The sequence below is a fragment of the Vigna unguiculata genome, chromosome 7 (assembly GCF_004118075.2).
Source record: "Vigna unguiculata cultivar IT97K-499-35 chromosome 7, ASM411807v1, whole genome shotgun sequence".
Classification (NCBI taxonomy): Eukaryota; Viridiplantae; Streptophyta; class Magnoliopsida; order Fabales; family Fabaceae; genus Vigna; species Vigna unguiculata.
In genome coordinates, this window is record NC_040285.1 from 9,861,906 (window position 1) to 9,933,994 (window position 72,089).

Below are 72,089 nucleotides of genomic sequence, written 5' to 3' on the forward strand. Positions count from 1 at the left end.
GAGTGTTTCAGAAGATGTTACTTAGATTCTCTTTTCAGATATGGTATTTCAACTGTAAGTCAACCTTTTTGTCAAGGCTAAGGGGTTAAACGGTGTGATTCCCATGTGTAACTTAGACCCTCCTTCTATGATCAATATTTTGATCACATGACATCATTTTGAGACATGTTATCTGTTTTGACGTTAGTCTGAGTTTACAATTTTGTTCACAACAAATGTGTATAAACCATGTTTGAACTTAATTTATAAGTCATGTGACTCTTTACAATCAAGCACAGATATGATTTTGCGACTTTGGAAATTGTTATGAAAAAGAGTGCTTGTTTGAGTTCTTTTCTCAACAAGTCTCCATTCATTTTGACCATAGTTAGCAGGTACATGGTATAGATACGGATACCTGGTTCGTGTATGTACTGTACGTGATTCATCATTTTTATATCATTACCAAACTTTCTTTAAAAGAATCTGGTATTGGTACGTTGAATTCAATATTGGGTACATCATGATTATTGAGGTGTTGTGATTCAATACTTAATATTTGTTATAAATTTCTTTTCTCAGTTCAATTTTCTTATTTTTTTACTTAATGTGGATCTTACATTTAAAAGTGTTTGTTTGGATATATGTTAGTTGAGCGACCACGTCGATTATAACTTTTAGCTTATTTTTGGACTTGAGAAAAAATTCTTTAACTATGATTTTGACTGCACTCTGCCTGCTGCATGATTAGAGGTTGGTCTATATCAGAATTTGGACATGTGACAGCGAAATCAAATGATGCAGAAAGAATTTTATTGCATTTTTATTCCAAATGAAATGAATGGTATTTCAAGTACATAATGAATGATAAAGGTGAAGTTTTTTATTGAACATTACAGAAGAACAAATTTGTATGGGTTTAAAAAAAAATGTCACTTGTAAAAATCCTTGAAGGGGTTTTTCTTGAAGAGTCTGTAACCTGTGACTGAAGAATTTGGATTGTTTTAAAAATTGTTATTATGGCGTTGAATAAAATAATGAGTTATAATTTGTTAACCAGAATCTGCATTTGGTATTTAAAATGATTAAAGATTTGTCTTATCTTGAAAACTGTTGGCAGTTTACTGCAAATAATCATGTGTGAAACTGAACGTGCTATTCTTTTGAACCAACCAAGCACAACCGACATTTGTCTTAAAGGGGATGAATCAATGTGCTGGCTCTCAATCATCTTTCTGACCATCTCTGTAAGATAACAGACCCAGGAAAATAGGGCAACCTCAAACACTGTCTTCTACTCTACAATTCTCCTCTCTACCTAAGATTCATCAATTATTTAACTCTCTTTTAATTTTCCCATTCCAAACAACTACCTCATAAATAGAGGATTTGTATAAAAGATACATATTAACGACATTTGAGTTCAATTTAAACCGGTTATTAATATTATCTCTAATATAAAATTTAAACATAATAAATTTAATAAAATCTTAGTTGAAATCATATAAGGAATATTTATTCGATCCAAAACTAAAATTTTAAAACAATGAATTTATGAATAAAAGGATGCAACACCAATAAGACGTGACTTCAACACACATAAGTGATATTAACTTTAATTTAAAATTTTAAAACAATATATTTAAGGGTAGAGAAATACTATATTAATAAGATTCGAGTTTAACTCACGTAACCTTCAACCCAGTACTTTTACATAATTAAGGGATAAATGTTTCTTTACCCTTTATCTTTAAGTGAAAATTATTAGAATTATTTCATTTTCGAAATTTTGACTAAAAACAGTTATTGAACTTTAAAAATACGTGAATTTAGTCATTTTAATTAAATTTATTAAGTTAATTTGATATTTTAAACACGTTTCTCGTATAACATTTAAGCATAAATGTGTTAAATAGTATAAATAACTCAAATATTATCATGAAACACGTTAAATATTAAATAAACTTAATAAAATTTGGTTAGAATGACTAAATTTATACATTTATAAAGTTATAGAATTAAATCAGGACAAAATTTCAAAAATAGACTAATTCTAATTTTCATTAAAAGTTAAAAGAAAAAAAAAACATTTAATTCAATAGTCAATTTATGACTCTTCTCTTTTATAAGCTGTTTAACTTTTTCAACTCTACTCGATATGAGACTCGAATACACTTTCTAACGGTCTGCAACTCCAAACTTTTCATAAATGATGTAGTTAATGATTGGAGCAAATTATTTGCTAGTGTGAGGGGTTCCCTTTCACCAGAATATTTTGTTAGACGTGGTAATTCTTAGGCAACAAACTGATACCAGTTTCGTTACACCGATAAAATCCAATTAAATTTGATATCATGGTTAAGTTTTGCAAAGGTCCGTTATGAGGAAACATGGGAAGGGAATCAAATCAAAATTGTCACATCTACACAATGTCAGAGTTTCAAGTGTAAAAACTGTGACTTCCATTCTCTTCTCTGCAAGCAAAGATATTTGGTTCCATCCCTTATGCAATGTGTAGCCCATTTCCTGAAATTCTGCGAGCCATGGAGGGAACAGTGCAACTTATCCCAAATCCATATGCAGAATTGTTAGGAAATTGTACGGACAGTACCCTCTTTAGTCCTTACAAAAACAATGCTTTAGCAGCATGCACACTAATTTAAAAGATAACTCAACATGTATAAGTAGTGAGCTAAGACCAATCCAAAAGGGAATAATAAATTCACATCCCAACAAGAAAAAAGCCACTGATAAAGTGAAAAGAAAAAAAAAGTGGCTCATTAATTACAAATTAACTCATTGGAATTGTTGATAACCATGTAGCTCCACTTCCTGAGAAGATCTTAATCCCATTAACACCAGTTTGTACATTATCATATTATATATATATATACGATCCACTTTGTGGCACTGAACCAGTTGTCACAGTACAAAAATACTTGACAGTACAAAAGTTTTCAACGATTACGACTCCCAAAAGTTGAAGCCTTTCTCTGAATCTAAAGAAAGTGGCTGTATCTTTTATCCATACCTGTGTATATGAAATAAGTGCCCTCGCACTTCCTCCAAGAAACTTATCTTATCTTTGTGGGGCCTGATACATATGTTACACTCAGAAATTCGAAAACAAGAAAAACAACAGTGATTAAGAACACCCTTTGGAGAATTGCAGAGAAAGACAGAACCTTTACTTCCTAGGATTCATGTTAATTAATCACCCATACTTTTGATCATATTTTATACACACATAGAGATAATATATATATTGCGAATTGCCATGCATGTTCGTACAGTTTCGTATCAGAGAAATATATACATTGGTAAGCAACAAAGTCAGCAACTACGTATCAATAACTGGCACAGTTGAATAATAATATAAATGTTGATCTCCATAATTATATTAGTAGCAAATAGCATAGGCTACCAATCATGTCAACCATTTAATGCTTCAGATCATTGGTTCTTCCCATGCCACAATTATATATACCTTATCACTTACCACCTCAAACACTCACTGCACTTTGAATCATCTTCTTCTCTCTCTTTTTCTCTCTCTCTTGAAGGAAACTATGAAGTCAAGATTTCTCAGAGGGTGTCTGAACAAGTGCAAGAAAATGTGCCTGAACAAGTGCATATCTTGTGAGGAATGCTGTGAAAGGGGTTGGTGGTGTTCTCTTCGTGAAGGGTGTTCCAATATTCCAAGTGATGTTCCAAAGGGCCACTTGGTTGTGTATGTGGGAGAGAAGCACAAGAGATATGTGATCAAGATTGGTTTGCTCCATCATCCACTCTTCAGGGCCTTGTTGGATCAAGCTCAGGAAGAGTACGATTTCATTGCAGACTCAAAACTCTGCATTCCCTGCGATGAACACCTCTTTCTCAGTGTTGTTCGATGTGCTAGCTCCCCACAGAACCAACCGGTGTGTCTGTGTCTCTGAGAAACAGAAATCGCTTCTGAAACATTCTTTGTTTCCATGTTGTTCAGATTCTTAGTTCTAACCATGTTGATATAATATGAGTAGCCACCTTAATTATATATATCATAATGTGTTGTAAGTAGGTTGAGGCACGATTAAGTGTCACTGATGTCATTCTTGGTGAATTCAAGAAGAGAGAGTGTTCTTCTACCCCTTGGCATAAATTTTCCAACCAGTATTGTAGAAAAAAATAAAATTAAGTTTAATTCATATTATAAGTTGTTACATTTTTATTGATTTATTTAGAGGGAATTTGTGAATTGAGGAAAGGAAAATGAGATTTGGTAGTGGTGAAGAGGAGGTAAGGCACATTTAGAAATGGAGAAGTGAGAAGGGTTGTCATGAAGCCATGTATCAGGTGCACGAGTACAGATTTTCTATTGAGTTTTTTTTGGTGTTGTTATCTGCCGAAAATTAAAACTATACTGTATTGATCCTTTAAAAGTATTATATTTTAAAAATTCAAGATCAGTAAGAATCCAAATTCGTGTCTCACTTATCCCTTTACTCTTTCTTATTGTTTTTAATAATCAGTAAGCGAGCAGTGAGAGATAAATAAATAAAGATAACTAAGGTATATGGGGATATATATATATATATATATATATATATATATCATATTCTTAACTAGAAAGGAAGCTGAAAAAGAGAGAGAAAGAAAGTAATTTCAGTGGAAGGAATGGGAGCTGTTCAATCCAAAGTCTAAAATTAGTTATATATACGAATATATACTACAAAATTATAGATTAAATATGTTTGTTTTTTTTTAAATTATTATGAAAATTATGTTTAGTTTATTAATAAATTATAAAGTATTTAGTCTGTAGATTTTTTTATAAAATATAAGGACGGGGGGATAATTTGTAATTTACTTTAGAGATAAAATAATTTTTTTATAATAATTTGAAAATAAAAAACATATTTAACTAAAAAATTATTTAGTACATTAAATTAAAATTGATCAAATAAGATATTAACATATTTATTTGTGACTGTTATGTAGTTTAAGATGCGATGATTGATGAGTAATTATAACGTACGTGTAATGAAATAATAAAAAGCACTAACTCCTATGAGCAATATGCTTAGAATTGTGACATTTAGTAGTGTTAAGACTAGTTAAATGTATAGTGTGTGTTTATCTTAACCATTTTAATTAATAATTTTTATTTGAACGGTTTTTATTATTTCCTAGGCTTAGGTTCTATATATGGAGACCATTATGAACTTAGAAAGTTGATGAGTACAATTTTATCATACGGTCTAATATGAGATTTTTTGGACTATATTGAGATTAATTTCATTTTTTAATTTGGAATTCTCTTAAATGGGGTTAAGTGAGATCTTGTTGAATTTTTTATTAAAAAGTAAGGTTTTGAGCCTTATCACACGACTTATTAAACGATACATTAGACGATTCAAAAGAGTCTTAGTAGAATTAGAAGCATTTGATAACACAAGTATCTCTTAAGTGTCTATATTTTTTGTACTATTAAAGTTGTCAAGCCTACTTAGTGTGATTAATTTGAATTTGAATATTTGAATATTTAAATTGAGTGATTTTATTAAGAAAAGGTGTGGATGCTAAACATAGAAACAAGTTATTATTCTCAAGTTGTGATTTAAGATATTGTGTGATTTATTTCCTTAATTATAAAAAGACAAATGCAATTTGAAGAATGATTAAAACTTTCCTTTCAAAGTATCTAATATAAAAAAGATGGAGATATGCACTTGATATTATATGCTTTAAAACGTAAGAGATACTTAATAAGTTAATAAAGACACTATATTGTCTCTTCCTTTTGAATTCTAATTTTTTTTTAGGGTTGCGTTTGAACTCACATGATTTAATTGAAGTTCTTGTCAGTTTGCTTAATTTTGATAATCTCTTATTTTCTTAATTGATGGGATAGATTGATATAAATTTGAATGGCAAATGTTTGGAAGGTGAGAGATACTCAATTAATTAATTGATGTTTTTCTGATTAATTTGATCATGTTTGGAACTTAGATGAATGATAATTATTTGATAATCGATGAAGAATTAACTATGAATGAATTGGAGAATCAATCTACTTCTTTTATCATTTTATTTTCACTATTTAAATATTGTCTTTATGACCAAAGCTCTCTATTAATTTGATGTTATCTCTAATTTTGTTTTTGCAAAAAAATTTATAATATGAAATATTGAGATGACTATTAAATTCGTTAGGAGACGATTTTTGATTGACTAACTGTATCTATATTCTTTTTTGCCAATTTTTTTGTGTAGAAAACAACTCGGTTCTAAGCAATGCACAACTAGTGCAATGCATTATATAATTACTCTTAATTTGATTCTAAAATGATAATGATCAACAATACACTATAATTTTGTTAGACTCTTTATGTATAGACTCTTCTAGTGATAATAAAGTAATTTCTTATAATCTTGGTTATGTGTTTTCAAACTTGTTATTATTAAGAACCCAACAATTGGCGTCGTTTGTGGAAACAAGAAAAAAAAATTAAGAATTTGAAGAAATGGCCACCAAATTTGACATCAAGAAGTTTTTCGAGGAGAAACATTTTGGATTTCAGAGAATTAAGATGGAGGTCATATTGCTAAAACAAACTTATGCTTAGGCTTTGAAGGTTGAGACAAATAAGCTAGTGTCTATGTATCAAAGGAAAAGGCTAACATGGTCAACAAAGCCAGTATTGCCAAGTGTCTTGGTGATAAGAGACAGAGGGAAGTCGCTGAGGAGAATACTATTGTATTGATATAGGTGAAACTTGAATCATTCTATGTGACTAAATCTTTGGTATAAAGATCTTGTTTGAAGCAACAACTATATTTGTTTATGACAACCGAGTAGAGATAGTTGGTGGAGTAGCTAGTGGATTTTGAGAAGATTTTGGATGATTTAGGGAACATTTAGGTGAAGCTTGAGGATGAGGATAATGATTTACTCCTTAACATCTCGCCTAAGAAGTATGAATATTTTCAAGATGCTTTATTGTTTGGGAAGGAGCAAACATTGCTCCTAAGGAGATGCATACCTCAATAAGAACTAAAAAGCTTCAAAAGTTCCAGTAGTTTAAGAGAGAGGATAATGGGTTGAGTTTGAATGTGTCTAAGTCAAATGGAACAAAGAAAAGGATTTTAAAGGGAAGAAGTCAAAGTAATACGCATTAGACAGTTTGAAAATGTTGAGTGTTATAACTACATCAAGAAAGGTCACTTCAAGCTAAGTTGTCCATAGAAGAAGAAAAATCAGAAAGTCAAGAACTCGAGAAAGAATTTAGTGATGTTGTAGCATTTGGTAGCTACAAGTTTGCTAGGGTGTTGGTGGCATCTGTGTCTAATACACAGAGGAGTTAGGTCATGGATTCAAGATGCACTTATGACATATGTCTAGTGAAGGATATTTTTGAGACCTTGGAATTGAAAGAAGGTGGGGTAATGTAACATCCTAATGGGTATTACTTATTTAAGATTAAAAAATAATAGAAATATTAATAAACTACATTTATTAATGAGGTGTTTTCCCAAAAACGCGGGAAAAATTAAAACTTTAGTTTATAAGCGTCAAAAGATAAAATCCAGAAATACGTTCAACTCTTACAAATATAAAATGATTCATAGTACTGATTACAAAAATAATCCATAAAAATATTGCCATGTAAAAACTTCCATACGGACCCCACTCCAGCTCTAAGTATCCACGTGCTCACCTGCATCAACATCTGCTCCCATGTAACAAATTACATGATCATCGTCAAACACACATAGATAAAGTGAGCTCAAATAAAAAGAAATACAATACACAATAACTTAATGATTTAAAACCCATAACTCTAATAACAACCTCAACTGTCAAACCCAACATTCACATCTTCCCCTGGACACCTTTTAATTCTACACCATTTGATGATTACATTGGTCGATATTTGTTGTTAGAGGTGTCTACTTGTCCCTCCGATATAGCCACCACCTATAGTCCATATATAGGAATAATCTTGTCACGACCACAATCCGCAACACCAAGTGAAGTTTCCCAATACGAACCGTAGTCTGTATTTGTCCAAAGACAACCAAACTTATTAGATAATACCGAGGAGGGCAATCTTTCGGAACCTATCTGTACGAGCCACGATCTCGCACACTCCACTGGACTTCCAAAACTACCAGACTACAACCTTTAGTGGTCACGTGTTACCCTAATACAAGCTCCACTCGTAACTAGGTCCCATCAAATCATTGTTTTATGACCTCCATCCAAAGCTGTGTAGAATCCTCCACGCAATCCAACTCTGCACCCAAAATTGTCGGGCGCTTCACACACGTCGTTAGGCGAAAACTGGCATTAGACATGCCACAATGAATTTCAGCCTACATTCAAATCTGCACATCATGACAATGTCCAAAACACACACTATACACATTTCACTCCAAGCAGCCCTACGTTTACACACATTTAATCCCATTCATCACATCATTATATATGGACTTAATCATCTTACATGCAAGGGTTTTCTTCCCACACCTTCTGCTCAATTAACCCATATTATACATAAAATTACCAGATAAATCCCCCAAGAATGCAAATCATAGAACGAAATTAGGATGTCTTGCTACACTGATGTGTCGCTTGCCGGTAGTTCATGCACCACCTGGCGATGCATACAATTCTGGGTTCTGCCCAGATTTCCCTACACCTGTACGAACCCCAAATTCCCCAATCACAAATTTGGTCACGCATTTTGGTATTCCTTTAGTATTCAATCAAAGATTTATATTTCATGTATGTTCCAATTAATATCATTTTCATGAAAAAAAAAAAGTACACCAATCGAAGCCAGAAACATATTTCCTCATTCCTAATTCCCACATGAACCCTAATCCCCAATCATGGCCATATTCATACAATTATCATCAAATCATACCATCTCAAACATGTAAATACATAGATAATCATACAATTTTATGTAGAGACCCCATCCAAGCATCACCAACATCAAAGAAACTCAAGAAACCAGAAAAACTGGTTAAGCCAGTTCGCGTCACCTGGCGGACAACACTCTACCGCCAAGCAGTTCAGAACAAAAACCCAGAAAATGGGTTGTGAAGGCATGTGTCGCTTGGCAGGTCTTCAACGCCGCTAGGCGGTTTCTTGAAATTTCCAAAAACGTGAACTTATGCAATTTTGGCAGAATCAAGACGTCTCATGGAAACTTGTGGGATTCAATTAGAGCTTAGACCGATGGTGTAAGGTCTTATTTTCTCATCATCATAGACAAATATTCGAGGAGGGTGTGGTTCTATAACTTGAAAAGTAAGTCTAAGACTTTTCAAATGTTTTAGGAGTGACACACCATGGTATGCAATAATAAGGCGCTAAACTAAAAGTGTTAATGACACACAATGAATTGGAGTTCATTTCAAGGGAATTCAATGATTTTTATAGGGTAAAAGGTATAAAGAGGCATAAGACAATTGTGGATACACCACAACAAAATGGGTAGATTAAGAGGATGTACAAAACCATTTTTGATAAGGTGAGATGTATGTTTCTAGGAGTTGGATTGCCTAAGTTCTTAAGGAGAGAAGCTGCAAAAAATATCATCTACTTGATAAATAAGAGTTCACCATCTACTATAAATTACAAGCCTATTATGGAAGTATGAAGTGGAAGACTTGCAAATTATGAGAATCTTATGGTGTTTAGCGCCTTGGTATTTTCATATGTCAAGAAGGATAATTTAAAAGCACAAGTTGAGAGGTATATCTTCATTATATATGTAAAAAGTGTGAATGGGTATAAAATGTGGAGGTTAGAGCCTAGAGAGGCTATATGTTTTGTAAACATGGATATCACATTTGATGATACTTAAATGACTATGATGTGCAAAGATCCAACGAAAGAGAAGGATAAAGCTCATGTTTAGGTGGAGTCTTTTGGTGATGGACTAGACTGTCTAGAAGTGTCAAACGATGGTCATCAAACAATGCAAACCAACCTTCTACCTCTAACTCAAGAAGGCATAGATATACAAAGGTAGATTATGCCTATCAATATACGTGTGATAGAAAGAGGAGGACAATCAAACCTACACAAATGTTTGGATATGTTGACCTTATCATCTATCCTTTAACAACAACTAAGGGGATAAATGATCCAAAGCCAAGAAACTTTCATAGGGCTATAAAAGGTGCAGGAGGTCAATAGTGACATGTTGCCATGGAAGAGGAAATTAAATCTCCAAGGAAAAACCACATATATACATTTGTTGATCTACCAAGAAACCATAAGGTGGTAAGATACAAGTGGGTGTTCAAGAAGGAGATAACATCGAGTGTAAAGGGAAAAAAGTTCAAGGCTACAAGGGTGGCAAAATTTTTTACACAAGTGAATATGTTAGACTATAATGAGATCTTCTCACTTATGGTAAAACATTGTTCTTTACGAATTTTGATGTATATTGTTAAATGGTTCAATCTCGTGTTGGACTAGTAAGATGTGAAGAGAACTTTTTTGCATGGAATATTGGAAGAGATTGTGTACATGCAATAACCTGAGTGTTTGTTGAGGATGGAAGGGTGTGTCTGTTGGAGAAATCATTGTATAACTTGAAGAAATGTTTGTGACAATGGTAAAAGAGATTTGATGACTTCCTAAGGCAGACAAAGTTTCATAGTAGTAGTTGTGATAGTTGTGTCTAAGTCCTAAAAAGAGAAGAAGAGCATGTGATATTCTTACTCTTATATGCAGATGATATCCTTATAGCCAACCAATACAAAAATAAATTGAAGAAGCTCAAAGAAAAATTAAACTCAGAGTTTGAAACGAAGGATCTTGATCCCATGAGACAAATCTAACCCATGTTGTTAGTATGGTTAGCAAGTTCATAACAAATCTTTGACATGCTCATTAGGAGACTTTGAAATGGGTATTGAGAAATTGGAAGGGAACGTTATCATCTAGTCTAGTGTATAGACATTCTACTCTTCAAATGTGAATGATTGAGAAACTAAGGGATGGACATGAGTTGATTGAGGCGAAATTATCTAGCCAATATTTGAGAAAGATAGGAAAAAATTGACTTTCTTTATGTGAAGTCCTAGTACCAAAATTAACTTCCTAGTAAAATCATAAGGAAACTATTTGTATAGAGGTAGCTTTGAGAATAGTAATGACCAAAAATTGTAATGATAATAATGTATGATTTTAAGTTTGTGTGGGAAATTATATTTAGCATGTCACAATAATATTGGAGGAAAAAATTATTAAAAATTCATATTGTGTCTTAATTTTAAGTTTTATGAATGCGAGAATAACTCTTGATATAAGAATAACTCTTGAAAGCATTTAAAATGAAATTCGCTAAAAAATTTGAGTAAAATAATTAGAGTATAAAACATGAAATTTAAAAACGCTTAAACGACATTATGTCTCACCGAAGATAAATAAGCAAAAGAAATAGTGATTTAGAAACCAATCATTTCAAATATATGATATCTTGGAAAAAAATGAATAAAAAGATTGATAAACAATCGTTAGACAAAATGATATATGTCCTCTATCCTTTATTTTGTAAAGCATTTTTCCCTTTTTAATTTTCTTCATCACATTCCATCTTGCTATCCATTTTTATCAATTACATTGATATCATATAAGTTTAATTCATTTTCACGTCTTGTTTTTTTGTTATAAAAGGTTTGAAAATGATAAAATATATATTCTTTTAGTTAATTGAAAAACATTACTTATAAAAATACAAGTATAATATTCATATGTTAAATTCAATCATTAACACTTCACATAACCTATTAAGAATGCATTTCTTTTACAGAAAACCCAATTTCTTAAATCAACACGGCAAAGTGCACACATGTATAATTCAAATACTGGCACCAAAGACTGCGTTCCTCAAGAGTAAAACACAACTACGAAATGCGAACCAATTTTATATTATTAAACAAAAAACAAGTGATAAAAGATAAATAAAGGAAAAAAATAGAAAGAAGGGGGATAACGACAAACAACATAATTAAGACTCAGGTGCCCTGGTAGGGATACAAAACATTATAAAACGCAACCAAAAAGGAAAAATAACGATCAGAAACAGCAATATGAGTATTGATGCCTTGATCGAACTTCAAATACATAAACTTATTCTCGTTTCATCTCTTCCTGCAACATTTTCACGCTATTTTCCCTATCAGGGGTTCAAAAACCCCACACCAGTTAGAGTGTGGCTATTAAAATCCTTCTCAATGATAAAAAAAATTCATAGTGGTGGCAGAAAAGGAGGAATCACTCAATGAAAGTCAGGTTTCGCTGGGTACGTGCAGCCAGGCCTTTGGATGATAACATTGGCAGCATAACACCCAGCCCTCACGCATTCTTCAATGGGCTTCCCCTTAACCAATTGTGAAAGAAATCCTCCCACAAACGCATCTCCTACAAAAACAACAAAAGTACATTATCAATTTAACAAGTTTCCTCAAACATTTTGGCTCTTTCCATGTTTGTTGCAATATCCATATTCCCACCACAGTATCTTAGCAGGAGAGATTAGTATTGCTTGAATCTATCTAAAAACATAATATAGCTATATGAATATTTCTAAAAAACATAATATAGCTATATGTCTGGTATCGTAAAACAATAGATAATTTGTAATAATTATTTAGAAACAACAATTATTTACAATGAAGAATAGGAAAGAAATACAAAACATACAGAAAACGAGGAAACTATAACTTGCGCGCATTTTACAATAATTGCCCATAAACTCAACTGTACATACAACTTTGCTTAAAGTCTAAACACTGAAAAGAATAGAACTGTGTACCTGCTCCATTTGTGTCAACTAATTTCTCTTTAGGTAATAATATCACAGGGTACAATTTCACTTTCCCATCCTCGGCAACACAGACAGGATCTGCACCTTGAGTGATAACGGTAATCCTTTTATGTGTTCCCGAAGCCTTTGGCAACTTGGAAATCTTTAAAGCTATTTCCTCTACGTTATCAGTCTAGTCAATAGGAAAAGAGTCAAAATACGTAACAAATTATAACTTCAAACAAAAACTGCAAGCCTTCCGATCTGCTGAATTACCTCCCAGCCTTGAACTTTGGAAAATGTTCTTGCTTCAGTCTCATTTCCAAAAACATAGTCCATATATCTGAATCCAAGAATGGACAGCGTTAATAAAATCCATATGAAATTTTTTTCTTTATTAAAATTAAAGGGTGAAGGATCCTTACGGTAGCACTTTCAGCAGAGCATCCTTGAAGAACTCACAGATAAAGGGAGCGGAAAGGTTCATCATGAAGGTCTGCATACAGGAATGGAATAGTTATTCCCAGAAACTGCTAGTAAGATGAGAATGCCAAGTTCGTATCATATCTAACCTTGCCATTTGCAGCTGCGTGTTCAGCAACTAATTGAATGGAATCGGGAGATACGGTGAGGAAAAAACCAGAAATATAGTAGTACTTGGCCTTTTCAACTATTCACAAAACACACGATAACAAATGTCAGTCATCTAGATTATTCAGGTATATGAGATAGAAAAGGACACTCTAAGGTAAGTTAACCAAATTTCTGGATATCAACAAGGTACCTAAGGCCCAATTTTCTGGTTTGACCAAATGCTCCGACTTATAGCAATTTGCAGCTGATAAGTTAGCAACAAGCGACCTGTATTTAGATGCAATCAAATAAAAGGCTTCATATACTTGTTTCGCGATCAAATATACGTTAAGCTGAAGTACACTATTTAAGAAAAAACATAAAATATAATTACTGATTTCTATAATAAGTAGAATAAAAAGTCAAGGAAAGTTTGATCGTCTGACCTTTCACCACCAACCACACAAACAGCACAAGTTCCAGTAGGTGCGGTGTCGATTTCATAATAGTGAACCTGATTGTTGAATGAATAAAAAGTTAATTTCAGAAATGGATTTCTAAGCGGTAAGACAAATCAAAAGATAAACTTACATTTACACCATCAAGTGAACATCTCTTCTTCATCTCCTCCCCAAATTTGTCCTTTCCTATGCAACCTATGTACCCTGTGGCACCAGGGGCTTGAAGCATCCACTGTTATGAGGTGAAAGCAAATGATTAGTTACACAACTAAAGCAGACTCAGCTCACTACATACAAGAAAGTACATACCTGAGCAACCCGGATTGAATTCTGAGTAGCACCTGCCAATGAGAAAATTATAAAAATCGTTAATATGAAATGTTCACCTCCATCCTTTTTCTCTCCCGCTCTTTTAGTAAAGCTACAATATGTGACTAAAAATCCAATAATTTGGATCAAGTCTATTACCTCCAGCAATGTACTCCACATTAGATTTGCTAGATAATTCTTCATACCTGAGACGATTGTCAGATCACATGAAAATATTAAAAATAAAATAAAATCTTATCCTAAAAAGAAAATATCCTCCAATAAAATACTAGCTCAGAAAAAAAAATGAAATCAGGAGAGAAAGCTAAAAATCTTACAAGATCTGGAGACTGAATATCTAACTAGTTTTTACATCAAGTTCTTAATTTTAAAATTTTATAAAAATATGTACATTGAGTATTTAGTAAAAGAGACAGGTAAAACTTGTGATTTTCCAGAACAACATTCTAGCATAAAGCATTAGCAGAGAGCACAACGGATAAGAAGTGGGTATACCGATTTTATACATCCCAAGGACTAGAACCACATCATATTAATAATATGTATATGAAATTACGAAAATGCCACACTCAGTACCAGAATAAGAGTAGGTTAATAGAATCGCCAATCAACCGACACAAATTCCTTTGTCTCTCATGTTTTCAGACAATGAACAATGATAGCAGTATATATGAATCCAGCTCAATTTTGGAGTATGTTTGGTAAGATTAACTGAAGAGAAAAAGTTTGGTAAAACTAGCAATCAACAAGTTGAAAGTAGTAAAATAACATTAAGGACATGATTAATTATTAACAAATATTAGTAGTAGGTAATTATATATCTTCAATAATTATAAATTTATACTTTTAATATATTATAATATTTTAATATATTTAAATTTCAAGTAATATTTGTGTAACAATTTGTTCTTTAATATAATTAAAAATAATTATTGTTTCTCAATAAAAAATAAATACCTTATTATAAATGAAAATAAATAGTTTAATCAATAAAACAATAGTAAACAAGTATAACATTACATCAATAATCCAAAAAAGTGTAACGGTAAAATCAAATCCAAAAATCAAAGTCATACAGAGGGTTTGAATATTAGCGTTTTCTATTTTTATTTTAAGATGTAAAATGGTAAAAATATAATTTCATCTGGATACATTGTTGTGAAATACTAATATCAAAATAATTTAATCAAAACTTCATCTACTAATATTTATCTATAATCTGTATGAAATGTTTAACCAAACACACTTGGTTGGGAAAGGTAGAAAAGTTTTAAATCTTCCTATAAATCCCCCTAATTGTTAAATGAAAATGCATTTTATGCTTATATGTTTTGAATATATTACGTAGATTTAATTTCCATATTAAGCCTCTCTTTAAAAAGAGAATCACCTTTAGTAGTACAACATTTTTTGTTTTGCTTTTTTTCAAGAAACTCTTTCAATAGTTAAGAGAAAAGCAATTGTAGTAAGTACTTGTTTATTATGAAAAAAATAAAACTATTTTCCATAATTTAAGTCACACCGACACCTGATAAAATAGGAAAAGTTAAAAAGACAAAGAATTGAAGTGCATGAATCTATAAACTTGAGTGCAATAATCTCAAACTCAGTCCATTTCAAACCAAGCGTGAATTTACAAGTAAAACAACGTTCTTACTTCACATAAACTAATTTTTGTAAGCATGTGTTTTAAACTTTTTTACCCGGAAAACTGATCTAACAATTACAAGAGCTTTTAAATATGTTCTTGTATAGAAACATTCCACTCATTCAACCAATAAAATTGAAACAAACAAGGGCTCAGTTGATATACACAGAACGAATAACAAATTCCAGTGGCTACGCGTGACAAGTTGCAGAGAGATATCAAAGGAAAAGAGAAAAATCTTACATAGGCTTGTGCTTATCCTCGGCGAGAATCGCATCGTTCAACTTGATACCATATCTGTTACACAGAAACAGAACAATAAGCGTTAGATCTGATCCATCGTATCTCGTTTTCTTTCAGATTTACACATCAATCACATAATAAACCTCTCCAACAGTGTTCTTATTAGTTCTAAGCTCAGAATAGCAATATTCCGCAACACATCATCATTAATAATAAATAACTATTAATATTATTACTCATTGACAGTAACAGTGATTTAAAGATAGGGAAATGTGAGGAACAAACCGTTGCAAGAAATCGTCGTCGACGACGGCAGAAATGTCAAGGAGAGGGTTACACATTCCGAGGAGAACGCCGTCCAACTCCATTGATGCGAGAGAGGAGAAAACAGAGAGAAGAGAAATGCGAAGAGTGGTTAAAGTGGGAGTGAACGAATGAGATGCAGATCTACACGAATGTGAACATGTTGCTTTCTTTTATAGGCGCTTTTGCTCTCTTTTTTTTTTGTTTTTTATTTTTATTTTTTTGGGCTAACCGGGCTTTGTGGGATTGGTGGGATTCGCACGATAAAGGGTGTTTTATTACTCTGTCAGTAGCGAGGGAATTAAATTATTGGGACTGTTCGACAAAATTAATATAGAAAATTTATTGAATTAGATTTTTATGTTCTGTATAAGTATAATAAAATATTCAAATCAGAGATTATACCAGTAGATACTATACTTTAATATCGGGTTGTGCATGATTATGATTTCCTAATTTAAAAATAAAATGTAAGAAAACTATTGAGAAGTTAATTATTTTAAGAATTGTAAAGTTCTTTTACCTCAAAACATTTATTGCAGTACGTCAATTTTCATGAATGTATTAATTTTTAATGCAATGGTATTAATTTTGACTAAAAAATATTATTTTAATATAGAATTTTTATTATTGTTATTTTATTGTGATGTTTAGATCTGGAACCTCACCAATCCCTGGTCTAATTCCACCAACCAGGTTGGGGCCCAAAGTGGAAAGTGTATGGCGCACCACACACAATACCCTAATTTTCAACTCGTAGGTCACTATTTTACTTTTAAATGTCAATTGATATTACTATTTGACTACCCGAAATGCATTTGCATTTTTTTGTGAAACAAAATTCAAAATGAAAATGATTTAAAATTGCAATGGCAGTTAATAAGACATCGCCTATCACCTACTTCAGCAATGACTAGCACCTACCACAAACTTGGAATTCCTTTGGAAGTTGAAGATGAAGAAAAAAAAAAGACAAAATATATACAATATATATAATCTACTAATAATAAAATCAATTGCCATAATGGATTTCTCAAGTTGGGCTTGGATATATATCTTCTAATTAAAAAAACTGGGATATCTACTCAACAACTTCTACTTTTGTTATGCGTGCTTTCACCTTTATTCGATATTTATTTCTATACATTTTATAAGGTTCTAGACATGACATCGGCTCGCATTAGATATGAATAATGTCTACCTGCAATTTGATTCACGTAAAAAAAAATTACCTGCACCTATTTGCTCATTGGATACCTACATAAAAAGAAAAATCTGTGAATTATTTTCAACCTATGGAGACTGGATACCACATATATTTTAAAACACACAAAATTAAATTTTGAATATTTAAACACTACAATTACTTTAAAATTAATATAGTATTGAATAAAATAAAATACAACTAAAACTAAAGTTTACAAAAACTATCACTATTCTAGACGAGTAAGTCTCTACTTAGAAGTAAAGTTGCATTAGACAACTAAGAGAGAATGTCTAACCGACATAATGAGGTTGAGTACTTGACCAACATGGTCGTTAGGTCCAGCATTTCTGAAACATTTTCTTTGAAAACATATTCAAGGTCAATGTTGTTAATGATTAAGGAATGTGCAATTGTTTCACATCATTTGTTCACGTATAAGGTAAATGTGGTGCAATAAGAAAAGTTCGATCATACTACCTAAAATTTTGTATATGTACCTAAAATTTTGTATATGTATATTAGGTAGATTTTTTATAAAACATGTCATTTAATGTTAGTAAATAGTTGATAAGTGCTCATTTTACCTATTTGTCACATGCATTCAACACTTATCTTGGTTGATTATATTGCATAAATCGAGGATTTTACTCCATTTTGATTAGAATTTAGCAAAAGCATTTAGATATAAACATGAGTGGCGAATTATTATATTTTTTATGAATTTATGCAAAATTAGAAGAAATAGAGCATAACAACTTGAGCCTTAGAATTACAACTTCAGCAACTCAAAGGCCGTTTTAAAAAGATTTAAACTTTGCCTCCACAACTCAAACAAAGAAGATGGTGCCTAGGCCACAAGAAGAAAACTTCACCATGAAGCAACCTTAAGCACCAAAAATCTGGAGCTCAACCATGGAGGAAACCCACCATTGAAGAAAGTTATGTGATTGAACAACACAAAAGGGGTTTAAGCTAGGAAGAAACCCTCCATGGAGTTAGTGATTAAATTAACATTTCATGTGTGATGAACTGATCAATCATTTGTTGCATATATAGCTTGAGTTATGCGAAAACTAATTCATCTTATAGATCCAATTGAGTCATTTAAGGCTATTAGGAGGCAGACATGTTCCTATATGACTTAGCTAGTGTAAAGAGTCTTAATCATTGATGCAAAGAGTTCATTCTTCAGGAGTAAAGAATAATGAATGAACTTTGTTAATTCAATAAAACAGTAATTATGCACAAGAACATAATAGTGAAATCCAATCTCAACTTGTTTTATACACTTGAATTATTCGATTTTAACTTCGAGTTCTAGATCAACATCACTTTACAAATCCAAATAGCATCATGAGTCTTGATAGAAGTTGATCAATCCTTGTAAATACGACACTTAGTACTACAGTCGAACCAGTACACTTGGTGTGACTAATCTCGAGCTGGGACGTCATCAATAGTAAAATATAAAATTAAATATAATAAAGAATAAAAAAACCCATTAAGATATCTTTTTATTTTCTCTTCCTCTGTCTCTTGATTTACTTATCATTTATGTTCATCTTTCACTGTTTCACATGTTCCTTTTTATTTTTGTTAAAACAATTTAAACAAAAGTTCATTACTTTTGCTCTCATTTCTCACATGTTTTATTCCATCTGAAGAAAAAAAAAAAAGTAACCTCTCTTGCTCTCACTTGATACTAAAAATACTAGTTTGTATTTTTTTATCTCATGAGTCTTTTGTATATTAATTTTTTTATGAATATAAAAGAAAAAGTTAACTATTATGTATTTTGTCATAACCTGGTTGTAATTGAGGTTTTATTATAGATTTCCCTTTTAATAATTACATTTCAATATTTAATTAGATTTTAATATTTTACTTTTTAGTCTTGATTTTTTTTTTCCAAATAGTTATACTAATGAAGAATAAAGGATGGATTCATTTTTTAAAAGTGATAAAAGGGAAAACCTAATATGAATTTCAAACTTCTTATGAATTTCAAAATTAACAAGGTTATCAACATAGTTATTTCCTTCACAATAAACGTTTGAACTCCACATCATCACAAATCTTTATGCATTTTCCCCACCTTCCTTTAAGGCTAGGAGACAATAGAAATGATAATAAGGTTGGGCAAGTGCGAGCTTGATTATCTCATCTCTATCTTCGAAGTTAATCTTCATCCACGTCCTCATACCTAATGCATATAAAGTTTTCATCTTATCCCCATCCCCATTAAAAAATGAGTATATGAATAGTAGTGTATGTGTTTGTCTCTTCATTATTTCAAATATTAATTAAATAATTTTTATAAAAAATAAATATCACAGTAAAGAAAACCTAATATTAACAAAATGAAACATGTTTTCTTTTCTAATAATTGGATAAAGGTCAAATAGTTATAAAAAAAATGATCAAATGTCTATCTTAGAAAAATAAGTTACGAAACCAATGACTAAATAAAAGTTAATATACGATTTTAGGAATTGTTGATCAAGGTCGTATCCAACCAAATAGAACATATAAATGCAATACTCAGGAGTTAACCCAAGGTCATCTTCCAATGACCAAACCTTTCATTCAAAGCTTTTCATATGCAATTCAACACAAAAGGGGGGGTTGGCAGATTCAATTGACTAAATGCTAACAACAGATTAAATGAAATGAAACAGTAATTAAAACGTACTGATTTCCTTGATTCAAATACAAGTCCACTTAACATAGCCACCAAATTAACACCTTTGTCTACTCTCAATCCACTAGACAATAACCTACTAAGCGAAAGTTACAATCCCGTTCCATTACGCAATTAAGCAATGCATACATGAATTCATTACAGCCAAGCTACATACATTAAGCATGAACATAATCCAACCCAAACATATGCACTTAATTTGTAAATTAAGCATAAAAAAGATGAACCACATACACTCCACAAATTTAAGATAAAGAGATGGCAGAATTAACAAAACCAACAGAACCTCAAAGCTTCATTGCATTTTTCATCAAGGAATCAATACACGAATTTAGAAAGCTATGAAAATGGAGCAATTAAACACTTCAAAACTGAAATACCTTATGGGAGAACATTTAAAAAAATAAACAACCAAAACAAAACATCAAACCCTAAGTTGGATCATATGGAAATGTCAATTCAAGACTAAAATGAGATTTATAAAGCTTCAATGGAACCAAAATGGTTGTTGTATCATACAAAACGAAAACCACATAGATGGGCGTTGTTCCAAGTCATTAAAAATTAGAAAATGAAATTCCCAAGCTACCAAATGTGCAAAAAACATAAAATCCACAATGGATGTTGTGAATAATGCATAAAAACGTTAATTATGAGTGCTAAAACGTGAAAAATGAAGAAGACACCTCCATGGGTCACCAACCAAAGCTAAGAAACATGAAAATGGAGTCTGAGGAAGAAGATGTTGGCTGCCACATGAAAAGGAAGACCTAAACTCGTGGTCACAGCATCGTAAATCCACATATTTACAAAAATATCATTTTGGTCAGCAAAATTACAAAAATGTCACTATGGGCTGAAAATGTTGGCCCAATGACGTGGACAAACTAATTGACATGATGCAGATGTGGTAATGATGTGGAAATGAAGTGACAACTCTCTTTTCATCTTATGATTAGCATCCAAGCTCCAAAATTGCTTCACAAAATACCCAAAAATAATTAGAAATGAAAATTAGACCATTTAATACCAAATTAATCAAAATTCGGAATAATGGCCTAATGAAGCCCAATTGATTAAAATGCACTAAAAATAGACAATTAAACACCAAACATCCATAAAGATGAACACAAAAAGGCAATGAAATATGGGAAAATAATGAATCATCAATTGCCTAATAAATTAAACGTGTTTTCATAATTTAAAATGGGAACATGAAAGCAAATACAAATATTTGAACATGTTTGGGGATATGAACATGGCAGACATGTAAACAACCACTTTGTCCCCATACCCAATTTAAAAATTCAAGTATTATCCATACTCATTAGTATCCTATCAATGTTAGGGGTGGGCAAAAGATCCAACTTTCTTGATCAGATCTACTTTTACTCTAATCCAATCCATTTAAGATTCAATTTTATAAAAAATTCAATCCATTTTATTCAATCTACATTTCAATCTAATCTACATGTTATATATTTTTTGGATTGGATATCCATTCTTTGAATCTAGATTTCAAATATGGAAAATCCAAAATATCCAATCCAAATTTTCATTCTAAGTTTTTAGTTGGGTTAGGCTGTAGGAATGGATGGACTAGCCCAGACTGAAGCTCGAGATGCGCAGGTCGAGACGCGTCAGACCAAGCCGAAGGTATCTTTTCATAGGCCATAAGCTCAAATTCAAAGGTATATTTTCAGCTAGATTCACTCCACTTGGCCCAACCTTAAAGATCTTAAATCATGAGCTGCACATTGTGTAATCCATGAACTAAATGTGTCCCAAAATGAGCATCACACATTCTACAATGCAAGGAAGGGAAACATTCTTTCAAAGTGAGAGTAGGTATGGCCAATTTCCTCTATAGCATTGTAAAGCTCAATGACCATAGGCTCAGGTTTAGAGGAGTCTTCCTCAGCTTGATTCATTCCACTTGGTTCAACCTCAAAGATCTTCAATCACGAGTTGCACATTGTGTAAAATTCAGAAAGAGAGTTTTCAAAATTGGTTTCACTATTTTCACGCTCAAAAACCATAAAAGTTACTTCATTATCTGAAAAACCAATTAATATTGTCTGCACATAAGTGAATTCAATTGGTTGATTTGTCCGTACAATCAGTTGATTTCACTTGACTTAAGTGAAATCAACCGATTGCATAACAATTCAACTTATTGAATACATTCATACCAGAACTATATGCAACAAGCCTTTTAACTTGTTAAAACCCTTTTTAACATATTGAAAAGGACAGACAAAAGACAAAGAGATCTACACTACATCATACAGTCTATGAATTGAGTCTAATCTTCAAGCTTTTTTATCTTCATGTCAATTTCATATTCAATAACCCCCAAGCTTGATCAACAATGAGTCACTTCAAATATCTATTAAGTTTTCATCAAAACACATGATCACATGCGCTATCTTCATCAAATTCATGCACTAAGGTCAATTGTGCCAACAAACTCAATTTGGCCAAACCTGATTCAACTTCTCTCTAGCCCATCTAAGCATGACCTAACTTGATTCTGATCCAAGTTGGACCCAAACGAACTTGACTCAACATGCGCCTAGCTCAACCAAACCAAATGTGATCCCAGGCTGACTTGGTTTGGCTTGGACTTAGATTGACTCTACCCAAACTAAGCCTGGGTTGACTTGGCTTTACCAGCTTAGGCTAATTCAATTTAATCGAGGTTGAGCAACCTTAGCTTGACCTGAACCTAGTTAACTTAGCTCAACTTGAGTTGGGGCATACTCAACTCGACCTAGGACAAGGTCGACTTAGCTTGACCTAGGCTCGATTTTATCTAGTCTTGATCAAACTAGGACTCACTTGAGCTTAGCCCAACTCGGCTGAACGTGGATCGACCCTAACTTTGATTAATGTTGACCCACCCCAACTTGTCTTGACCTAGATCTAAGTTGAATAAGCTTGACTTGGGCCTATGCCAACTCGACTTAACCTAACATGATGAAGGTTTTGTAAGTTTTGAAATTGTTGAAATCCCAAGAAGGGGGGTTGAATTGGCTAGTTAAAAATAGAATGTCTTTTGAAGGTTTAAAATTGTTTTAATTTGAATCAATTTGATCACCAAGTTTGGATGCAAACACCTTTAGACGGTACACTTTCAACCGATCAAAAACATAGTTAGTCGATTGATTTTACTAAACAAATGTTGTACTGGTATAATAAATCGATTAAATCAAAACAGTCGATTGAAATACTGGGAAAATTACAAAAATGTAGATTTGTGATTTAAAGCAAGAACAATGTAAAAGATCAATCAAGACAGGTTTTAATGAGTTATACATGCTCAATGTTGCAGATGCCACCACAACACTCAAGAATATCAAAAGGATGGTTTAAATCCAAATTCTTTAAACTTTGAATGATAATGCAAGAGAGAAGGGTTAGAGAAAAGATTAATGCACAAGATTTTTATACTGGTTTACTCAAACCTGAGCTACATCTAGTTTTTCAAGGCAACCCGAGCTTAACTTTGTACTATTTCAAAAGATTTATAAAGTTTACACTCTTACACTTTCTAAATAAGCAAAAACACACACAAAAGACTCTTGAATCACACAAGAATCACAACTCTTGCAGACCTGGAAAATCAATAGGCACACACACAAAGCTTGAGAAAGATCACACCTCAGTGGTAGCACAACCCTGCCCACCACAAACACCTTTTCCAAGCTTCAACCACACAAAAAAAAATGCTCCAAGAATTGACCCAATATCAATCTTCACCAGCTGCAAACTGAATGATCACGAAAGAGAGAGAATTTCAAGGTTTCTAGAATGGTTTCGCGCTAAAAAATGGTCTTGTTACCTCTCTTTCGAAAATCACATCACTTATAGTCAAACTGTTACGAAATTCAATAGGTTGATTTTAAAATCAATCGGTTGATGTCACTTAATTTAATAAGTGAAATCAATCAATTAAAAAATAAATCAACTGATTGAATAAGTTACAGTTTAAGACTACTGCAGTTAACTTGTTAACCTGTTGAAAATTCAAACTCAACTAAACATGGGTCAACCTGGACTTAGATAAATGGTGATCCACCTCATCTCGATTGAATGTGTACTTGGCCTGACTTAACTCAAATTGGGTCCAAATCGACTCTACTTGATCTTGGATCAAATTGACTCAGCTCAACCTAGGCTTAGACCAACTTATGACTTGACCTAGGTTCAACCAACTCGACTCGATTGGGACCAAGATTTACTTGGCTCTAGTTGAACTTAAACCAACTTAACTTAACCTGTGTGAACATGACTTGATTTTGATCGGTGAAGACTCGACTTAACCTTGAATGAGCTTGACTCAATTCTATTTTACTTGAGTTTGACCTGATCTAACATTTCATAACATGAAAATAATCTTATTTAATATAAATTGAGAAATTATTTTTACAAACATTTAATAAAAAAATCTACAACAACTTTGAAAAAAAAAACATCAATCAAAATTGATTACAAAAGACGATCAATATTAATATTTTTTGAATTTGATTGTAATTGAAATATTTTATGAAAAAAAAATTAAAATTCACTAAATTTAAATTATCTTATTCAAATAAAAGTGAGACGTTATTATTTTTTGCTGGCTTTCCTTCCTCATTTGCAAAGAAAAGCGGAAAAGTCCTGTGACATGAAAGTGTTATAGTTTTTATAGTTTGATGTACATGATATAGTAATAATAGTATCATTAATAATATTAAGCATTGCATTTAATAATAATAAATAAATTTATATTTTAATAATAAAAATACTAATAATATTATTAAATATAAATAATATTAATATTAATATTAATATTAATAATAATAATACATTCATAAATCAAATCATTCAACATCTTTCATAATTTTTTTTTCATTTCTCTTCATTTCTTACCATTTCTCCCTTCATCTAAAAATTCTCACATTTATTTACCTTTCTTCTCCCTCAAATCAGCTCATTTCCACTCCTCTAAATCTATCATCCACTCAAAAAACGGGCTTAAGAAAGTGAAACAATTTAAAACAACATCAATTCAAATTCAATATATTTAAATATCTTAAAAATTATGAAATCCTTTATCTAAATACATGGTCAATGTTTTATTTTATTTTCATCCTGGGTTGAAATCTATGTTTGATGTCTAGCATTGGATAAGACCATTAACTATTTGTCTTCAACAACAACAAAAAAATAAAACAGTTAAGTATGTTCATGAACCAAAGCATTTTAAATCCAAATAGTATTTGTAGACTGAGTAAAAATCCCAACCACGACAACATCTAACTATTTGTATTCAACAAATAAGGTTTGCTGGTGTCTCTAACACAATTTTAGTACGTGCTATCTCAACTTTAAGAAAATAATTAACTTAATCCTTTTTAAAGATAAAAATACTTTAACCTTAACAAAAATTATTGCATTTATAAGATGTCAATCAATAAGTAAAAATAAAAATAAAAACAAAAAAATATATAAAATTCAAAATAAAAGAATGTAAAAACTAAAAGCATAATAAATCTGTTGAAGTTTGACGCTTATAAATAAAAATAAATAAGTTACAAACACATAATTTGGACACTTTTATAACCATAATTGAAGCTTGAGTTGATAAAGTTCACGAGTTATTTATAAATATTAGATAACAACTCGGTCGTCACATTCAAATATTATCAACCATATTCATTAATCAAGTGTAATAATCCTATTCGGGAAAATTATGTTGCAGAAACAGAAATTGTTAGTTCAGGCATATTCATGAACCATGACAACATCTAATTGGAATTTCCCAATAATTATGTGTCTTCTAAGAGGATGGGGGCAAAAACAAAGTCACGATTTTGAATAAAAATTAAGAAAAATAAATTAAAGCAAACAATATCCAGCACAAAGAAAGATTGTAGGGATGAACAAATGAAACATCATCTGGTGATTTTATTTAGTGCTATATTATTGACAAAGAATACTAAAAAGGATTAACAAGGGTCATCAATCAATGTGCATTGTGAAGGGGTTCCTCTCAATGCCATTAGACTGCAGTGGGAAGCCAATATTTCAATGCTTGCCCATTCCTTGTCTGTTTGTAAAATGTCACACACTTAGTTGAGTCTTCCTTTAAGATCAGGTAATCCCATTTTTTCGGATAAATAAGGGTAAATAAAAAGAAAGTTGACTGAAAACCAAAATCATAAGCAAGAATTTCTTGCTGACTCCGAATCAAAATTTAAAGATGATCAATGATTGCTTTTGTAAATTCAGTTGTCTTTGAACTGCCACCAAGATCAGCAGTTCGGTACTTCCCTTCTGCAATTGTTTTGAGGATGGCGTTTTGAATCTGTTCCGCTTTGTCATTGAGGTTCAAATGGCGCAACATTGAAACACCACTCAGCAGTAAAGCAGTCGGGTTTGCCAAATTCTACATATACGGAGGAAAATAGTAAGCAACAATGTATATCTCATAAAAAGTGTTGACCTAGTTAGATACATGCAACCTTACTCCTCGAGAGATAGGATGTTGTTTCGAAAGAACTAGCAACCACTAAGGATTTGATTAGACAAACTGCTTTATAAGCATTACTAGGAAAATAAAATACGAAAAAAATAAATAAGTTTCTCTTCTTTAGCTTTTCTCCAAAATCATTTTTTTTAACTTGTACATTAACTATTTTACCTTATTAAGAAACTTATTTCATTTTTTATCTAATTGTATTTTTCTAGAAATGCTTAAGAAGTTTACCAAAATAGATTCTAAGAAGGGGGGAAACCTGATGGTTGTGCCAAATCCTAAACAAATATAGGTTTAATATAAGAGATCATTTTCAAAAGGAAGAGAGAACATTAATATTGTGAACAGAATTTTCATAAGGGGAAACTCAAATTGGTAGCTTGCTTCTTTTTAAAGGACTAATTTTGATACAGTAGTAAGTATCGACACTAGAGAAAATAATGTTACATATGACCTACTAATGAGAAAATCCTTAAATATCATGAAGCAAAACACACCACCAAAATTGAATAACAGTCGGGCAAGAATGTCCAATACCATAAGTCTAAAAAGTGATAACTAATACCTCTAAGGTTCTGTTTCATCTTTAATTTCTAATCAGTTTCATATTTTAGGAACACTTTTATATTCTCAACACTTTTGCTAAAAGCAGTAATCTTACGAGTTAGGTTCCAGCATCCCCATATTATAAATAACTAAAGCTGTTCATAGATGTTTGACCATAAATGCAAAAGAAAAACTACTAATTGAGAGTAGAGACAATAATTGTGTAAAAAGATTACATATATTAATCCATTAACGACTGTGACTAGATTAAGAGATGAGAAGAAGCCAGAAAGCTTCTAAGGAGCCCACATTATAGCCCAGTGCCCCCCACCTATTTTTGGCTAACTTTCACTTAAATTATTTATCAAACAAGACTAAGCTTCTAAAAAAGTATGCAAGCATTTTGCTAAAGACTTGGAAATTTTAAAAAGCCCAAGTGGACAACCAAGATGACTCATTTCATTATTATATATTAGATATGACATGCACATTTTGTTGCAAATTAATACATCATTTCAACTTCATACAAAATATAATAATTTAAAGACTATATCATTTTGAAAAATATAAAAGTGTAATTTCTCCGTCTGGTAGTTGGCTTTCAAATAACGAAAATGTCTATACAGACTTTCACTCAAACCGATCCCAAAACTGAAGCCTGTGGTAGGCTCAGGCTAACATTTTGCAATCACGTAAATGTTTATTTGGGTGGCCTGTCGGGTTAAGTCAATTTTCAACCTGAATTAGGATGGTACCAAAAGCTTTCCCTATTAGTTTGTCTAATGCCTCGCAACAAAACTATTCATCACAAGTATGAAACAAACTCATCACATTCCATGACAACAGGGCACAAAAGGTAGTACAGATACTACAAGGTAGAATGAATACATTCACAGCTCACCTTTCCAGCAATATCAGGTGCTGAACCATGTACTGCCTCTGCAAGTGCAATACCTCCCTCACCAATGTTGCAGCTGCAAAAAGACATTAAACGTTGTCAGATGATATAATTGTGAGTTTCACATTTCTTTGGATAAATCAATAAAAATACCTTGGTGTTAAGCCCAATCCCCCAACCAAGCCAGCACACAGGTCACTGATAATATCACCATAAAGATTAGGCATCACTAGTACGTCAAAAAGTGCAGGATTCTTCACAAGCTGTAGATGGTCAGAAAAGAAAGTGTCAATAATTTTCTAACACATAGTATTTCTAAATGCAGTTTTACATTACTCTAACTCATTATATTACCATCATGCAGCAATTGTCAATGACAACTTCCTCATAAGTTATCTCAGGATATTTCTCTGCAACCTCACGGCAACACTGAAATAATTTAAAAGAAAAGGTGTTATCAATAGAATTCGTGAACAAAATTTGAGACTAAACATTTCATATAGGCATGTATATGGTGGACCTTGAGGAAAAGACCATCAGTCTTTTGCATAATATTGGCTTTGTGTATTGCAGAAACCCTCTCTCTTCCATGAGACTTGGCATAGTGAAAAGCATACTCAGCTACCCTTAAACTTGCTTGGCGTGTAATGATTTTGAGACTTTCCACTACACCTCTCACAACCTGAAACCAAAAAATACTAAACAAATTTATAATGATCAGAATTCAGATGATAGCACTTAATACCAATGGTAGTGAAATTTACCTGATGTTCAAGTCCACTGTACTCGCCTTCAGTATTTTCACGGATTGTAATCAGATTGACATTATCATATCGAGTTTTGTAGCCAGGAAGACTGTAACAAGGCCGAACATTGGCATACAAATTGAGCTCTTTTCTGAGTGTAAGGTTTAATGAGCGATGCCCTTTTCCAATAGGGGTGGCCATTGGCCCTTTCAAGCCAACCCGATTTCTCCTAACAGATTCCAAACTTTCCCATGTGAGAAAGCTTTGCGTTCTAGGGTCAATTTCAGTTCCCACATAGTGCTCTTCCCATTCTATTGGGACGTCAGCTGCTTCAAATATCTAGTATTACAATAGCAATAATAATTGAATGTGTATTAGATGAATTCAACCAAGCAAGTCATTTCTATAACTATACAAATCTACACAGCAAGAAGCAAATATTGCAAGCGAGATGAAAAAGAATAAAGTATAGAGAATGTTAATCAGATATCACTTTCAATAGCAACCAGGAGGGAATTATAAGAGTGGAGAACAGATTGCAGAGCCATGGAAAAGTGAGAAAAGTAAAACAACCAATATAACCTTAATACTAGGAAATCAAGCAAGGTATAGAAAGTATTTCTTCACACATATGATGCCCGATGTCTTCCAAGAACGGCTTGCAAAATAGCAAGTCTTGGCACACACACACAACCTTCACCAAGAAATTGTAAATCTTAAAAGCCACACTCTTAAGAACTAAAAATCTTGTTTTTTAAAGCTTAAACTATGTGTGCGTCTGTGTGTTCATGCCCTGCAATCTATACCTGTGTCTCTGTCATTGTCTAGCTTCATAGTATATATAGAAACCAAGAGCTATTTCAAGTCCAGCTTAAATTACTGAAAATTATATAAAACAAAACTCGGCAGAAAGATGAAACTTGAGCGTATCAGTAAAGGATCATTTAGATTCATGAAGAAGTTAGTCATATTATCTCTATCATCCCTCGCACACATTACACAAGCCCTAGCGATACTGACACCATAAACATTAGCCACAGCAACATCTCGTAACTTTATCTAGTTAGTTGCCCCTGTCCACAATCTAAACGTTGAGAAACCACACATAAAAGAAGGCAACTGCCGCTGTAGCTCAAGACAGTGTACGCATTGCATGCTAAAAACATGACACCATATATAATTATACAATCGCAGGAATAATGCAATGAACCACAGGCCTGAATTTTAATATATTTTCTAAACGAAAAAGTTATTTTTAATTTCAAAATTCTTTCCTCTTGCACGTCAACAACAATAATGAGAAAACATTTCACAAACGTTTAAACGACAGGTTTCCTTTGTGTTTGCAAAAAAATAACATTAAAATTTATTTAAAGAGAAAACGAATTCCCTAGAACAATTATTTAGATTTTATACATAATATTATTGAAGTAAAGTTCGCTCAGGAAATTCTAGATTATCATTTTCTAGGTGCGTGATTAGCTATTGTACACATAATTTCACGCAGAAACAGCGCGAGCGAGTACAAATCAGAAACACAGAGACAATAGAAAAACAAAGGCATCGGAATTGAAAGCGATTCCGCGTATCTACAAAGGCGGAAGAATTTGTGAGAGGGGAACCTGTTTGACGGAATCAGCGATCTCGGGGCCGATGCCGTCGCCGGGGAAGAGAGTGGCGCGGATCGTGGAGGAAGCGGCGGAGGAGAAGGCCCTAGGGTTTGACAGGAAGCGCCCTCCGAAGGTTCGTCGCAGGAGCTGAAAAGTCATGCTTGACCACGAGCACTTTCTCACGCGCACAGCAAAAACGCAAACCAAATTGTTATTGCAACCAAAAGAAACGAAAGTAGTGTATTAGTGAGACAGGGCGAATAGAAAATAGACGGGATTGTGAGGGTATCAGCAGTGGAAAAGTATTGAAGGGTAAAATTGAGAAAAACAAATGTGTAGTTGAAAAATTCAATACAAACAAGGTTATGTTTGACAGCAATGAAATATATATGGTGTTAAAAAGTTAGTTAAAAGTTGAAAGATAAAAACCAGTTGTGAAGTTTTCGAAGCTAATTGTTTTTCTTTCTCTCTAGATCTTGGATTTTCAAAGCTCCATAACTCATACATATTTTTTTTTTCTGAAGTAATTTCCTTTAAAAAAAAGAAATTTCTTCCTATTTTATTTATCCAAGTAGACGAGCCCAATTCTGATATCGTTTTCACTTTTTCTTTATAAGGAGTAAATAAAAAGAAGAATTCTGGTCAATAATTTAATAAAAATTAAAATAAATATAAAAATTGGTATATGATTTTGTTTTTGGGTCTCTAAACAATGTGAATATTAAAAAAAATTAAATAACAAAACAAAAGTATTTACAAGATATCAATTTCAATTTGTGTCGTGTAATATAATTTCGAATATAATTTGTTATTACTAATAATGATTGGAATAGTACAATCTTTAATATAAATTGGCGTACATGCATGTGTTATCGTGTATACTATTTTTTATACATGAATGATGGTATATTAGTAAATGATAACAATGTAATATTATTAAGTTAATATATAAAATAAATTTATATTTATTAAAAATGAAGTGAAATGTTAAAAATAAAGTGAAATGAATAGATAAATTAATTGTTGATGAATAAAAAAAAGAAAAAAAAAGATAGAGTTTTATAGAAAATAGGCAAAAATAACCGTTAATTTTAAAAATTTAATAAATAATTATATTGTAAAGAATAGAATTGGTATTATGAGATGTGGACACAAAAGAGAAAATCCTCTTTATAGATTACTAGCAAAAAAACATACGCGATAGCGCTTGTGTGTTTAAAATAAAAAGAGTTTTCCTAGAAAACAGTCAAAATAAAAGAAATTTTAAAAAAAGTTAAAGATAAACTAATTATACAATAATTAATTTTTAAAATAATAATTAAGGGTAAAATTGAAACGAAAAATAAACACAAAATAGGAAATCTCTCTATATTGTTATAGATTGTTAAAAACTTAGTCAAACATATAATAATGGAAAAATAGTTATAAAATTTAAAAAATTCATTAGAAAGTATAAAATAGTTAAAAATTTGAAGTGATGTACATTTAAACATTATTATCAATTACAATTAAATTGTTTATCAAATAATTGAAAAATAAACAGATAATAAAACTTAAAAAATAGGAGTGAAATAAATACCGTAATTGAAAATTTTATTTTAAATATACATAATTGATATTTAGAAATAAATAACATTGTCATTAATAAACATTTCACTAAAGTAAAACTTTAAATGTGACTCACACGTAACTCATTAAGTTATTTTTAATTATATGTATAACACCTTAAATTGTCAATCTTCTTTCTAAATATTGTTTTGGTTATTTCAAATTCCATCAATAAATTTGTAAATTTTGTCTATATTATTTTATGTTCATTGAAAATAAAATTTTTTCTTGTAAATTTAATTTATCTTCCTTTGTCACAATTAAATGCAATCTTAAGTATGAACGGATTATCTTTCAATCAAGTTATTTTGAATTGGACTAGAAAAATTGATAATATTTTTTAATTTTAAAAATATTTTGAATTCATTTACAAATTGAGTAAATGAGCATTTAGATAATGAAATTCAAGAATATTTATTACATCTTATATGGAACTAAAAGAGGTAGTTGATTTGAAAAAAATATAATTGTTCAAAACTTTCCTAAAGTATTTTCCAATGATATACTTGGTTTGTTACTCAATAGAGAGATTGAAATTTCAATAGATTTGATGTTTGAGATTGAACCAATTTATTAAAGTTGTCATTTTAATTTTCAACTCTTGGACTAGCCCTGACCCCTCTAGAGCTAGGCCCTATTTTCGTGGTCCACACACCAAGGGCTTTTTTCAAAGCCCATGGCACCTAAAGCCCCCAAGGTAGTGGTTCTGCAACATGTGCTCTCATTAGTGACTCTAATTAGGATATACTTTAATTAGTGACTCAATAGGTGCTTGATAATGTCCATTTTTATCTCTTTTTGTGTGTTTATTGTCATGAATAAATCAACTATTGCCTAGCTTTTATCTTGTTATAGCCTCAAGTTTAGTGTGTTTTGTATTGTTTTGTGTTTTAGTTATTTTATGCTTGTTTTGCCTCTAATCTCTTTTTTAAGTATGTTAAATAAGCTAATAGGAAGCATTTGTGGTGAAAGAAAACAAGCAAGAACTCAAGGGAGCATGACTGAACAAGAAAATATTGATTTTGAAGCAAATACCCACGTCGAGCGCCACTGTAATCATGCCCAGTGCTTCAAATACATAATGATGTCAAACTGCCTAAGGCTGAGCGGTGGCGAACTGGGGTTGAGCGCTACAAGGCTGAGTGGTGGAAATTGAGGCTGAGCGTCATTCAGTTCGCAAAATTTGGCGCTAAGTGTTGTTGAGACAAGGTTGAGCGGTGGCTCACTAACATGTCAAAAAAATGGATTTTTAATCTTGTTTCTCAAGAGGGTTTGGAAAATTCCTCATTTTGCACAATAGAAAAACACTTTTGGGTGCTTGGAGAGCCTCTTAGAGGTTGCTAGGAGTGTTGGGAAGCTCTCCCACTTCTCCTTGGGTCTTCTCCTCCATTCATGGTGGTTTTTCACCCTTTTGGGGTTGGAGAGGAAGATGAGTCACGAATTGGAGGTGTTGATGTGAAGGGGAGGCACAATTGGAGCATGGAGCAGCTGCTAAGAGTCTTGGGAGAGGTGTTGCATCTTCTTTTTTGTTTCCATCTCTTCCCTATCTCTCTAATTTGTAAAACTTAGGTTCTCCACCATGGACAGCTAAACCTATTTGTTGAGATTAGATGCAATGAACTGAATTCTTGTGTATTTTATGATGTTAATTCATATGCTTTTCCATTTCTATGTTAGCATTTAATTTCCATGCTTAATGCTTGCTTTGGTTTGGCCACCCATGCATGATTTATGGATCTTGAGGTGTTGGAAAATGTCTTTTGAACCTATAATTGAAATTGAATGCCTAATGGAGCTTGTATCTAGGGATAGAACATGATTCATTAGTAATCTTAAGACTCTTGAACTTAATGCATGATTTGACTTGTTGAGGATTCAAGGAATTGAAACTTGATGAGTTATCATAGACTCAAAGTTGCTAGGAATAGGATTTGAGTATTTTTGTGAGTTGATTTTGGCATGAAATTGGAATTGAGATGTTTGTGAATGTATGAGAATAATGTGAATGAAATCTAGTCTTGACAATTGTATATAATCTATGTTAAATTTTTGTTGCACACCAACTTTTTTTATTTACTTGTTTTCCCACATCTTTCTCTAGTTTTGTGTGCTCAAAAGATTGGAGTGGAGTTGGTCATCCTTCATTCGAGAAGTTAGCTCTAAGAATTGGTTAAAAGTGATATGTATTCTGGTTTTTTAGAGAAAGGATTTGAGTGATCCCTCCATACTCTTAATCTGGCAGAGAGAAACACCTATAGGGAGTGTGAAATAAATTGTGTTTTTCCTAACCTGGTTTTCTGTGTTGCAACGTTAGATATCCCTTTTTTTCTTAGTTTTTTGATGTAGTCTTAATGTACTGGTGCAAAAAAAAAAAATTGAATGTGGGTTGGCTTCAGTTGGAGACATAATGACCCTATCTTGAGTTGGGGCTGCAAGTGAAATTACTCCACGTTTGAGCCAATTATCACATGGCAGATTTGGAAGTGAAATTGTGGTGTAGTGTGTTTTTGGAAACATGTTGGAGTGGTACCTTGTCACATCAGATGGACCCGTTTGTGTAGCAGCTTCCTTCGGTGCAACATACGAACCTTGGAGAGGTGTAGTGCAAGCAAAATCTGACACACTTTTCTAGTGCAACTGGAACGTGAATTAGTGGTTGCTTGGACAGTTGCCTCCCTTGCCTAAGCGGTGTAAATTGTAGTTTTTGTGTCCAAATTTTGGTCTCGTTTAGATTGGTTATAATTTTCAAGTAACAACAACCTATATTTGGGCTAGTGAATGATAGTGAAAACACTAGCTTTTGGAATCACTCTTTTGGTACAATCTAGAAGAAGTTGATGGTGATTCCTCTAGTGTCTTAATTGGAGATTTTGGATGCAACTACTACGTGAATCATTGTTTGGTAACAACCTGTTCAGATCCCATTTGGTGCCAACCATTAAAAAAAGCAAGTGCGTTGTGAATTAAGTGTAGAATATGCTTTAAACAGTGAAAGCAAAGGTATTGGTGTGCAACGTGGTGGACAATTGGCACCGAATTGTTGCCACGTTCATCCACTCAATCCTAATGAAACATTCAATTGCCAAGTGGAGCTAGGAGTTATTATTGATTCATCAAGTGGTTGGGATAATAACCAATTTTGGTTACGTCAGGGTGGTGATTCTTAGACAACAGTTTTGGCACGTTGTAACAGCAAATATCAGATTAAATTTCTTTCGGTAGTACTATATTGGCACAATTTGAGAACGGTACATCTAGTGCAACAAATTTCTTCAGTGGTTGTGGTTCGATGATGAGAAGTAAACAAATTATGGTGTCATTGAATGTTTTGTGCAAGTCAATTCCTTAACTCACTAAGAAACATTTTCAAGCGGTGCAACTTATGTAATTAGAGATGTTCATTATGTTTGGTTGAATTAGTTTGGCAACATGCATAATAGGAATGTTTATTTCTCTTTTGTCTCAAGCGGTGGCAACCCTTCTGGTTGATTTTGGAAGCCTTTTAGTGCAACAATTTTCTTCTGTTGACTTCATCACTCAACAACAACCAATTTTGGGTTCTAATAGCTTGGAGTTCGAGTGGTTGCAGCTTGAATCATGGTGCCTTCATAACAAACCTTTCTTGTCACATTCATGGGAATTGGAAGCATGACAGAACCAAGTCGATGTAGCAGCTATTGGGTAACTAAAGCAAGCGTTTGGCAACAACATACTTTTTTTAAACGGTGGTGGCATAGTTAAAAGGGCTGAATTGGCAACAACATTTAAGTCCATTCGGTGGCAGTTGGAACTTTGATGTAGCAGTGCAGTATTTTGAATTGAGTTGGTGGCTCTTTTTTGGTGCAGCGTGGTGATTTGATCCATTCGGTGGCAACCTCCTCTTGATATAGCGTTAAGTTTCAAGAGTTAAGGGTCCAATTACACAACAACTGAAACGTTGCTGCCTTGCTAAAATTGCAATATGCAACACAACATCTTTTAGCAACCAAACGGTGCATTGACTTTAAGTTGGCAGTGTTTTGGTTGAAGTGGTACACAGTCCCAAATTTGTTCCGAGTTGGCAGCATAATATGGTTTTATGATTCAATGGGTTTAGCACATTGTAGTAGTAGCTACATTTGGTGCACTGAATGGGATCACAATTTGTGATTGGAAATTTCAGACGATGCGATATAAAAAGTTTTGTCCTTTCTCTTTTGGTTGACTTGGTGCTTGCATTCATCCAAACCTGGTTTATCAAATGTGGCCACTAGAATTTGTGGTTGAATTCTCTCCAAAAGGGAAGGATGATGAAGGCATGACCAACAGAAGGGTGGTGCCCAACGAGAGCGACACGTCTTGAAAACTTCACATATGTTATTTTGTGTTTTCTTTAATTAACGGTTGTATTTAGGAGTTAAGCCATGCTTAGTTTGACCTATTTTTAGGACAACTTACTCTTAGACTATAAATAGAGAGAGTTTCCTTCATTGTAAAGACAGATTTGATGAATTGAGAGTTTCTCTACACCTTTGAATGTGTCAAATCTCACAATCTTATCTTGGGTGCTTCACCCAAGTGGTGACAATGGTCTTATTTTGAGTTTTCCGCTCAAGTGGCGACCTTTCCTTCACTTATCTTGGCGTTATCTCTAAGTGGTGTGACCTCCTCTGTTTGCTCCGCCTTCCAATCGATCCGCGTTTCGACGTCACCCCATGTTTCACCCCCTTCGCATTTTGTTGTTCTTCGTTTTCCCTCGTTTAATTATGTATTCATAAGTGTTTGTGGTTACGTATCTCGTTTTCCCCTTTATTTTGTGTTTGTAAGTGTTTGTGGTGCCCTTAGTCCAACCCATTTATGTTTGTGCATCCTTTCACGAACCCTAGCAAGCGTTTCTCCCCAATTTCGAACTTCGTCCTCCATTAAATAGGATTATTAAAACGTTTTGGAACATAAAGAACATCTTTAAGGTTGAGGAAGGGTAAAAGAGAAACATTACAACCACTAGTTTTTAGGATACGAGTCTCATTGGAAACAATAATGTGGTTGTCGAAAAGAGAAACATACAATGTTGAAAGAGATTAATGAAGGGTAATATGGCTTATCGCACTCAAGTCTAGAACCCAAGAGTCCTTACATAAAGTTTTAGAAACATTAAAAGAAGAACTGGAGTTCTTACCAATCATGGCTAGAGAGAAAGTATCAGAAGGTGGCTTATTAATAGACTCCATGAGAGATTTCAGACATTCAATTTCAACACGAAATGCATGTACCTCTGAAGTTAGAAGATTAACATTGCTTAGTGGAGTTGTCATGCTTAAGTAAATAATAGGGATTCCTTAACCTCCTCTTAATTAAAAGAGAACAATAATACCAAAAGTTTCGGTAGTGGTAGTGGTAACAATAGCAACAATTCTAACAATGGCAATGGAAGGAGCTCCGACAACAGTTCCAACAAAAGTCCAATGATAGTATAGCGACAACGACTTCAATGATGGCTTCGCCAATAGTTCTAACAAAGGTCTAGCGACAATTCTGGTGGACAAAAAACGAGGTGCAACAATGATGACAAAACCACAAGTTAGGTACACTTTAGACAATCTCTATATTTGAAAGAAATGGATGTACTTTATGTAACTCTTAAAAGAAACCGTAACTAATACACTAGAAAAAATATACAAAAACACGACTATCAATCTTGAAAGCTATGTTGCCAACTTGAAAGAATTAATATAAAAGAAAATAAATTTGTATTGAAATTGTTTATGTGGAAAGAATACACAAACTTGTATATATGGAGAACTCTAACCACTCTAATCTTAAAATAATAGTTACAAATTGAGCCGATTCTTTTAACAACTTTTAGCACATTTAATATTCTACCAACTACTTCTATAAATATATCTATAAATATATTTAATAATTAATTACCTAAACATGATGAAAGATTACATAGAGTCACATTTCTCGACGCTTAGTTTATAAATACCCACTCTATATACACCATGTGTTGTATGACGAAAAGGAGAGTAGACTTGATAACTACAACACCCACTGGCGACAAATTATTTATTATCTTTGTAATGAAAAGAAGGTATGTGAAATTTTCCATCTGTTGAGGAAAACGATAATTTCATAAATGTAAAATCTCTTTCGAAAATTGAATCACAATAAGAATTATCCAAGAGAAAACATCCTTCACATGAAAGGCCACGTATTAATATTTGCACTCAAAGCTATGGCAAACAAATGGAATTCTATTACAATATGAATTACAAGTTCCTTGGCATCAAGGAAGCCTGAAAGTTGTATGTGGATTGATTTGCCACAGGCTTACAGACAAACCAAATTCTTATCAACACAAATACGTATATAGAAAGAAACCACTCTTCATCAAGATACAGAAAATGATTAACTAAGAAATTGGAAGAGGAGCACCATTCCACTCTCCAAGGCATTCCAAAAGAGGATCAATGATTTTCCCTTGGCACATGGCAGTGAACACCTTGTCACACTCTTCACCGGGTGAGATAACCTTTTCACCAGTCAGCAACGATGTCCCTAACTCCTCTCTCACAAACTTGTACAACGGGTAAGACCTACATTCCTTGATCTTGTTGGGAATTGCACACTGGTCATTCTCATACGCAAGTCTTGCACCTTCCACTTCCTTAGGCAAGAGGGTCTTCAACTCCTCCTCAAAAGATGCAATCTTTTGGAAGATCGATGTGTTCAAGTTCTTCTCATTCTCTCCATTGGCCAATGCATACTCCACAAGCACTTGCCTCAGTTTCTGCATCAAAGGGTACGTGCCACTGCAGGGGTCGTCAATGTAGGCATACGTGTACTCTCTATCAACAACTTTCAACAAGTCTTTCTCACAAAATCTGGAAGGGTGAAGTTCTCCATTGACACCTGTGGTGAGAGTCCTCTTGGCAACTTGGCTCACCACATTCTTCACAGTGTTCTTCAAATTCTCCTCCAAATGCCTCAAGTCAATGGCCTGGCAAAGCGCAACGAGGAAAGTTGAAGACATCAGCTTCAGGATCTCAACAGCCTCGTTGGTTTTCCTAGACGAAATCAACCCCAAAGAGTTCACATCTTGGTTGTGTTGCTCCGCGCTTTGGACATGGCTGGTCACAGGGTTAGCCAAATACTGGAGTTCGGAGCAGTAAGAAGCCATGGCAATTTCAGCTCCCTTGAAACCGTAATCCAAGCTGGGGTTTCTGCTGGCAGTGAGATTCGAAGGCAATCCATTGTTGTAATAGTCATTGACAAGCTCAGAGAATTGAGCGAACATGAGTTTGCCAATGGAAGCAAGAGCCAAACGGGTGTTATCCATGGAGACTCCAATGGGAGTTCCTTGGAAGTTACCACCATGCAAGGCCTTGTTCCTTGACACATCAATCAAAGGGTTGTCGTTGACCGAGTTTATCTCCCTCTCAATGGACTTGGTAGAGAACCTGATCACTTCAATCTGAGGACCAAGCCATTGGGGTGAAGTTCTAAGGGCATAGCGATCTTGTTTGGGTTTCTGCAAAGGATCAACCTCGTGCATCTTCTTCGCAGCTTTGATGTAAGAGCTTCCATCCAAAATGTGTTCCATGATAGCTGCAGCTTCAATCTGGCCAGGGTGGTGCTTCAGCTTGTGAGTCAAATGATCAGTGAACTCGGGCTTTCCTTGCATCACTTCAGCAAACACTGCTGAGATAACTTCGGACAAGACAGCGAGAATGTTTGCTTCGAAGAGAACAATGGAGGCCAAGCCAGAGCCAACAGCTGTACCATTCACAAGGGCAAGCCCTTCCTTAGGTTGCAACTCAAAGAACTCGGAACCGATGTTGGCCAATTCAAAGGCTTCCTTAGCATTCAGAATCTCCCCAGAGGGACCCACAGCCTTGGAGTTTGGTCTGCCAGTTAACAAACCGGCAATGTACGACAAAGGTACGAGATCACCAGATGCTGTTATTGTTCCCCTGAGTGGCAAACATGGAGTAACGTTGTTGTTCAACAGCTTGGTGATGGCCTCCAAAATTTCAAATCTGATTCCGGAGTAACCTTGGAGAAGAGTGTTCACTCTCACAAGCATGGCTGCTCTGGTTGCAGTGTGGGGTAGGGTGCAATTTGACTCTGTACCGTTTCCAAATATCCCAGCATTCAAAAACCTGAAAGAACAATAAATTTTTTAAAAAGGATTAAGAATTATGAACCTTTTATAATTAGCTAAGTAATAAATAATATGATGCAGTTGGGTGGGGAATTAGGTGAAGGCATCAACGTACAAAACCAAGAAAATAAATTCATGAACACTTCTTTCGGAATAGACACCATGATAAGTATAGGAAAAAAAAAAGAAAAATAAATAATTGACATGACTAGGTAGCTGATGTCATAAAAAATAAAATAAAAAGTTGAACTTTTAATTTGGTGTAATAAATTTGCACAAAAAAAAAAAATAGAAAATTGAGGTAAGGAGTCAAAGATGGGGTGTTTGGACTTGGAAAGGTAGGAAGGCTAGGCAGTCTCACCAACCTCGCGTCACGTGCAAATAAACAACTGGCGTGATGTTTTCCTTTAATGAGTGAACTCGCCACTCGGCCGTTTCAACTCAACAGGACCTCGAGTTCAGATCCAGGTACTATTTGGACTCGTACAAATCTCCTTCGGGCCAGCTCGTGTCATGTCTTTTTATCTCTTTCTAGGCCCTCGTGTCGTGTCATTTTATCGGAAGGAAAATATTCAGCTCGTGTCAAGTTTTTCTCATGAAAATGATTTTTTAACGAATAATTATTGGAAGAAAAATAATTTTTTAATAATTAAATTTTCAAAATATTTTTATAATCTAAAATGATATTTTTTAAGTGGTCTTTTATCATCTATGATAACTTCTAATTCTAAGTGATCTTTTAAATGATTTTTTTTTATATATTTCAATATATCATTTCACTCATACTCATACTTTCCTCGTACTCAAATTGTAAAAAAAAAATGGTCAATTTGGATTCACACAAATCTCTTTCGAGGCCAGCTCGTATTCTTTTTATTGTTCTCCACTTAAAAGGGTTAAAACCACGTTTATTATTTATTATTTGTTCACCGCAAAATAGCTCGATGTTATTATTATGATAATAAATGAGCATATATTAATTATTATAATAATTTTTACATCAATCGTTAGTCCAAAGAGTTTCTATTTTTATATAAAAACAAAATTGTTCCAGTAATGGTCAATTTGCCATTGTTTAAACACCAGTTAAAGTATTTTTACCTGAAACCTCTCTAAACTAAAAGTAAAATACTGAGCCAACATAATACCAAATCTCATAAAACGCTTTTAAAAAATGTTATCGTATTAGAAGAAAAAAAATATACAACTATAACTAAAAGTAAAAGTATAGCATATTAAACTAATTTTTTTTAGTATAAGACACCAACTCGCTCTAGTAAAAAGAAAATATTACGAAATATTTGTGTGGTAGGTGAGCCAACTTATCGACATCTTTTCTCAACCATGAGAAATGAATAACAAAAATTATGTTCGTCTAAATTCGTTAATTAGGTGGTGGTGAATGTTTTAGGTAACCGAGCAACAATAATTTACTTAAGAGAAATGAAAGCAGTAATAAAATAAAAAAAAATAAAAGACACATGGGTAGGTGCATGGGTAATATAAAACTAGTACGGACAACAAAAACAGAAGATAAACAAGATTTAATAATATATAAAGGGATAAAGAAACATAAAATAATATATGATGGGATAAAGGAAGAGTAATGGAAGAGTAATTTAAAACGTAAACATGAAGTAGATCGTCCATCAATAATTATTTCTCATAATGAAAGAGGAAAGGAAAATAGAAAACAAACAGAGAAAACTAAAAAAATAAAAATAAAAATACTACTAGCCTAATTCATTAAAAGTCAACTAATTGTGTGGATTCAAATTTTTCCATACATTTCTTATTTTCCAAACACGCCAGCAAAAGTGTTAAAAAAAAAATCTTGTTCAGCAATGAATTTATGAAAAACAATTTGTTTTTTTTTTTTTTCATTTTATGATAATTCATCATGCAACTTTTCTTCACGATGCTGCACCACAGTTACAAGTTCGACAGAAACAAAAAAGAAAGAGATGTTACTTGTGAAATACGTTTTAAGATCAATATAGTAAAACCGCAAGAAGAAAAAAAGAAGGAGAAACATCTAATTTGTAATACAGGAGTTGCTGTGTTTATGCATGACATGTTGAAAGATGCGGTGATTCACGAGGTGCAACAACAGAAGTTGCAGATGAGCATGTGTAACGTAATAATGCATACTCAGAGAGAAGAGAGAGAGAGAGAGAGATTTTATTGAAAAAGTGATAATAATGACCTGATAAGCTCCTTCTGCAAGGCGCCACCTTGTTTGGTACGGCGGTGGGAGGTGGCACCGAAGCCGGTGGTGACACCGTAACTGTCGGTGCCCTTGTCCATGCTGTCCATGACCCAGTCACTGCTGGCCTTGACGCCGGCCCTGGCGGCCTCCGCCAGCTCGACCTTGAGACCCTGATCGTGCGCCGCAATGGCCGCGACCTGAGCGACGGTGAGCGTCTCGCCGCCGAGGCGCACGGCGGGCTTGCGGTAGTCGGCGACCATGCGCTTGACCTCGTCGAGATGGGTTCCCGAGAGCGCGTGGGCCGCGGCGGCCCAGTTGAGCGGGTCCCCCGCGGCATTGGCGGCAGTGACGCAAAAAGCGTCCTTACCATTGGGGATTGTTGCGTCCATTTGAGTTAGTGGCGCGTTTGGGTAGGTGAGTGGGGGAAGCGGGTTTAAATAAAGGAATGAGGAGACGGAGAGAGGAGAAGGAGTTCCTGAGCGTAGTAATGTGGTGAATGATTAGTTTGGTTCGTGAGTGGGGTTATATATAACGGAGAGTGTTAAGGCCGTAGCGAATCTGGAGCGTTGGTGTCTGGTAGGTGGGTATAAAGGGTGGTAACGATGCACAAGGGGTAGTGAAGGGGGTTGGTGGAGAAATAATGACAAGCGTTGGATTACCAGACCAAATCAGCGGCTCTCCTTCCGCGACGTGGCAATTTCTTTCCCCTTCTCTGGGTGCGATGTCACCCTTGTGGACTAGAACCCACTTAGCCACTTCCCTACCAACACAGGACGTGGAATACAACACAAACATAAATTATATCCTAACTCTTTTTTTCTTTTTTCCAATTTTTTATTACAAATTTTAAAAATTTGTTTTTTTCTAACCACTTAAACAAAGCTTTTATTATACATACAGAGGTGTTAATTAAGCATGAGTTGGATTGGAAAAAGATAGGAATGAAGAAAAGAAAAACAATTGTGATGTTGTTATAATAATAATAATTCGAAATAAGAATGGAGCATGAAAAGGACGTGGCCATGGCAGAGTACAGAGGGAGGTAAAGAAATTAAGATGCAGCAAGTATTTATGGCAGGTGATACTATTTCGAAAAATAGGATAAAGATTAACTAGTGTTTCGTTTCGGTTAGTTGTAGATCAATGTTCAACTAAATAACTGGGACTGTCTATATTGAAGTAATTAATTTACAGAGCTAGGTCTTGTTCTTGTTACTACTATGTTGCCTTAAAAAAAATGGTAAACATGAATAAAAACAAAAAAAGAAATGAATATTTGGTTGGATTTTTAAAATTAGATAGTATCCTTAAAAGATGTTGTGAAGTCAAGTAGAACATTTTTGTGCGGCCCTCATTCCTGGGATCAGAAGGGAATGGTTTGGATCATGAACATGGTCTCACGTGCCAAAACAAAGAAACAGAAAAACACGTAAAATAATAAAAGAATTTTGTTCTTCCACATGCAGTTAATTATTGGATCAGTAACTACAGTATTTGCAAATTTACTGGTGCTTTTGGAACACTTGATCAATGTTCAATAATTATGAGTTTCGACACTGGGTTCCACGCGTTCCAACCCTTTCCTTTGTCTATCGTGGTCAGTGACCATCACATACAATAAACGTTTTACATTTTACGATAAACGTTTTAAATTTTAAGTTTAAATTCTTTTGGGTCTTATTTCTGTTTGTTAAATTTATTTTTTATTTTTGTTTTGTGTAAAATTAGGTCTATTTTTTTTTCTAATTTTTGTCAATTTAATTATTTTTTCTAACCGTGTTTAAATAATTGACGTCAATAAGCAGTGTATGTCACGTGTTAGTCATATATATATATATATATATATATATATATATATATATATATATATATATATATATATATATTTTAAATTAAATTTTAAATTATTATCTACGTGTAAAGTCAATATCGTATCACGTTTCAATGTTATGTTAGTACATGTCACTTTATGGTCATGTCCTTTTGTTTAATTTAGTCAATATTTTTGTTCACTTCATTGACTATTATTTTTGTTTAATTTAGTCGCAATTTTGGTTAAAATGAAACAACTTTATTCATTTGAAATTGAGATTAAATTAGAGACCAATTATAATTTTTTATTTATAATAGTGACTATTTTAGTACTAATAATTTTTTATTTAATAATTTGGTATCTAAATTTATCATTATAATGAATAACACCTTTTGGTCACTATAATTAATTATTAACGAAATATTTTTTTTTAATGAATCAAAGCCAAATAATACAAATTTCATTATATGCTATGAATTTTAATCGAGTTGGACTAAATTTAAATAAATGAATTAGTCAGATTTTTTGGTGAGATAATAACGATATAAATTTGTCCCTTGCTCATTTGGATTGGACATTCATTATCGTGTTTTATATTTTTATTCAATATTGTTTAATAATATCTATATTTTGAAAACAGAATTTGTAAAATAAATAATTCCACTTATACGACTACAAATGGCTATTATAAGTTGCCCTAAACAATTTTTTTTATTTATTTTTAGTGAAGATGAGAAAGTATAAGCAAAATTATAATTAGTAATATCTTTTATTGGATATCTCAACAGATATAATTATAAAATTAATTCTCAAATAATTAGATAAAATATGAATTTGAATAATTTTGCATTTTAAATTCAAGGTTCATTCTTACCTTGATTAACTAGCTATTGTTAAGTAGTAAATAGATTATTATGTATACAAATATATATATATGTATGTATATTATTTTGTTAACAAAAGCATAATTAAGTAAAGGGTCATGCAAGTGTTCTAAGAGTACTTGTTAAGAATAATTAATATGCATTAAATTTTACAAAAGTTTATAGTTAATTGTTATATTAAATGAATTTTGATTTAATAATCATTAATGGAGTTTTACTTTATTTAGAGAACAAAAATGTCCATAAATATTACATAACTATATTTAATATTTTATTTAATATACACAAATAAAAAGTTAAAAAATAATAAAATAAATATTTTTTAATATTGTTAAAAATTAAAATATAATTAAACATAAAAAATTTTAAATTAACATAAAAAAAAACAGAAAATAATGTTAAACATTTAAAACATCTAAAAAATTAAATAATGTGAGACTTTATTAAGTGGAAAGATATTCCTTAAAAATTCCAAAAGTTATTTTTTTCTTTATAAAGTTTGTTATACGAATTTATATTATTTTAATTAATAAAATTAATTATCTTAATTGAATGTAAAAATATGGAATCAAATTGTTCGGCATTAGTTTAGTTAGCATTCTCCAAATAAATATTGTTTAAAAGTAATTACAACCATTTAAGTAAATGTTGTTGATATTCTTTTCAATCCTAGGTTTTAGTAAATCATAATGGTATTTAAGAAATTGTGATGAATGTGAAGAAACCCTAATTAATATTCTCATGGTGCAATGATGTTAAATTAGTAGAATTATATGTGTTAGCATCTAGTTGTTAAGCACTAAATAAGAATGAGCTAGTTGGTTGGTTAATGATTAATAATGGTATGATAACCTTATACCAACAACATATGCTAAATCTTATTTATATTTGTTGATGCTGATTTTCATACTTGTACTTCACATTGAATATGACCCCTTTTCTTGAGCAACTATGATTATTTTTTAGGTTTTTATCTTACATTCATGTTCTATATAAATAGAAGGAAAGCATATATATTAGAAAAAAAAGAACATAAATGTGTTGATTATAAAATATATATTAGTTTGTAGTTCACCGATCAAACATGTAAAATAGAACAGGTCCAACCATAAAGATTTATGTTTATTAAATTAAATAGGTAAAAGAAAATGGAGTAGAGAAAAAAAGAATATAATGGTTACATTATGTTTCATTAGATATTTTTTTGCATGTCATATTGTTTATCCTAGTAAAATAAAGATGAAATATAAAATCCGATTTAAATTTTCTTTTTATTTTATTTCAATTAAAAAAGTATAATTTCTATAATACAAATTTAAAAATATTATGATATGTTAATTATGGCTAAACTATTTTAAAAAACAATGTAATAGTATTTTTATAATTGACTACGCACATATTATATGTCCACGTTACAATATTATTGTTACAAGTTATATAATACGTAAACACGTACATTTATTTAAGAGGAAATAAATAGAATATTAAATTCATCAAAGTTTTATGATTTTCATGTGACATTATTGTAGTTAAAATAAAAAATAAAAGTGTGGTGGACTTAGAAGTAAACATGAATAGCCACCCCGTTTGAATACTACTCGTTGACTGAGTCATGAAGAACGACGGAGCGATGAAAACGAAGAAGAACGCACAAAATAACTCAACTTTTATATTATGTGACGGCTTTAACTATTAATTGTTAAATAAACAAACAAATAAATGGGATTTATACTTTATCTGTATCATTCATTCTATTAAAAAAAATGAAATTTTCTGTAACTATTTCTAATGTCATTTTAGTTACATATTTTTCATTAAATTAAAATAATTTATTATTTAATAAAATGTACAATATCTTTGAAAATTTTATTATCATTTAATTTAAAAATAATTTTATACCTCCTCAACTTTTATTCCAATAAAATTTATTTGTATTTGACCATTTAAATTTACATTTTTTTCTTTTCACGTATTCAAATGCAGACTTAAAACTTGAAATGACATTATGAAATAATTACAACTTTTCTATCACTATTACCTTCTTTACAAAATGTTATCATTTCACATATTCAAAATACTTCGTTATTAGAACGAAAATCACATATTTATATATTTCTTTGTTTAGTGTAACTTTATTTTATTTCTAAACTAATGTGATCATCCATACATTCATATTATATATATATATATATATATATATATATATATATAATATAATATAATATAATATTATATTATATTATGTTATCGTAAATGTGTGTTTACATTTTATTAATTAAAAAAAATTTAAAAAAAATAAAAAATATATAACTAACATTTAAAATAATTATTAAATATAAAATTTTAAAAATAAAATATGTACACAAATTTTCATTTTTAAAATAATAATTAAAGATAATTTTTTTTTTAAAATAACAGTTTAGAATAAATTATTTATAAAATAATTAATTTTAAAAATAATAATCTGAAATATTGAAATATGAATACTAACTTTTTATTTATTGTTATATATATATATATATTATTTAATTTAATTTTCTTTTTAAATACATTCTAAAATTCGTGATCAGATATTTGTGAGTAATTTTACACTGACATAATAAACTTCATGAACATAGTTAGCATCATATTAAAAAATGAATTTAAACTTAACTCTTAAAATCAATTTATAATTTACATACTGTAATTCGATTTTACATATAATTGATACAAGATCTCTACCATGAGAAATTCATAAATAACATATATTTTTAATTAATATGTACTTATACATTAAATTATCGTTTATACAATATTAAATTGTATATTAAGTTAAATAACATGTAAAAACCAGACAATGTTCTTAAAATTAAAATTTCAAGAATTAAATATAGTTCATTAAATGTGTAATTTGAATACTGAATTCATATTTTTATAATTGTAAAGAATAATATTGTATACATGTGTGCATTGTACACAAATAGCAATACTTTATTGTGAATATAATGATTGGGTATCCTTAAGACGCCTTTTATATATGTTTTATGTATGAATCATTAATAAGGATGGATTCAGATCTGATTCTTCTAATGAATCCATCAAATCAAATCGAGAGAAAAGTACAAATTAGTTTGAATTATTGTTTTGGATTTGTAAATTATTAATAGCAATGGCTCAAGTTGATTTGAGCACTCAGATTGATTTGAATAGCATCAGGCTCATATTATTTCAGAAAAAAAATACATCATATAATTCTATGGTTTTATATTCTATAATTTTATAATTTTTATGTGATGCAATTCTATAATTATACTAATTATGCTTTTATTTATCTTTATATTTTTATTGTGTTTTAATAATATTTTTAGAGAATGCAAATATGATTGAGTTGTTATTTTTTTATAATTTAATGAATCCATCGTCAGATCAAAATATTTCTTAAACCCGTATCAGCTTAAGACAGACCTTACTATAGTTAACAATTTAATATTATTTTATTTGCCAGATAAAACAAATGTCATTCCACAAAATATCATGAACGATATACTATACAATTATTAAGTAAAATAACATATTTTCTTCCACTTTCGCCACTAAATGTCATATATAAATTTATTTGGATAAACTTTTTTGTAAATATTTAGAAAAGAAAAATAACTTACGTATAAATTTAAAATATAAAAAATAAAAAATTATGAAATAAACTTTCACAAATTAGTTTATACATAAACTAATTTTAATTTATAAAAAAATAGTTAAGTTTTTAAAGTTTATAAAAAATCATTTCCAAATAAAATAAACTTTGTAATTTTGGCTTTTGCAGTCATTTCCATTTCAAGGCTAATTGAAAAAAAAAAATCACAGTCTATCGCCCTCTATACATTTGTGAAAAAAAAATGATATTTTAACAATTAAATTTTGACAATTTTCTCTTATAATTTGAGATGACATCTTCTAAAAGATTTGGAATATAGAGAAATGAGAAAATGAAAAAAAAGGGACGTCACTCAAATTATAAAAAAAAATTGTCAAAATTTAGTTGTTAAAAAACCATTTTTTTATAAAACTATAAAAAACATGCTTCTTATGACATAAATAATACAAAAGGGTTTGCTTTTCAATTAGGGTTTACACTTTGTGAAGTTAAGAAAACTTATCTATATCCCTATCACACTTTCTTTATCAATATAATGTTCAAAAGTTAGCAAGAAATGATAACATCTTTTTGCAAAATAGGTGCAAGTTTTTCCAATCAAGTCTTTCAAATTGCCTTCTTCATATTTCTTCACACACATTAGATTCCTTTACATTCTTATTCAATTAGTGAACTTGCTCTTGTTCTTTCCTTTTTTTTTTTAAAAAAGAAATTAATACTAAAAATAACATAAGATAAAAACACATAAAATTAATAAATCAACACATCAACGAAAGTAAGATAATAAACAAACGTTTAAATAAATATAACATCTCAATTTTAACTGCTTAAAAACTAGTAAAACATGATATTTCATTATAGTATTCAAAACAAATAATCCATTGTATAAAATATATTAATCCAGTCTTACAAAAGATAGGACTATAAAACTATAATATTTATACAAACCAAATACAGAAACCAATTCTAACTCTATACACAGACTAACAACTTACAACAACTCCCATTGAAACCTTCCACCAACCTAATAGATGACTCCTTATCCTCTAGAGGTGCCTCTAAACCTGCAACCATATATGCTCTCGCAAAAAAGGTGATCATCACAAAAGAAAGACAAACAACATAAGACAAGACAAAAACACAAAAGAAGGGTAAGCTAATGCGCATAAGAGTTTTAATCATTAAATAATACAATCACTTAAATCATACATAACTAGTCATCCTATGTCATACAATGACCTAAAAGTATAATTCAATTATCCGGATACATGCATTGATATTAGATCCAATCAAGTTGTGCACTTGTAGTGGCATCTCATGTTCTGTAGAGTGATAGGTAAATAGTTATACTCTACCATATTAAGGTTAGTCCATTAACACATTTGGTCAAGGTAAAACCCCTAAGCTAGAACCTCTTGCTCCTCTCACAACATACCACATTCCTTTCTACTTAAGAATTTGAATAGTTATTAGAGTGTCATGATAACTTCAAAGACGATCCCCACATCAATGCATACACTACTACAATTCATCACCAATTCTCCTTGAATTAGTATCGATACATCTCAATCTCATATCATATATCAATTATTCATAAAAAAATTACAAAACTCCCAAATTAAATCAATCAACACCCAATTAGGTGCTGATCCACTCGCTCAACAAACACGTCTTCTTGTTGGGTTAAAAGTACATTTTCGACCAATGATAGATTGTTCGCCCAACGAGTGTATCACGAGGGCTTTAGAGGAAAGTATTTCAAATAAGTCGCCCAATGAGTAAATTCTCATCCAACGACCTCAAAGTAAGTGAGTCTCTAACTTTAAATTCGCCCAACGAGTAATCCCTCGCCTAGTGACTTAAAAGTCCGTGAACCCCTAACTTGAAACTCGCCCAACGGGTCTACATTATTTTACAAAACATGATTTTTGTATAATTCTGCATTCTCGAATCATTTCTAAATATCTCCAAAAACCTTCACAGATTCCAAGAACATACCAAACTAGAGTTTATCACAATTATCAATGTCCATTAATCTCAAATACATTACTAAAACATCAAACATGCTTAAATAAACAAATTAAAACTTCAATTCCATAACTTTCACTAATCACCTATCATTCCACAATCTTCATACAATCACAAACAAGTCATGTTACAAACATACAATTACAATTCCAACATGCTTGTAACTTAAAATAATGCTATTAGTTTCCCTTAATTGTTATCCTATTTAAACAAATCTATAAACGCCAAATATTTCTAACTCCACAAGATGCTCTATCTACACATAGAAACATCACAAGAACGATAAGGACATACCATTATGATCATTGATCAACAAAGACTCATACTGATGATTAAAAAGACGAATGCAAGCAAAAAAGAGCTCACGTGCAACAATAAACAAAAATAGACCAAAAAGAGGGTGGAAACTCAACTTACGCGAACGAAGAAACTGATCAATCCAAATTGAAGAGTTCACCGATAGGGTCAATCCTATGGTCTCGATTCTGCAATCAAACGACCAAAAAGACAAAACTCTTAGAGAGAAGTTATAGAACTTTAGAAAAGTAGTTTCTAGATAGATAATGTGTTTTAAAATAACGAAACTCTTTTATAATAATTCTATCTATACTAAAACATTTTAATATTAAAATAATCGAATCTCACTATTTTTAAACCTTCTATCACCTTTAAAATACCATTTTTCCAAGATTTTACAATAAGCATCTAGACAAATATAATAAAATATAATATTCACTTTAACTCTCTTAAAATAGTTTTGTATAATTTATTGTCAATATTTCAATAATTAAGATATTAAAGGAAAAAACCATGATTGGTATATAAATAATATATAAAAAAAAATATTTGCTAGAGATTAATATAACTTGGTCTTTAATAATTGAAATAAAATATGATCAGTCAAATTCTGAAGTATGTATCATCTTATCTTTTATTATTTGTTGATATTAATACTAATATTAATATTTTATCGTAAAATATAAGTTTAAATACATATAAATGTACTTTGGAAATCCACTCTATTTCTGTTTTAATTGAAACATAATTTTAAAAGAAGAACTAATAATTATAAGGCTGAATTTAACTTTTTTAATTATTAATACCTCCTTTGACATCCCATTTAATAAAAAATTTCTAATAAGTAAGACATCACATATTATAATAAAATAGAACAACCAGGAAGAAAGTATATAAGAATCAGCCATTACAGTTATTCAAAATATAATGAAATAGAAGTATCTTGGGCATAACACAATGTCATTAACACACCTTAAAACATAAAATAGTTGTGCAAAAGATTGCTCATCAGAGTAAGGAATTACATAAGACAAGTTTTTCAAAATATATTTGAAAGAGCAATGACTAATAAGCCTAGTCTAAACGACAACATCTCTACCATCTTGATGATCACTACGGGTCTCCACATCTGCTCACACCAACATTGGTGATCATTACAAAAAAGAAAACACAACAAGGAACCAAACACAGAAAGAAGGAAGGGTAAGCTAGTGAAAATAATTTAACAGATAAATAAACAGACTATGAGCACAAACAACATGTGATAGTAAACAATAAAAGACCCTCTAACTCGATTATACAGATACATGTAATGAAATCAGATTCATTAGAAATTTGCACTTGTGGTGACATCTACTACTCTGCAAAGCCATTTCCAATTGGTTTTACCCTACCACATACAAGGTTAGCCCATAATCGTCTAAGACCATTATCCTGCCAGAGACTAGGACCTCCTGATACTCTCACCACATGAACCAGTCTACTCTGTGTGAGTCTAACTGATCCATTAAAGTGTCAGGACAGGATGTAACCTTACTTGAATCCATAAATCATTACATACACTATTTTATCATCAAAGGAATTTCTCCATGAAATTCTCACATACTCAACATTTATTTTAGAATAATATCATCCCATATTAAACACATCAATTACAATTCAAAATATCCCATAATACATGCATCATTACATACTTCATGCTTTCTCAAGGAATACAACCAACCACAGATTCAACAAGAGAGTTATAAACAAGTCTACAACATTCTCACTTAGGCTAGAAAGTCTCTCTCAAGCGATATGGTATTCTTGCTCAAGCTAGAACCTTCTCGCCTAAGTTAGAACCTTCTCGCCGTTGCGAGAACTAAAATAGAAAGCACAATGCACCTTTACAAGTTCTCACTTAAGGTAGGCTTTCTCGCTTAAGCGAGACTACTCTTGCTTGAGCAACAACTGGCACACCAACACAAGGAAGTTTTATGCTATTCTCGCTTGGGCTAGAGGTTCCTCACCTGGGCGAGAATAGAAGACTCTCACCAGTTCGTGCATGCACAACTAGAAATCCCAACCAAACAACATACAATTCATTTCCACACAATCACAAACATCAAACCAACACTTTAAACACGATTCATGACCAAAAACATGCAATACACTTAAAAAACTTTAAAACCCTAGCTTTTCTCACCTCGAAACTGATATAAATCACGATGGGAAGAAGGCCCTAGGTGGAAGGAACACCACAACCCCACAACAACCTAAAGAGCTGAAAAACAAGAACATAGGTAGACGAAAATAAGGCTCTAAGGAAGACCCCAAGACATAACCACACTATATGAATGGAAAAGAAGAAAAGATGGAAGTTTGGAGTTCAACTTACACAAAAAAATGAGATGTCAGCTTAGCTCTCTAGGGGACTCCGCAATGACTCTAACTCAACTTTTATTTCAAGAAAAAGGAAAAGAGTAAGAAAGGGAGAAGAATAGTGGATTGGAAGAGTGGAGACAGTTGAGAGAAGAATATAGTAGAAACTAAAAGGGTTTCTGAAAAAAAAAAAAAGTGGGTTGACTTTACCCTTTTTATTCAACTGATTACCACTAAAATAATAGAAAAAGAAAATGGATTTTACACCTCCAATATATATTTGAGTTATACATAATCGTGAGTATATTTATAAATTTTATTTTTTAATAAGTGAACACAAAATTATAGATGAATATATATATATATATATATATATATATATATATATATATATATATATAACTCAATTATATTATTGTAAAAAAAAAAGAAATATTGAAATTATTGACTTGTAAATTTGATAGGACATGACAGTTATTATACTAATTTTCATATTGAAAAGTTTGTTAATTTTGATTAAAAGATGATTTAGAGTCAAGTTTTGGTCTAACTACGAGTGCTCCATACAATAATTCACAGTGATTAAGTCAAAAATTGAAAATGACTAATGAGCAATCACATACAAGTGGAAAAGCAATTTGCACATGGAAAAAAAAAGTGCCAGCATGTAATAAACGTTTTTTAGTCAAGTCTTAGGCTTATATTCTTTTCACACTTTTATTTAGCATACTACTAAACTAGAATACTGAACCATGCTTTCCTTGCTCTGCATGCTCAGATAAACCCTAAATATTTAAAACACAGAACATAACGGTTGCATAATGCAAACAGATAGAAACTACAGATTGAAAAACTTTGTTACACAATTTTATATGATTATCTAATGTAAATAAGTATACAATAAAGTTATTTACATGTTAAAACTTTCATCATCATACGTTATAAAGTGAAGATTTATATATATATATATATATATATATATATATATATATATATATATATATATATATAATTACTTGCAGGTGGAAGTAAATATAGAAAATTATTCATTTAGAATAAGTATTACATATATTTTTAGTGTACGAGTGAGAATAAATTACAATACTAAATACACTTAAATTAATTAATAAATATAAAATGTAAATATATATGAGTATTAATATTAAGAATGAGTTAAAGTTAATTTTTCTATTGTAAGTTATTATATATATATATATATATATTATCTCTTACTTATTTATATGATTTTTTTTTATATTTGTGTAGCCAAATAGAAATACTATTTTTTGAGTGAAAATGTTTCAATGGAATGCAAGATTAATAAAAATAATATATCGGATTAATTATAAAATTTTCTTGAAAACGTTTTCGTATAAATACAGAAACGTGAAGATAAAGAGATCAACATTTTAACGTTATTCGTTTCATTACTTAACAATAAGTTTTTTATCATTTTATAATAAATAAGTTTACACTGATATTGTTTTAAAATTATAAACACTAAGATACGCTATAACTAAAATTGTGAATTAATCTATGCATGAGATAATGAGCAACAGTTTCTCTTCCATAATTTTTTTTTAATTTACGCATAAATTAATTTTGACTAAAATAAAAGTTTTTGTTAGTTTTAATTGTATTTTTTAAAATTTGTCCAAATATAAAAGAGTGAATGTATCTGAGAATGATTTGGTACTAAAATTTGAATCCAGGTTGTGCAACACGTTGTTTGTCCAAAAGAAAATGTTCATAAGGATCTTCTATAGTGTGTGACTTTTGCATATATGAGTTTGTCTTTGACCTAGAAGTTCAAAATTGGCCAAAGACTTGAGTCAATTCTGATTTCTGAGCTTTGAAAATGAGCATAGTTTATATATAATAATTGAGTTGTGTGTGCAGATGAGTAGGTGTACAAATCTTATCCATTTTGAGAAACAAGTGCGCTATACTTTGTTGACCATCGGTATAAAGATTAAAAAATTTAACAAAAATAATTAAGTGCTTGTTTGGAGAAATAGAAAGATATGTAATAAATACGATCAATGATAAGAAAAAGAGAGGGGGAATATTGATTAGATATTTAGAAAATGAAAAATTCTTTAGATTGGTGAAAAAACCTAATATATTATTTTATGCTACTTTTATATAAATGTGATGCTTTCTTGTAGCATCCTTATAGAGGAGATTAATGCTTGAAAAGTTAATTAAATCTTTAGAGTTCGGTTATTACATGTATAGTTACCAACAACAATATATATATATATATATATATATATATATATATATATATATATATAATTTAATAATTAACAAGGAGATATAGTGTATTATTCGTAGTCATAGTATGTCGGTAATAACAAAATATTGTCGATAAATATGATTTATTAATGGACAAAAATCCATCAATAAATTTTATTATACATACATTCGTCCATAATTACAAACGGACATAAATATGTCGGTAAATATTTATTGATAAAAAATGTAGGTTATCTCTATCGCTAAAATGTGCGATTGAGTCTTCTTTTTCCTCCTCCTTTTCCTTTTCTTTTTCCTTATTCCATCAATTTTTTCTCCTTGCTATAGGTCAATCGCCACCCAAAGTCTGTACCTCAGGTCATTTTCATTTTTTGGGGTCTCATCCTCCTTTTTTCCTTTTCTTCTTCCACCACATCTTCGTCCTTCACCTCCTTCTTTAACTTTGTCCACCACCATCACCGACATCCCCCATCTACACCTCATCGGCAACAGCACTGCACGTTACCAACATCCTCCTTTTACACGTCACCCCTAGGCCACCACCATCACTACCCAATCATCTTTTCTCGACGTTTGTCACTTATGAGCCTTAGTGTCACTAGCGTGCATAATAGGAAAGCCTTTGTTTCATCCCCTAGCCACCACCACCTCTTTTTGTTCTTCCTCTTGTTAACTTCTTCTTTTCTTCTTCTTATCCAACTCCCCATAATACAAAAAAAAAATCATCAAATTGGGTGGGAAATTTGCCGGCCAAAGTGCCGACGACTTTACTAACAGATTTATCTGTCGATAATTGTGACAATAAGTTACCGATGAAAATATCTATCAAAATTAATTATTGTAATTTACTGATGGATCTTTTCAATGTATTTTACAGTTGAATTTCCAATTGACTGAAATATCCATTGGTAATTTAAAATGTAAATAAGAGTTTACCAACAGATATATAATCGTAAACAATACTCTCTTGATACTTAATGAAATTCTTGTACTAACTAAATTTTCAATTAAATAGAAATACAACTTACTAAAATTAAATTATATATTATAATCATATAGTTTTTTCATAGCATAACATAAGGAGGAAGGTTAACGGTAAGGGTAGTTTCAAGTAGTAATATTGACATGAAGGATTGAATGAATTTATAAAGAGATTGATCTCTTAATATATTAGTCCAAATAATGATATATTTGGGTCTAAGCTATATAAGTTGGTCAAATGGAAATAATTTATATTGCATATAAAAAAATTTCAAAAATGACCTTCTTAGACCCATCTAAGGTAAGTAAAATTGTTCATATTTCCGAAAGCCCACAAAAAGTTTTACCTTAATTCGAGAGATCAAATGACTCATCAAAGAAAGATGTCTGAATCACTAAGAAGAAAACAAAAAAGATAAGGTTGTCCCAAATGAAGGACCTAAACAACGTAGAAATGATGGTGATCAGGAGACCCCATTCAAGGTGATTTTAACATAATTACAGAGGGATTTGTAAGTATTAGATTAATAACAAGTGAAAGCAAAACCCAAACCAAATCTTCCCTAAATAAAAAACATGTGTAAAAATAAGATGCACAAAATAGTGAAGGGAGAAACCAATATACACAAAAACTTTTTAATGTGGAAAAACTTCAAGATGAAGGAAAAACTCATGGGACCTAGTCCAGTAAAATATTCCACTAATAATAGCTAATGAGTACATCACAAGTTCTCTTGCGGCTTCCAAGGAACAATGGAAAAAATATTCTTTTTACCAACACGGTAGATAAAAACACAAGAAAACTCCAATGGGTACTTAACTAAACAATAGAGGAAATCCTAGTATATGAGATATGGAAAAAAAATTTTCTCCAAGTTAGCTTTTCTACACAAACTTGCATAAGATACACTGGTTATTCTCTTCTTCTTCTTCACTCCTTGGTAGCTTCTTTTCTTTTCTCACTAGAGGCTCTCAAGTAGAGAATGAATGATCATTGTTGAATATCATGGCTTTTGAATTTATCAAAGAATGAAGGAACAAGAAGACAAACTTTGGTTGGCATTCAAAACAATTTAATGCAGTAGTTAGTGTACTAGCAATGGGAAAAAATTACACTGCAAATAAATACTTTGACTCCCTTTTATTTTTATTTTTCTTTGATTAAGTCTGCGTGGGCCCAATGAATTAGTGATCTCCCCCTCATCAATTAGTTAGGGCCATAGTCAACCAAATTGGCTTCCTCACAGATTATAAATTTTCATGTAGTGAAGATCTTTGTCATCACATCTAACCCATTCTCGTTAGTATGAATTTTCTCTAATGATAATTGTTTCATCTCTAATGTGCCCTTTATCTAATGATACCAAACTTTAATATGCTTTGACCTTGAATGAAAGGTTGAGTTCTTGTTGATATGGATTGCACTTTGATTATCACAATACAAAATATATTTTTCTTATGATAATCTCAATTTTTGAAGGAATTTTTCAATCCACAAGAGCTCCTTAGAAGCTTCTATAACCACAATGCATTCCGCCTCTACAAAAGATGGAACAACACATTTTTGTAGTCTGGATTGCCATGACACTGCTTCCCCTACAAAAGTCATCACATAACTAGAAGTAGACTTCTTAGAATCCATAACCATGTATGCATTTGTGTAACCATTCAACATACGCTTACCACTCTAAAGCATAAACAAACTTTGGAAGTACCTTTCAGATACATACTTCACAACTTGCCAATGCTCTTTTCCAGGATTAACGGGAAAATGAATCACAACACCAACAATATGAGCATTATTTGGCCTTGTACACACCATATCATATATTGAACTACCAACTATAGATGAATATGGAATCTTCTGCATTTCTTCTTTCTTTTTGTCACTTTTAGGACATTGTTTTAAGCTCAACTTGAAATAATTTGCAAGTGGAGTGCTAACATGCTTAGAACTATTCACATTAAATCTCTCTAATACTTCTCATGCCATGTACATGTTTTTTAGGACCTAAATCCTTCATTGCAAAGGACTTGCTCAACTATCTTTTAAGACTTTGAATCTCATTCTTGTTAAGACCAACAATCAACATGTCATCAACATAAAGCAAGAGAATAATAATTTTTCTATTAGAAAACTTCTTTCCATCATAATAAGTTTTGTCACACCTTTGGTTTATCATGAAGGAATCAAATTTTATATACCATTGTCTTGGAGCTTGTTTGAGCCTATACAAGCTCATTCTTAATCTATAGATAAGACTCTCTTTACCTTTGATTACAAAATGATGAAGGATTGACCCCAACCAAGGATGAAGGCACATGCTTAAGAAGACTAAGCATGTTTAGAAAGGAAGTTCACTAATCCTTCATCCCTTTCATTTGTGTTTGTTATTTTTGATTCCCTAAGTTGACTTAGTTGAATCAATTTTAGTTGACTTGTTGACCTTTGACTAGGTTTGACTTGTTGACTATAGTTGACTTGACTTAAGCCAACATGCTAATCTATGTTTATTTGCTTTGTAGGTTAATTAGGAGTAAGAAAGCAATGCTAGGTGGCGCATGGTGATTAGGGAGCATAAATGATGTGGAGGAGAGAGTAAAGCAAAGGTATAAAGCATAAAGTAAAAGGCATGAAGCAAGTGTACCTATGTACCTTTAGTCTCCTTTGTTTTTAGCACACTTTGGCCACTTTTTGGAGACATATGAGACACATTCTTTGTCTCCTTTTGTGCTAGAACGAAATTAGCCTTGCACACACCATAGTTGGCTCTTTTGTCTCTCATTTTTGTAACCTTATTTGACCTAGCTTCTAGAAGCTAGGGTTAGGTTTTTGTAGAGACATCCTTAGGTATATTTTATTTGCTTAGAGGCCCCTAAACTCTTCTATATAAGGGGTGCTCCTAGACATGTAAAAGGGTTGAACATTTTTGAAGTAAAAACACTCTTGTGTCTCAACCATTTGTAAGAGTTTCCTCCCTTGGGAGTGAATACTTTTAAGCCTTATCTTTCATAACAAGTGGCGACACACATCCACTCATCTTCAAGGTTGCCATGACTTCTAGCCTAGCCTTGTAGTGGCGTGCTTCTCACATTTTTACCATTCCTTTCCTTTCCATTTTATGTTTTCTTCCTCCTTTAATTGTTCTTGGTTTTCTATGGTTTATGTGTTTTCCATTTCTTTTTTGTTTTGAATCAATCCATCATCTTCTTCTCTTGAGCTTTGTGAAAGGAACCTTCACATCTAGATAGCTTGCTATCTTAATGTCCAGTGGGGATTTCACTTAGCTTTCTTAATCAACTCACACCATATTCAATAATCTTAAAAAGGAACAAGATAATCCTTCATCACAAAACCTTCAAATTGTTCCATATAGACCTCTTCCTCAAAGTCACTGTGAAGAAAGGCTATTTTTACATCACGTATGTCAATTTCTAAATTTAAACATGTTGCCAAACCATGTACAAATTTTTTTAAGATATTTTAACCACAAGTGGAAATATCTTTACAAAATCAATTCCATTCTTCTTACTAAAGCCCTTCACAACCAAACCTTGCCTTATATCTTAGTTGTGAGCTATTCTCCTCTAATTTCAATTTGACACCCATTAATTTTCTAGTGCTCTTTTTCCTCGAGGGCAACTTCACCAATTCAAGTGTATGATTCTCATGCAAGGATTTCATCTCCTCTTGCATGACTTTGCACCACTTGTCATTCTCTTCATGTGACAAAGCTTCTTTATAATTTTCAATCTCTCTCTATTAGTTAGTAGAACAAACTTATGAGGGGAATACTTTTGTGAAGGATGTCTCTCTCTAACAGATCTTCTCAAGAGAGGCTCCAAGGTAGTTCAGGAGGAGCTACTTTAGTTGGTTCATTAACTCGAGTCTCGGGGCATATGAACTTCATTATCTAAATCTACATGCCTATCTTCCCCATGATCAATAACTCTGGCAGGAGGTTCTAGTTCAACATCAATGAATCCATGTGTAATCTATTTTGGCTTCTCTTTCTTATCAATATCGTCAATGGTTCAGTCCCCAAGAAAAATAACATCTCGGCTTCTAACAATCTTCTTGTCAATTAGATCCCAAAATTTGTAACCAAAATCATCACGACCATAACCAAGGAAGATCCATTGTTTAGACTTTCCATCAAGCTTAGATTTGTCATCTCTAAGGATATGAATAGATGTTTTGACGCCAAATACTATCAAATGACGATAGGAGACATATTTCCCCTTCCACACCCTCTAAAGGACATCACCATGAACAAGAATATACTGAGAAAGGTTAATCAGGTCCACTACAGTTCTCAATGCCCCATCCCATAAAGATTTAGACAATTTTGCATGAGAGGGCATGCATGTAATTCTATCATTAATTGTTCATTCTCTTTGCAACCCCATTGTGTTAAGGTGTCTTTGAAAATGTCTTCTCAAGGTTGATGTCATTCTCTTTGTAATAATGCTTAAAAAGACCCCTGTATTCACCACCATTATCTACTCTAACATATTTCAATAACTTGCCTGCTTCTCTTTCAATATGTGCATGCAAATGCTTGAACACATAAAGTACTTGGTCTTTGGATTTTAAAACAAAAGCTCAAACCTTTCTAGAATGGCCATCAATAAAAGTGACAAAATAAGAGCAACCACTAATTAAATTAGAATCCATAGTGAAGACATCAGTGTGAATTAAATCTAGGACATGTAGTCTTCTACGTGGATGATAAATGCGAAAAAAACTCTATGTTGCTTACCAACAAGACAATCCGAACAAGTTTTAAGAGATATAACTTTAACAAAAAGCAAGCCCTATCTTGAAAGTGTAGCAAGGCTCATCTCAGTCAAGTGACCAATTGGTTTATGCCAAAGTTTTATGGAACAAGTTTTAAGAGATGTACCTTTAATGGAAAGCAGCCCCTATCTTGAAAGTGCAACAAGGCCCATCTCAGTCAAGTGACCAATTCATTTATGCCAAAGTTTTATGGAACAATCCGGAACTGCATTCTCTTGAGGCGTAGACAACTTTGTTGATGTCCAATAAAGAGTATTTTTCTTCTTTCCTTTTGCAACCACCATTTTCCCTTTAGTTCACCTCATTTTTCCATCACCAAAGGAATTATGATAAACATCTTCATCAAGTACTTGTATAGAGATCAAGCTGAGGCAAATATTAAGAATATATCTAAGGTTCTTCAAATGTAGTGGGAATCCGATATTAATCTCCAACCAAATTTCACCAATGCCAACAACCTTGGTTACCCCTTGGTTTCCCATCTTCATATGTCCAAAATCTCCAACAATATAGGATGTGAAATAATCACAGTTTTAGTGAGATTAATAAAATCATCTTTATAAACAATGTCAACTTCACCATCAATCACAAATGTTGTTGTGGTTTTATCTTTATCTTCTCCTTTATTATTATTATTATTTCCTCTATTCCTTGATCTCTCTTGCTTGAGGATCACACACTCTTTAATCACATATCCTAGTTGATTACAATGGAAAAATGTGATGTTTTTCTTTGACCTTGATTTCCCTTTTAACTTACTACGATAAGAAATTTAGAACGTTCATTAAATCTTTTAGAATTTTTATACATGTTTCTTCCTCTTGAATCTATAACTAAGCCTTCATTTTGAGTATAAAAGATAACCTTACTACTACCTTCGTAGTTTCTTTATTTAAGAGGCTATCTTTGACCATGTTAGAATTCAATTTTCCATTAGGAGTAGATTTACTCAAAGATACCACCAATGTCTTGTAGCTATCAAGTAATGAGCTAAGCAACAACAATGCTAATAGCTCATCATTTAATATAATCTCTATAGTGATCAACTGATTCACCATATTCTCAAAACTACTAAAGTGCTCTACCACTAAGGAACCATCCTTGTATTTTAAGTTTACTAGTTTCATAATAAGGAATGCTTTCTTCAACGAATTTTTAGACGCAACTAATTCTCCTAATCTCTTCCATAAGTTGTCAGCAAGAGTATCACCTAATACTTGATGATAAATATATTGATATATCCATTGCCTAATCGTGCCAACAATTTTCGTATTTATCTCTTCCAATCTCCCTCAGATTTATTTGCTGGTTTAACACCTTTTCTCAATACGATCATACAAGTCTTTACAAATTAACAAATATTCCATGAGGGATTTCCATGTTGAATAATTTGTATAATCTAACTTAATCATGGTTCCAACACCATCACTATCTACAAGGACTTAGAAAATAGCAAAGAGTAGAAGTGGTCTTAAAAGATGACACTTGATTATTTTATTAATAGAACTCATATTGTAAATAGAAGTCATATTATCAATAGAGATTTCTATTAATTGAGTTGCATTTTATAAGAATCACCATCTCCTAGAAACTTTTTTTATAAACCTTTTCTCTAGCTTTTCTCTACATTTTTTGCTCCATCCTTCATCTTATCTATTTGAAAATCGGAGTACACCATTGGACTCCTGGCGAAAAAATCTTTGTACCCAACCAATTTATCTAAAAGAGAAAGTTCATCTTTTGTCTTTTTAGAGTCTTTTTGGTTTTTGTAATGAATGTGTGAGGTTAGGGGCTTGCATGTGTCATCTGAAAGCTCTAGAGGAATCCATGTTGAATTAAGATTGTTAGGTCCCCATTTTTGTAACATCCAAAGATAAAATAAAATAATATATATATATATATATATATATATATATATATATATATATATATATATATATATATATATATATGTGTGTGTGTGTATATATATATATATATTATTTAAAATAAAAATTATTATTATTATTATAAATAACAATATATCTAAAATAATGATTTGTAAGCATATAAATAAGGCAATTATAAATATAGAGGACTAATTAACTAATAATAAGTTTATACTACATGTTTGGTTATATAGGCATCAATTTATTTTAATTATAAAAGTAATTTAAATGCTAACATCTTCAAAATTACCACTGTTATAAAAGAAGTCAGTAACGTAAACTAATAAACTAATAACATTGTATATATACTATAAATTTATTTTTAACATAATTAATAGTTTATGCAATTAATAATAAAAAAAAGTTATAAGGTTGCACATGTTAAGTGCAATCCTTATCTATTATGATTATCATTAATGTAAAAGAAAAAAAATATCTAAAACCAAATGTTGAAAGCAAACCTAAGGGAATAGTGTTTATAAAATATAGTTAAATTTAACTACCTATAATGATTATGTTAATACATATAAATAGGGGTGAGAGATGAATGGAGTGAAAGTGTGAAAAGTGGTAGAACATAACAAAGGAAAAAAAACCAGAGAGAGTTTGGTGATATGAATCAAGTTCATCCAATATTAAGAAATAGGTGGTGTGAGTGCAACAAAGAAAAAAAAAGAAAATATATCATCAAAGTCTTAATACAACCTTGGTATATCTTTGACAATAAATAAGGTAAGGGAATGAGACATCTATTATTTTATCTTTTTACTATGATTATTTTTATCTGTTCATAATTATTTTCATCTCTATATTTACCTTAAGTGAGGTGTTATATTTATCTCCAGTTACGTAATGGTCCTTTATATTTATTTATATTTACTTTAATTATTCATTGATCCTATCTATTTATTTATTTATATAATTATATGGTTTAATATTGAAATAAAATTTGTGATAAATAAAGATTTGATTATTGTAGTTGAAGGTATGACCTTGGGTATTTAAACGAGTTAGTATTACTCAAGATGAGATGTTCTTGAGTTACTTTGTTGGCCATGAGCTCATTTATCCTGACTAGTCACTACAAAATTAATCAATATCTTTATAAAGTATGATAGAATCTAATTTTATGGATTTGGGAGAATTTTCATTTCATTTTATCTTATTATGATATGTTGTATATTTTTTTATGTGATATTTGTCTCACTTTCCTATTTTATGATTGTTTGTGAAAAACAAAATTTTATAACCTTATCATAGATGGCTGCTTCCAACATGCCTGATCCCTTCTTCACAGACATTATGGCTGTTTTCCCGGGGATTGCATGACAAACCACTGTAGTGAATAATTCTGTAATATTTCAGGGAATGAGAAACTCTACTATTACTTTTCTCTCTGCTCCAAACGCGCCAATCTTCATCGAAGGACAAATCGGATTTACCTTCTATTTACCCCCAATAGTCCATGTGAACCCTATCCATAACCTTTTCCCTCCACCTGTTTGAAAGCCAATATATGAGGGGGAAACTGTAAATAAATAACACTTCTTCCTCTTCTAATTAGGAAATATAAGATGTACTAAATAGTGTGGATATAAGATGCATACAGTATTGTAAATATATATATATATATATATATATATATATATATATTATATGAATATTTTAATTATGTGATATGTTATTGTAAAATTATGTTTCAATTTTTTTAGTATAATATAGAAAATAATATAAATAAATAGATAGATAGTAGTTAAGTATAATTAGATATTAGTGTATAATTTGCCTCTAAATTTTATATGTATATTGCAGAAATAATAATAATAAATAAATAATTTTTTTTCGTCACATTAAATGGTATTAAAGCAACGTTTCATGCAAGATCTGTGCAATGTGCTCATTATATTTTTTTTTACTAACTCATACAATTTTAGATGACAAACAATAGATGGAACAATGAATACTGAAGCAATGCAAGCTATCCGAGAGATGGCTGTTGTTCTAATAAGGAATCAAAGACTTGAAAGAAACCCTGAATCACAAGGTTTAGCTGAATTTTGGAGAAACAAACCCCCACAATTTTCTGGAGGATATGATCCAGAAAAAGTTGAATTATGGATTAAGAAGATGGAGAAAATATTTTGAGTTATAAACTGTGTTGACAACCAAAAGGTGAATTATGTTGTATTCATGTTAATAGGAGAAGCTGAATATTGGTGGGATAGTACTAGGTGATTAATTGAAGGAGGAAGAATAATTATTACATGGGATGTATTTAGAACAAAGTTTTTAGAAAAATATTTCCTTAATGATGTGAGGAGATCAAAAGAAATAAAGTTTATGTACTTGAAGCAAGGAAGTATGACAGTAGAAGAATATGCTTCCAAGTTTGAAGAATTAGGAAAATACTCTACTTTCTTTTATTACCCAGAGGAAAGGATGAAGTGTATAAAGTTTGAAAATGGACTTAGGGATGAATTGAGAAAAGTAGTAGGAATACTAGAAATTGTTGATTTTCCTACGCTTATTCATAAGTGTAGATTTTTGGAAGATTTTGAGAACAACCAAAATATCAAACCAAAGTATTTTGAACCTCAGACAAATAAAAATAAACACAATAAGGGAAAACCTTACAATCGCACACAATGGAGGACCCAATCCAACCAATCTTCATCAGAAAGTTCTAGTAGACTTGTATATGATCATATCAGATGCTTTAAATGCGAACAAGGTCATCATGCTAAAGATTGTCATCTTAAGGGACCAGTATATTTCAAGTGTGAGAAACCTGGTCACCTATTCTCTGAGTGTGGACAACAGAAGTCACATTCAATCCAGCTGCAACCAAGACAAGACCTACCATAATAGGAAGAGTGTACACCATGACGGGAGCTGAAGCTGCTGAAAACCATGATCTTATTCAAGGTATGTGTTTTATTAAAGAAAAAACTTTAAATGTACTGTATGACTCAGGTGCAACTAAGTCATTCATTTCCAGTTATTGTGTTAAACATCTTAATATGTCGACCTCTTTTCTAAAAACTACTTTGGTTGTTTCAACTCCCACAAATGACTCGATAATTACCAATAAAGTTTGTTTAGACTATCCACTGTTCATTAAGAATAGAAAATTCCTTGTGAATTTCATATGTCTACCTTTATCTGAATTAGATGTAATCTTTGGTATGGACTGGTTATCTTCCAATCAAGTCCTTTTGAATTGTGCTGAGAAATTAGTAACATTTCCAAACTCTAAGAATCTTTTAAAATCACCCACCAATTCAAAAAGTGAGCCTTTAAGGAATAAAATTCAATGTTACTTGTTATTATATTCTATCGAAATAAAAGAGGAAGTTGAGTTGAAAAATATAGCAGTTGTTCAAAGTTTTCCTGAAGTCTTTCCCAATGATATTCCTAGTTTACCACCCAATAGAGAAATTGATTTTTCAATAAATTTGATGCTTGGAACTGGACCAATATCTATAGCACCATATAGGATGTCACCCTATGAATTAGCAAAACTGAAGAAACAATTGGAAGAGTTACTTGAAAAATAGTTCATTCGTTCTAGTGCATCACTGTGGGGAGCCCCAATTTTACTAGTTAAGAAGAAAGATGAAAGTTTTAGATTGTGTGTAGATTACCGTCAATTAAATAAATTTACTATATAGAATAAATACCCTATTCCTAGAATAAATGACTTGATGGACCATTACGAAGAGCCTTTGTATTTTCTAAGATAGATTTAAGGTCAAGATATCATCAAATTAGAGTAAAAGTAGAAGACATACAAAAAACTACTTTCAGAACTAGGTATGGCCATTGTGAATATCAAGTGATGCCTTTTGGTGTGACCAATGTTCCTGCAATATTTATGGATTATATGAATAGGATCTTCCATCCATTTTTAGATCAATTTGTGGTTGTTTTTATAGATGACATTCTTATTTATTCTAAGACTCTTAAGGAACATGAGGAACACCTTAAGATTGTCTTGCAAATCTTGAAAGAAAAGAAATTATATGCCAAATTTTCTAAGTGTGAATTCTGGTTAGAGGAAGTAAAATTCTTAGGACATGTGATTTCCAATAAGGGAGTGTTAGTGGATCTGACTAAAGTAGCAACAGGTTTACAATGGGAACCACAAAAAATAGTGACTAAGATTCACAATTTTCTTGATTTGGCAGGATATTATAGAAGATTCATTGAGGGATTTTCTAAAATAGCTATGCCTTTAACCCAACTCACCAAAAAGGGCCAAGCTTTTGTGTGGACATAAAAATGTGAGAATAGTTTTTCAAGAACTCAAGAAAAGATTAACCACTTCTCCTATTTTAGCATTACCTGATCCTACTGGACACTTTGTTATATATTGTGATGCTTCCAAAATGGGATTAGGTTGTGTTCTTATGCAATATAGAAGGGTAGTGGCATATGTTTCTAGAAAATTAAGAACACATGAGAAAAATTACCCAACCCATGATTTATAACTAACTGCCATTGTTTTTGCACTTAAAATATGGAGACATTATGTCTATGGTGGTAAGTTCTAAGTTTTTAGTGATCATAAGAGTCTCAAATACTTGTTTGACCAAAAGGAATTAAATATGAAACAAAGGAGATGGGTGGAATTTCTGAAAGATTATGATTTTGAATTATAGTATCATCCAAGTAAGGCAAATGTAATGGCAGATGCTTTAAGCAGAAAATCTTTACATATCTCCTCACTAATGATTCATGAGATGAATTTGTTAGAAATAATTAGAGACATGAATTTTTTGGTCACCCTAAGCCATGCTAAAATGCAATTAAACTCCATCCAGAATCACTAACAATTTACAAAAACAAATCCATGAGGCACAGAAAAGTGATGAGTTCATTCAAAAGAAAAAGAAATTGATAAGACAAAAAGATGGAGAGAATTTTGGCATAGATAGGACATGAACTTTGAGATTTAAGGATAGGATGTGTGTACCCAACAATGAAGAAATTAAGAAAATGATTCTAGAGGAAGCACATAAAAGCAAATTAAGCATGCATCTGGGCACAACAAAAATGTATCAAGACCTCAAGAAAACCTATTGGTGGCCCAAAATGAAAAGGGAAGTGGCACAATATGTAGCAAAATAGTTTGTCAAAAAGCTAAAATAGAACACCAAAAGCCAGCATGAATGCTACAATCCTTAGATATACCTGAATGGAATTGAGATAGTATAATAATGGATTTTGTAGTTGGCTTGCCACGAACCATTCAAAAATTTGATTCCATATGGGTTATCGTGGATAGATTAACAAAGTCTGCTCACTTCTTACCCATTAACATCAGGTATTCATTGGAGAAATTGACTGAATTGTACATAAGAGAAATTGTGAGGTTGCATGGAGTTCCAACAAGTATTGTGTCTGATAGGGATCCTATATTTACTTCTAAGTTATGAGGAAGCTTACATAAGGCCTTAAGGACTAAACTCCATCTTAGCTCAGCATATCATCCCTAAACTGATGGACAATCAGAAAGAACAATCCAATCTTTGGAAGATTTACTGAGAGCTTGTGTGTTAGAAGATTCTGGTAGTTGGGATCGATGCCTACCTTTGATTGAGTTCACCTATAACAATAGTTTTCATTATAGCATAGGTATGACACCCTGTGAGGCATTATATGGGAGAAAATGTATAACACCTATGTGTTGGTTTGAGACTGGTGAAAATTTAGTATTAGGTCCTGACATGATCAGGGACAAATTGAGAGAAACTCAAAGTAGACAAAAAATTTATGCTAACAAGAAAAGACGACCTCTTGAATTTCAAGAAGGTGATCATGTATTCTTGAAAGTAACATGAACCACTAGAATTGGTAGAGTGATTAAATCAAAGAAACTTACTCCCCGGTTCATTGGTCCTTACCAAATTCTTAAAAAGATAGGTCCTATTGCTTATCAAATTTGTTTACCCCCGTTCTTTTCCAACTTTCATAATGTTTTTCATGTGTCTCAATTAAGAAAATATATTTCTGACCCAACTCATGTGACCTGATACAGTACAATTAAAGAATAACCTTACATTTGACGCAATGCTTGTACATATTGTGGACAAGAAGGTCAAAGAGCTGAGAGACAGACACATCCCTCTAGTAAAAGTCATTTGGAATCAAGCTAATGGAGATACTACATGGTAATTAGAAGAAACAATAAGAGGAATTTATCCTCATTTATTTTAGTCAATAAAAACAAATTTCGAGGATGAAATTTTTGTAAGTGGAGGGGAATTGTAACATCCAAAGATAAAATACAATAATATATATATATATATATATATATATTATTTAAAATAAAAATTATTATTATTATTATAAATAACAATATATCTATAATAATAATTTGTAAGCATATAAATAGGATAATTATAATTATAGAGGACTATTTAACTAATAATAAGTTTATACTACATGTTTGGTTATATAGGCATCAATTATTTTAATTAGGGTTAAATTTGTTTTTGGTCCCTTAACTTTTAATGATTTTTGGAATTAGTCCATTTCGAAACTTTGGACCAATTTTGTCCTTCATCTATCGAAATATATGGATTTAGTCCTTTTAATCAAATTTTGTTAGGTTTATTTGATGTTTCGTACACATTTTAGGATTGTATTTGAGTTGTTTATATTGTTTAACACATTTTTGCTTTAATGTTAAGTCAAATATTATTATGAAACACGCTTGAAATGTCAAATAAACTTAACAAAATTTGATTAAAAGGACTAAATCCACGTATTTTGAAAGATAAAGGACTAAATTGGTCTAAAGTTTTGGAATGGACTATTTCCAAAATTCACTAAAAGTTAAGGGACGAAAAACATATTTAACCCTTTTAATTATAAAAGTAATTTAAATGCTAACATCTTCAAAATTGTCATTGTTACAAAAGAATTCAGTAACGTAAACTAGTAAACTAATAATATTGTATATATACTATAAATGTATTTTTAACATAATTATTAGTTTCTGCAATTAATAATAAAAAAAAAAGAGTGATAAGGTTGCACATGGTAAGTGCAATCCTTATCTATTCTGATGATCATTAATGTAAAAGAAAAAATATCTGAAACTAAATGTTAAAAGCAAACCTAAGGGAATAGTGTTTACAAAATATAGTTACATTTAAACTACCTATAATGATTACGTTAATGCATATAAATAAGGGTGAGAGATGAATGGAGCGAAAGTGTGAAAAGTGGTAGAACGTAACAAAGGAAAAAAATATAGAGAGAGTTTGGTGATATGAAAGAAGTTCATCCAGTATTAAGAAATAGGTGGTGTGAGTGCAACAAAGAAAAAAAAAAGAAAATATATAATCAAAGTCTCAATACAACCTTGTATATCTTTCACAATAAATAAGGTAAGGGAATGAGACATTTATCATTTTATCTTTTTACTATGATTATTTTTATTTGTTCACAATTATTTTTATCTCTATATTTATCTTAAGTGAGGTGTCCGTAACCTCATTCTAATTTATATTTAGTTCTCGTTCCTATTTATTTATTTATATTCATCTCCAGTTGTGCACTGGTCCTATTTATTCAATTTATATTTACTCTTTTTTACTTATTTATATTTATCTCTAATTACGTACCAGTCCTTTTTATTTATTTATATTTGCTTTAATTATTCCTTAATCTATCTATCTATTTATTTATATAATTATATGGTTTAATATTGAAATAAAATTTATGATAAATAAAGATTTGATTATTGTAGTTGGAGGTATGACCTTGAGGATTTAAACGAGTTAGTATTACTCAAGATGAGATGTTCTTGAATTACTTTGTTGGTCATGAGCTCATTTATCCTGACTAGTCACTACAAAATTAATGAATATCTTTATAAAGTATGATAAAATCTAGTTTTATGGATTTGGGAGAATTTTCATTTCATTTTATCTTATTATGATATGTTATATATTTTTTATGTGATATTTGTCTCACTTCCCTATTTTATGATTGTGTGTGAAAAACAAAATTTTATAACCTTATTATAGATGGTTGCTCCCAACATGCTTGATCCCTTATTCGTCGACATTGTGGCTGTTTTCTTAGGGAATGCATGACAAACCAATGCAGTGAATAATTCTATAACATTTCAGGGAACGGGAAACTTACCGGGAAACTCTACTATTACTTTTCTCTCTACTGCAAACGTGCCGATTATCATTGAAGGACAAATCGGAGTTACCTTCTATTTACCCTCAACAGTCCAAGTGAACCCTATCCATAACATTTTCCCTCCACCTTTTTGAAAGCCATTATATGAGGGGGAAACTGTAAATAAATAACACTCATTCCTCTTCTAGTGTAGGAAATATAAGATGTACTAAACGGTGTGGATATAGGATGCATATAATATTGTAAATATATATATATATATATATATATATATATATATATATATATATATATATATATATATGTGAATATTTTAATTATGTTATATGTTATTGTAAAATTATGTTTCAAATTTTTTTAGTATAATATAGAAAATAATAAATAAATAATAGTT

The 72,089-nt window shown here is 31.5% G+C and overlaps 4 protein-coding genes across 4 annotated transcripts; 1 reads left to right on the top strand and 3 right to left on the bottom strand.

Annotated features, from left to right (window-relative positions):
* The first annotated feature begins 3,504 nt into the window (after positions 1 to 3,504).
* LOC114189714 (auxin-responsive protein SAUR50-like) lies at positions 3,505 to 4,121 on the top strand. Its single transcript, XM_028078372.1, has one exon. It carries the CDS (start codon positions 3,549 to 3,551, stop codon positions 3,915 to 3,917), a length of 369 nt encoding a protein of 122 aa, XP_027934173.1. The 5' UTR covers positions 3,505 to 3,548; the 3' UTR covers positions 3,918 to 4,121.
* Positions 4,122 to 11,978: 7,857 nt separating this feature from the next.
* On the bottom strand, positions 11,979 to 16,519 carry LOC114192183 (adenosine kinase 2-like). The gene is made up of 12 exons (XM_028081816.1): positions 16,335 to 16,519; positions 16,050 to 16,103; positions 14,297 to 14,343; positions 14,138 to 14,169; positions 13,959 to 14,060; positions 13,814 to 13,881; positions 13,579 to 13,655; positions 13,367 to 13,464; positions 13,220 to 13,290; positions 13,071 to 13,137; positions 12,804 to 12,987; positions 11,979 to 12,409 (listed from the first exon to the last, which is right to left on the bottom strand). Exons 1-12 carry the CDS (start codon positions 16,415 to 16,417, stop codon positions 12,267 to 12,269), a joined length of 1,026 nt encoding a protein of 341 aa, XP_027937617.1. The 5' UTR covers positions 16,418 to 16,519; the 3' UTR covers positions 11,979 to 12,266.
* Positions 16,520 to 26,175: 9,656 nt separating this feature from the next.
* On the bottom strand, positions 26,176 to 30,849 carry LOC114192048 (isocitrate dehydrogenase [NAD] catalytic subunit 5, mitochondrial). The gene is made up of 7 exons (XM_028081601.1): positions 30,596 to 30,849; positions 28,992 to 29,312; positions 28,748 to 28,909; positions 28,582 to 28,656; positions 28,381 to 28,490; positions 28,231 to 28,303; positions 26,176 to 26,693 (listed from the first exon to the last, which is right to left on the bottom strand). Exons 1-7 carry the CDS (start codon positions 30,740 to 30,742, stop codon positions 26,502 to 26,504), a joined length of 1,080 nt encoding a protein of 359 aa, XP_027937402.1. The 5' UTR covers positions 30,743 to 30,849; the 3' UTR covers positions 26,176 to 26,501.
* Positions 30,850 to 38,347: 7,498 nt separating this feature from the next.
* On the bottom strand, positions 38,348 to 43,062 carry LOC114192381 (phenylalanine ammonia-lyase class 2). The gene is made up of 2 exons (XM_028082088.1): positions 42,544 to 43,062; positions 38,348 to 40,335 (listed from the first exon to the last, which is right to left on the bottom strand). The coding sequence occupies exons 1-2, from the start codon at positions 42,933 to 42,935 to the stop codon at positions 38,586 to 38,588; spliced, it is 2,142 nt and encodes a 713-aa protein (XP_027937889.1). The 5' UTR covers positions 42,936 to 43,062; the 3' UTR covers positions 38,348 to 38,585.
* Between the last annotated feature and the right edge of the window lie 29,027 nt (positions 43,063 to 72,089).

Bases quoted from the DNA above. Each gene is read 5' to 3' on its own strand.
- LOC114192048 (XM_028081601.1), bottom strand. From the start codon at position 30,742: ATGACTTTTCAGCTCCTGCGACGAACCTTCGGAGGGCGCTTCCTGTCA. The intron at 28,491-28,581 runs GTAATATAATGA...GACCATCTACAG, and splicing joins TTGACAATTGCTGCATGATG to CTTGTGAAGAATCCTGCACT. The intron at 28,304-28,380 runs GTATTTTTATTG...GTCTTTTTGCAG, and splicing joins GGATTGGGCTTAACACCAAG to CTGCAACATTGGTGAGGGAG.
- LOC114192381 (XM_028082088.1), bottom strand. From the start codon at position 42,935: ATGGACGCAACAATCCCCAATGGTAAGGACGCTTTTTGCGTCACTGCC. The intron at 40,336-42,543 runs GTCATTATTATC...TTGTTCTTTCAG, and splicing joins TTGCAGAAGGAGCTTATCAG to GTTTTTGAATGCTGGGATAT.
- LOC114192183 (XM_028081816.1), bottom strand. From the start codon at position 16,417: ATGGAGTTGGACGGCGTTCTCCTCGGAATGTGTAACCCTCTCCTTGAC. The intron at 13,656-13,813 runs GTCAGACGATCA...ATCTAAATACAG, and splicing joins TGTGTGGTTGGTGGTGAAAG to GTCGCTTGTTGCTAACTTAT. The intron at 12,410-12,803 runs GTACACAGTTCT...TTGTTTTTGTAG, and splicing joins AGTTGACACAAATGGAGCAG to GAGATGCGTTTGTGGGAGGA.
- LOC114189714 (XM_028078372.1), top strand. From the start codon at position 3,549: ATGAAGTCAAGATTTCTCAGAGGGTGTCTGAACAAGTGCAAGAAAATG.